This window comes from Setaria viridis, chromosome 3, assembly GCF_005286985.2.
Source record: "Setaria viridis chromosome 3, Setaria_viridis_v4.0, whole genome shotgun sequence".
Classification (NCBI taxonomy): domain Eukaryota; kingdom Viridiplantae; phylum Streptophyta; class Magnoliopsida; order Poales; family Poaceae; genus Setaria; species Setaria viridis.
The window spans coordinates 12,083,852-12,138,410 of NC_048265.2; the positions used below are offsets into that span (position 1 = coordinate 12,083,852).

The window sequence follows — 54,559 nt, forward strand, 5'->3', positions numbered from 1 at the left end:
ATCTATTAAGCCTAATTAATCCATCATTAGCACATGTTTACTGTAGCATCACATTGTTAAATCATGAACTAATTAGGTTTAATAGATTCATCTCGCAAATTAGTTTCCATCTGTGCAATTAGTTTTGTAATTAGTCTATATTTAATACTCCTAATTAGTATCTAAACATTCGATGTGACAGAAATTTTAGGAGACACTAAAGAAACAAACACCCCCTAAATCTGGGCCAGCCATTATCGCTATAAAAGATTAGGAAAAGTCTCCGAACAATGGCTTTTTCCCCAGATTTGGAGTTGCTTAAAGCACTTCTCTTTTAAATCTTCAAGCCCATACAGCCGTCGTATCACCCAAAAATAAAGTCTATTTACATGAAGAAGAATAACTTGAGACTTTTTGTTGTGGCTCTACAATTTTGTTAACAAAAATATCCATGAGCAACCATTTTATAATTCCACTGCAACTGCACCTCACATCATGTGCACCCACATCTCAAAAATCAAACTACTATTTTTCATTAAGAAATTGATTTCTTTTTTGGGATATGTGGTGCACATCATACGTGAGGAAATGGAATTGTCTTCCGACAGCTGTTTTTTGGGAACAAAATCAGGATACATTAGTTCGATGACAGCCTGTTTTTTGTTATAGGGTAGCAAAAGAATCCAAAAAATTAGAAAAAGAAAAATCAAGAAGAACATGTTGGAGGTATGCCCTAGAGGCAATCATAGAGATGATGATATTCCATTTGTATCCATGATTTGTATGTTATGTTCATTGAATATCCATTGAAGGCTACTTGAATTGATTTGCAATTATGTGAATTGTATGTGAAACTCTTTACTTGTATGGTTATTCTAAAGTTGTCCCTAGTCGGAGTTCATGTGAGGACACACATGAATATTAGACTAGCACATGTATTAGTTGATGACTATGTTTCACAAGTCATGGACATGGAGATGTTGAACTAATAATGTGGACACATGTGGAGACATGTGCTAGGACTGACCCAACACGAGAAGTAGTTCTCTCTTTAAACAACATATATACGCTTTGTCCTTAGACCTGAGATTGTCGCATGTATTCTAGATGTGGATCGACCTACTTAGGGGCTATCAAACGCTACGCCGTAACAGGGTAGTTATAAAGGTAGCTTTCGGGTTTGTCACGAAGCATGCTATGAGACATGGTCAATCAAGATGGGATTTGCCCCTCTCTGATTGAGAGTGATATCTCTGGGCCCCTCGAGTGATCGGATCCGAAAATGCATAGCCATGCTACGTACGGTTAAGAGTTAACCTACAAAAGGATTCCGAATCACAGGATCGAGAAAGAGCGGTCGGCTTGGAGCTAGACCAAATATCGTGAGGCAAAGGGAATAGCATGTATATTATGTTGTGATCGTTCGTCTGATATGATCTTATTGTGCGTATAGGAGTTGGCACGTCTTGCTAGAGGCCGCTACCGACTATTGGGTCGAGTAGGAGTACTCGGGCCATGTCTATACGTATCTGAACCCATAGGGTCACACACTTAAGGGGCTGGAAGCCCAATTCGGATCTGATCCGAGTTGGATTAGGTTTAGAAGTACTAATGGGCCTCGGACCCAGAGGCCCGTCAGGAACCTCTATAAATAGAGGGGTGGGGGCGCCCTAGGGTTTACACCTTTTTTTGGCGAAACACACCTGCCGCGCCTCCCACGCCCTCGCCTGTTGCAACTCGCGGATCTAGCAGTCCGGCTTGCGACGCTTCCTCCCTGCACGTGTGGATACCTTGGAGGTGTTGCGCCTGCAGCACTTGGACGAGCCGCCGCCGAGCCGCCGATGAGCCACGACGAGCCGACGACGAGCCACGACGAGCCGCGGCACGGGAGGCAATCTTGCCGCACGTGGACGAGCCGCTGAGGAGCTGCTGGACGTTGACGTGATCGACTACGTACGACTACGTTGATCGACTACGTACGACTACGTGATCGTCTTCACTGCATCGACGCATATCTACATCTTCCGCACCAGTAGTGCGTCGAGTGGTAATCCCGTGATCCTTATACGGCAGTTCTTCCTGGTTATACGCGGTAGAAATTTTGATTTGCGCTAGCGTAGCCTACCTCGTATACCCACAGAACAACACGGGCCCAGGCCCTGGAGAGCCCAGCAACGGCCCACGGAGGGCAGAAACCCTACCGGGTGGCGTCCGAGTCCTAGCGCACCACGCCTCCTCAAGTAAACCCCCCCTAAAAGCCGCCTCTCGCTGCCGCACCCAAACCCTTATTTTTCTCTCTCCTGCGTCGCGCCGTCCCCTCACCTCCATCGCTGAATACGAGACTTCGATCTTGGGTTCACTGCAGTGCACCAAAGCAACCCCGGCGACCAGCCCGATCAGCTATCCTCTCCACGCGTCAGGTGGTCGCCTCCCCAGATCTCTCCGCCTCATTCCGTTTGTCTGGCTCGTTTTGTGTTGTGCCTTGCTTCGATCTGGTCGGGTGGTGCTTTCCGCGCGAGCCTGGGCCGATCTAGCGGCTCTAGGCTTGGATCTGGGTCGATTCGGTGGAAAATTTAGTGTTTATAGTGGTTATGGATTGAGACCTAGTTTTGCCAGTATTCACTTTGTCGGATGCACGGCTTTTCAGCTCGATAGATGATTTGTTATGCAGGATTTGATTTTCTTCAAAAAAATAATAATGTGTTTCAGGTGCCAACACATAAATTTGTTAGTTGTGGCTTTAAAAACTCTGCAGTCTTTAGGGATGGCAACGGGCACACATTACCCACGTGCCCGCGGGTAAAAACCCGGTAGGGCGAGGATACGGGTGATATTTTGTGCTCACGGGTATGGGTGCGGGTTTGAGTTTGTGCTCGCGGGCAAAAAATTTGCAGGTGTCAAAAAATCTTACCTGTGGCCGCGAAGGAACCTGTACAAGTATATGATCAGTTTCCAGGTTCCTCCGATCCTTATCGTCCCGCACGCCTGCGGTCCCGCTCGGCTGCTCCCGCACCCCGCACACCAGGCGCCCAGGCGGCGGCCACCGCCTCCCCTCGCCCCTCGCTCCCCGCCGGCCGCCACCCGCCCTTGCTCCCCACCACCACCTCTCCGCTTGCCCACCTCCCAGCCGCCACCTCTCCGCCGCCCGCCCTCGCTCCCCGCCACCTCCTCTCCACTGCCCGCCACCCACGAGGCCGCTCCGCTAGCCGCCGCCCGAGTCCCGACGCCCGGTACCCCCGTCGCCACTCCAAGCCGCTGGTCAGTCTTCTTCCTTCTCTACCCGGTTGCCTGGCAGGCACGGGTGTGCCCACGGGTAGACTGCCCACGGATGAGGAGTTGGCATACAAGAATGGAATACATAAAAAGTCTTGAAAATACAGAACCTGGATCAGAAATTGGCACACAACCTGGATCAGTTGTTGGGTTTGCCAATCCAGAAACAGCAGTGATTGAGGGGCTCTGGAAGTAAACAATTGGTTGATTGATCAACGATTGGGCGGCTCTGGAAGGAGTTGCGTTTGCCAATTCGGAAATAGCAGGACAACATGCAATTATGAAATTCCAAGATTTAAGGAAGTTTGTTTGCAAGAAAAAAACACATCGAAAAAAATAACCTAAGAACTGTGTTCCAGTAGACATTGCAACTACAGATAGACAAACAATTTACAAACAAGAATGGAATACATAAAAAGTCTTGAAAATACAGAACCTAGATCAGGAGTTGGCACACAACCTGGATCAGGAGTTAGGTTTGCCAATCCGGAAACAACAGTGATTGAGGGGCTCTGGAAGGAAACAATTGGTTGATTGATCAACGGTTGAGTGGCTCTAGAAGGAGTTGCGTTTTCTAATCCGGAAACAGCCGGACAACCTGCAATTATAAAATTCCAAGATTTAAGCAATTATACACGATTAAGAAATGTAAACATTGCAGATTACACCTGGATTCCGTGTTTGTTTTGTCAAACCGGCTTTTGGTGTAATCACTACAGATTGCTGCAGACTGCTCTGATGAGAACCCTGATGTGGAAGATCTCCACGAGCATTTACAGTTGCTACCAGTTTCTCAGCTTTTTTACGTGCATAATCTTGCCTCCGCTTTGCATCACCTCAGCATGCAAGTTTGAATAGCTCTCACGTCATTTTTGTCGTTTAAGTTCTGCCTCAGATATAGCATCACTGCTTGCATCTTAAACGAAACAAACAAGCTCAACCACAGAAATATAAAGAGAAACGTAAAACAAGCTTCATCTTAATACCATTATTGTTGGAATCGTCAAATCGGCTCTTACTGTTGCGAGGTGCACGATGAGATGTGGTGTTTGTAACGTCCTAGAACAGAATTCGATCGCTCATTGTAACAAATCCTCGATGACGACCCAGGTTAGAGAAAATATGTGAAGCATGCGCGGATTAGACAAACCATGTTTCATATATATACTCACCTGCATCTCGCGGCTTGGTAATGTAGACCTGATGACCTGGTGTGCCGCCAACAAGCCGTGCAACCAATGTAGACCTGACGACCTCATGGCTTCTTGGATGCAAGGCCATATCGGTATAGATTTATATAGGTACAACGACAATAAAAAAGGAAATGCGCGTTGAGGAAACAATTCAAAAAAATTCAAAAAAGAAATAGGAAATTCAAAAATTCATGATTGAGGGGTTCTGGAAGGAAACAATTGATTGAAAAAGCACACAGTTGCTGCCAGAAAATTCAAAAATTTGTGATTGAGGGGATCTAGAAGGAAACAATTGATTGAAAAAACACGCGGTTGCTGGCGGGTAATTATTAGTTTCCATACACACCACCACACGGTTGCTGGCGGGTAGAAAGACAAAAAAAGGGGTGGTGTCAAAAAATGGGTGCAGCCGGCATTTAGAGCAGGGGATTACGACAAAATGGTTCTCCCCTCCCCCTTCGTCGTAATCTTCTGTAGGGGAACACCTGAACAGTGGGCCCTCCGTGAGAGGTACGTGAGCATAACTCTGGGTCGGAATTGACATCAATTCTCTCGATTCTTTATAGTATAGTTTAACGGTCATGCCAATTGGATGAGAGCCAACACTTCCTCATCTTCCGACGTGCCCAGTGACAACCCACACAAAGAGATACAAGACTCGCTGCAAATTTAACATAACAAAAGACAAATCCGATAGTACCGGTAGATGTTTCGCAAGATGCCCAAGATCGAGCAACACCAACCATACAAATCTCACATCATCACATGAACCACAAACAACAATTTTAAGTATTACACAAGTTCAAAAAATAATATTACAAGTTCGTGACACACACAGTTCAAATCTGAAATTTAAATAAATGAGTTCCAAAATACAAGTTTTGGACTCATGACAACAACAACAACATGAGATTAAATATTATGGTTCAAGTTTACTCAACATCTAACTTACGAAGAGAATATATCTATGCAACAGATACGATAGATTAACACAAAAGAAACGATGGTGTAGTCTCCCAAAAACATTATCGAAGCAATAATAACCGCTCTAGTCACTCATCACCCACCCTCGGATCGGAGGGGTAAATGTGACTGAACACAGCCTCCGATTCACCAGCAATTTTAGCGAGCGATAGTAACATGAGTACAAAAGGTACTCGTAAGTCTTACGCAAATATATAGCAAAGATCATGCATAGGGTTGAACAAGGAGTAAGGCTTTAAGGTTTACTAGATTTGCAAAAACCTATCTCATCCTATCCTTAATTTTTGACCATAAGAATGTGAATAACACCCTATGGACAACTAGCAAATTTTATTAATCTTGCCCAAACCCACTTCAAATTTTAGTTGAAAAACAATTGCATCAACATGGTAACATAGAGTGAAAAAGTAACATAAGTATCCGATAACTCTATGATGAATTCATGGTACTTGAGCTTGCTCATAACCGAGAGCGTGACATTCGAATTGATTTATCCTTGCAAAGGTGTACTCTTTACCAACACGACTCGAGGACCTTATGGCTCGCACACCTGATCAATGGTGCACAAGGGGGTACTCATGCCAACCCTTGCCAAACTGCCCCGAACTATGAGTAAAACATGCCTAGCTTTCGTGGAGGACGACCTAACTCCTCCGGGGACACTCCTAGGCTCCTCTACATAGTCCGGACCACACATCTAGGACCGTGCCTCATAAAGCGAGACAAGTAAGGTATTAGGGTTATTCATCACATTCGAGAACATGTGGTAGCACGAAAAAGGTGCTCAAACCAACATCAACAACGGACGGTCCTTAATCAACTCAAGCGGTCCATGTCACCGAGACTCCATTCTCGTGACTCTACACACCGCTCAAATCTCGTATCCAATTAACCATCATGTTCATTTATTCAACAACATTAGAGAACCATACTAGAATTGGTGTTGATTAACCTATAACCATTGCCTGACCGAAGTGACCATTCTATGTCTAAGCATGGCTAAGCAATTAACAAGATTAATTTAACATTACCTATACTACTCGAGCAACAAGGTGTATGATAAGAAAGCAAGGGAACATAGGTTCTAACAATGCAATAAGATAGATAACCCACATGCATCCCATAGCTATATATAGTAACAAATTTATGTAGAAAAGTAGGATAAGTATGCATAGCTGCTTGCCTTAGGTTTCCTCGGGTTGAACAACCACTTCTACGTCGCCCTTGGCTTCGGGCTCAACCGACTCATTCTCCGGCAACTCGCTCTCTAAAATGAATGAAATGCGTGCATGCATTAGAGATGATGCTATGAGTGCAAATGCTCATGAAATGCATGGAAAATAATAGGAACAGTAAGGAATGAATTGTTAATAGAACAATCACACCCTCAACAGTAACCAATCATCAAGATTAAATGGAATGATCACCTTAAGTGATTAATCCACTAGCAAGAATGATTTGCAAGATTAAAATTACTGGTTGAGCAACAATTATGAAATAAATCACACTAATAGAGGATCACGAAACATGGTCATGAGAGTTGGATTCACCTTAAAATCTATTTTCATTAATGATATATAAAATAAACAATATAAACTATTATTAAAAATATTAAATCATAAAAGGCATGTAAATCAACTAGAAAAACATAAATATCATTTTCCCTAGATTCTATACGGCAAACACAGAAGTGATTTCAACATTTTATCATTTTTCTGATATTTATTATGCAAATAACAAAATTAAGACATCAAGAAAGAAATAGATCTAATACGGTGTGACAACCCTAAACTAGTTGCAGATCTGGAGCATATAGATAAATGAAAGCTAACAAAATTAGTTCCATAATTTGTAGATCATAAGATGATTTATAATGCATTTAACAAATCTAGAAAAAAATAAATCATAGAGCAAGACCTACAATAGTAGAATGCACATACTCAATTTTTAAATAAACTAGATATCAACAGGAAGACAACAAAACAAGTTTTGCATTTTTAGCATTTTTTACACATTTCTATGCATTTCCAAATTTTTCAGCTATCTAACTCTTGGAAATAAAGAAAGTCGAGATCATTTTGCATCTAGACCTTTAGATCTATTGTGTCTTGCACTTAGGTCCCTGGATTTCCCATAACCCCCCTCTCCTTCTCTCTTCTCCTTCCCCTAAACACACCCACACACGCCGGCCGTGGCCTTGGTTTGGCCGTCAACGGGGAACGACGCGGCGCGGCTGCGGAGCAGCTGGTCCACGCCCCAAGGCTGCGGGGCTCACCAGCAGTGACAGGTCGATGAGGAGGAGGCGGTGCGATGAGGAAAGGCGGGCAGAGGATAGAGGCGGACGGAGAAGCTCCGTCGGGGTACTTGCACGGTGCGGGAGAGGGTGAGGCAATGGGCAAAACGGATGTGGGATGGCTCGGGGAAGCTGTGGGCGCGAGGGATTGGCGTGAGGCTTACCGACGGCGACGAATTTCGACGGTGACGGCAGCTGCGTGGGAGGAGGTGGTGGCGGAAATGGAGGTGGTGGCTGGCTAGGGTTTCGGGGGAGGCCGGCGTCGGCATTTAAAGGAGGAGTGGGGTGAGGGCATGAGGGGGATTTCGCATGGGCAAGGCCACGGTGGCCAGTTTGGCGCTGCCCAATGGGCGAGCGAGCTGGCGTGGGAGAGGAGTAAGGAGGCACTGACGAGTGGGCCCAGCGAAAATCAAACCATCCAACTTCTCCACTTCAAACGACTCAGCTACAGGTGCCCACAATCTCTCAAAAATACTCATTTGGAAGGTAAAATCACAAAGAACACAATGCTATAAGAATAATCTCCAAAACAGATCGGGTTTGTACGCAATTGATAAAAGAAAACAACTAAAATTGAAACTTAAATAATTTTTTAACAAAAAAAATATCACTGAAAAATTAAGTAAAAATACTATAAATTTATCAAATTGCATCTAGTATTTAAATAAAATAAAAGGAGGCATAGTTCCATAATAGAAATTTGAGTTGCTTTACAAGTTTGAATTTTCAACAATAAACAACAGCTTATTGAATTTAATGAATGCTTATGTTGACGCTCCGTTATGTACAAATGATGCTTATGTTAATATGTTAAGCTTGTTTAACAACTTTGGGTCGTGACAGTGAGGCTGTGCGCCCGTGCGAGCTTGCGAAGGCCTGCCTGCCTGCCTGCGCTCACGTGGGACGCGCTGCTGCTGGAGTGGAGTGGAGAGGCGGGTCGTGTGGCATTGGCCATCGGGCGCCACCGCCCGCCGGCCAGGCGCCCAGGCCGCCAGGCGCCGCGCACAGTGCTCAGGAGAGGAGGGAAGTGAGTGGACGGACGGACGGACCGACGTCTTGTTTCGTGTGCCTTTTGATGCCCCGCCCTGCGTCGCTGCGCCTGCACGCTGGTGCACACGCTTCGCGTCATGTGGTGGTTCGGCAACTTTGGCCTGGCCTTTTGCAGCAGGGGAGGGACCGAGGGAGATTGACGGCACCCTGAGGCCTCCTTGGTACGACCTCCTCCATCGTATGAGTTAGGGGTGCTAAGATATTTATTATTGATTAAAATTCATGTCATATGGAACATTTGAAGGCTAATTACGAGGATCAAATATGAGCTAATTATAAAACTAATTACATAAATGGAGGTTAATTCCCGAGACGAATCTATTAAGCCTAATTAATTCATCATTAGCACATGTTTACTGTCGCACCACATTGTCAAATCATGAACTAATTAGGCTTAATAGATTTGTCTCGCAAATTAGCCTCCATTTGTGCAATTAATTTTGTAATTAGTCTATATTTAATACTCCTAATTAGTACCTAAACATTCGATGTGACATGAATTTTAGAAGGTTCTAAAGAAACAAACGGGGCTTTAGTACCTATGAATGATCTCGCACGTAATCCTCACGTAATCTTGAAGTGCGTTCTTTTCTCTCGTATTAAGGGGGTGTTTGGTTTCATGGATTAAAGTCTAGTTTGTGTCACATTGAATATTCGTATGCTAATTATGATGACTAAACATGAGCTAATTATAAAACTAATTACACATATGGAGGCTAGTTCATGAGACGAATCTATTAAGTCTAATTATCAATTATTAGCAAATGGTTACTGTAGCATCACATTGTCGAATCATGGATTAATGAGACTTTATAGATTTGTCTCGCATATTAGTCTTCATTTGTGCAATTGATTTTGTAATTAGTTTATATTTAATTCTAAACATCGATATTTTAAACCTCCTAAGAACCGAACATCCTCTGAAACAAAAATATTCTATGAGCTAGCTGAACAGTCGGAGGAGGCCTGAGTCGTGGTGGCTGCTGCAGGCTGCCACTGATTGCTTTGTACGGCCGTACTTCCCGAGCGAAACAGCTGCAGTGCGCGCCTCGTTTCCGGACATTTTGACTGGGGTGGCACAACACTCAGACCTACAGTAATACACTACAGGAGGCGCTCATGAGTCATGATCTTTTATGGGCCAGTGTCTCTGTGTGCGTGACAACAGTGAACAGCCAGTCAGCAATGACATCTCTTGTTTTTATCAGAGAAATCACAGCCCACTCATAATGCAAAAGTAGAGGCATGTTTTTCGTTTTTTTGGAGAGGAAGCAAAAAAAATAAAAATGGATGGAATCAGATGGGCTCATTGGGCCTCAACGGGAGTGATTCGAAAGAAGGGGATACATTACGCCCACTTTTGAAGCCCGTTCACAAAATGCCCAGCCCAGCCATCTGAAAACTGACGCGTTGTCTTGTTCAGGCCTTATTGCCCGAGACGCCCTCGGTTCTTTCTCGCTCTCCCAGCCGCGCCGCCTGCCTCTGTCCCCGCCCGCCGCCGCGATGGAGGTTCTCCACGAGGAGATGCCCTTCGACCTCGACTTCCACCCGTCTTCCCCCCTCGTCGTCACCTCCCTCATCACCGGCGAGCTCTGCCTGTACGCTCTACGGACGGCAAACCCTATACCCTTACTCAGTATCTAAGCTTCCTGTTCTACCTTGCTTCTTCTTACCGCCACAAAGTAACCGCTTGCAATCTGGTTGGTTTCACAGGTTTCGCTACGGCCCGGAGTCGCAGCCTGAGAGGTACTGAAGAAATCTCTTATCGCTCGTGTCATGCTACTTTTACGCTTTGGAATTCCGCCTTCTGGTAGTAGTCGCTGTGTTGTTTTGCTTCTAGCATCAGTTACTGTCCTAGGTTTTTGTTTACATGTTGTCCACAATCTCTAGAACGTTGGAGTAGCTACCTGTTGCTATGAATTGCAATAAGAGATAAATATTCATGTGGTTAGCTCAGTATACGGTTCTGGAGTTTGTCAATGTGGTTATGCTACCACAATTTGAAGGTTAATTTCATATCTTAGAGACTGACGCAACTTATTTCTCTTTGACCTTAAGGTTGTTTTCGGTAAAAGCTCACAAGGAGTCATGCAGAGCTGTTCGCTTTGTGGACTCAGGAAAAGGTAAATGACCTATTGCCTTCTGTAATGGAATTATGTTATATCTACCAGCTTGGTATCCCAGCTGCCCTGTATTTATGGATTGCTCTGAGCTTTGTTTGTTACTTCATTATGCTTGGAACATGATGCTGCAAAATTAGAAGCTTTAGGATGGCAATTAACATCAGGAACTAATTGGGAGGGGAACACACCTAGATTCATCTTGTTACACACTTACGTCCTCTAACCAGGTCCTGATGTTTTTCTTGCTGTCATCGTTTGGTTCAGCGATTTTGTCAGGGTCTGCTGATTGCTCAGTTCTTGCTTCGGATGTAGAAACAGGCAAGGCCATTGCCCGTTTGGAGGGTGCGCATGAGTGAGTTTTGTTAGTTTTCCATGCTATTATTTATTTTGTTTGCGGAACTAAACGTTGGCCCACTTTTAACTTGATTTTAGGAATGGCATAAACCGCCTTGTCTGTCTTACTGAAACTACGGTTGCTACAGGTGATGATGAAGGCTGCATTAAGGTATGAAGCAGTAAGTCTGCTGGTCCAAAATGTATGTGTGCTAAAATACAGTTGAGTTTCATTATTTTTCGCCAGTACCTTGACATTTAGGGGACACACGAAAATAAGCATGAACAAGCTTATTTGTATAACAATACTTGTGCCAAGCAATAATTTTACCTAGGTGGATAAAACCGAATGGCTGTTACAAGAATGTTCTCTTACATCTAAACAATCACTCCTAACGGTTTTTGGATTAAAGTGAAGTTTATGAGATGGCAATGTTTGTAGTTAAAATTTGTTTTATATGCAATTATCTTTTGTTTAGATAAAATGTAGTCTGCGACACATTAATCCACATCCTTTCAATTTTAGGTATGGGATACCCGGGAACGTTCTTGCTGCAACACTTTTCATGTCCATGAAGATTACATTTCAGATATGAGCTATGTTGCTGACTCAAATCAGATATTGGCAACAAGGTACATATTCTACATTCCCTGCACTTGAGATGTATCAAACATAGTTGACATGTCTGCAGGGTGAAGACTAAATATTATCACCTATATTTCATTGCCCATTTTGTGTCATGAAGCAGCCATAATCACTTCATGTTTTCTGTCCTGGACTTATCTGCTGCTTCATAGTTATTAAGCAAATTGATGTGATACTGTTTTTATAATGCTTATTTGTAACAATGTTGCATGTCAAATTTATGGACATAGATTCTTTGCATGATATTATGGTAACAAAGACTTACAACTTCTTTGTTTCCTTGTAGTGGGGATGGAACTTTGTCTGTGAACAACCTGCGTAGGAATAAAGTGAGTTGCTATTGGAGTGCATCAAATCTTGCTTTATCGTGTTGAATTTTGGTTTTAAGAAGTTTTTTAATGACACTATCATTTACTGATGTATAGTATGTTAACTTTCAATCTCATAACTGTACCTAATTTACTACCAGGTAAAGTCACAATCTGAATTTTCAGAAGATGAGTTGCTATCCTTGGTGGTAATGAAGGTATGGCAAACAGATTTTTGCTGAGCAACAGCAACATTTCCATCCTATTGCCATGATAATTGAATTTTAACTGGTTCTTTGTGGTTCTCAGAATGGTAAAAAGGTTGTTTGTGGAACTCCAAGTGGAGCACTGTTATTGTATTCATGGGGTTACTTCAAAGATTGCAGGTAACCATGTTTTCATCATGCAACACTAGCTGCAGAAATGAAAGGGCTCATTTATAAAAACTTCATTCACTAATTTAATTTTGTCTAAAGCTATCTGTATTGTATAAAGTTTTGCCTATAGCAGTAGCTGTTGGTCATATGCCACGATACCCATCAAAGTAGTTATCTGAATGTGGTGCTCTCATATTTTGATGCTTAAATAATGGTTATCTGTTCCCTACCCATATTTTGTCTAATAATCATCGAAATTATCATCGCCAGGATCCATTTTGTTCTTACGAGTAATTTGATAAGTTGAGGCTTTATTGGATCGACAATCAGTTTATTCGATCGTTCCAATTTGCAAAGATCCATTGCCAACTTTATTGAACTCTTTTCATTAATTACTGATTTACCGTTACCGCATACCTTGGAAGGATCTTGATGTGTTTAGCATCCATAGTTTCCTAATCATGCCGCTATGAGATGTTGCTACAGTCTGCTTCTTGCAATTTCTGTGGTTAGACAAATTAATCCTGCAAGCGATGTGGTCATAGTTCACTGACATACTTTTTGTGGTTAGTGACCGCTTCCTGGGGCACACACAGTCTGTGGACACAATGCTGAAGGTTTGTGGGACCCAAACCTTATGATAACTGTCATTTCTGCCTTATTTGTGTTTTCATTCTTATTATGAGTGTATTTTGTGTTCTAGCTGGATGAAGAAACTCTGATTTCTGGTTCATCAGATGGCGTGATCAGGTTTGAAATTCATCACTGTGCTTTGAATTAACAACTTCTTGCTTCTCGGACAATTGCCTGTTACTCTGTTAGTCTGAAGTGCCGTTCTAACATGAAATTCGTGTTCCTTTTGTAGATTAGTGGGCATCTTACCTAATAGGATAATACAGCCACTCGCTGAACATTCAGAATATCCCATTGAGGCCCTTGGTACGTTGTGTCCCTTCGATTGTAAAATTTGGTGGGGAAAAAATGCATGTCCTCATTACTTATTTACGCTATGCAGCTTTCTCAAATGATAAGAGATATCTAGGCAGTCTTTCACATGATACAATGCTTAAGGTGACCATCCTCCCTCCCTCCCTCCCTCCCTCCCTCTTCCGTAGGTGTGCCCTTGCTTTAATCTGACATGGCATCTTGTTTGTATTCAGCTGTGGGACTTGCAAGAGCTCTTGAATGGCCCGCAGGCAGTTAATGGTGAGGAACCTGCTGAGTCTGGTAGCGATGATAGCGATGATGACAATGACGATGATGGCATGGATGTTGACATGGCACCAACCTCTTCGAAAGGTAGGACTATGGAACTATGCTGTGCGCCACTAGCATGGGGATCCCACTTTGCTCAAATTTCTTCTCTGAACACTGTTTCTTATCTTCTCTCTGGGTGGTGCTCAGGATCAAGGAGTAAAAAGGCGGGCAAGGGTCAGAGTTCAAGTAGACCAGCATCAGATTTCTTTGCAGATTTATAGGCGCCAAGCTCCCAAAGCAGAAGCTGCTAGTTGTATTCTTTTTGTTACTGTACGTGAGTGCGAGTGTGCAACTTTGACTGCCAGTGCAGTTTTGGTATTTTCCAGTGCAGGGCATGTCAAATGTTGTTTTTTAAGTGTATTGGCGATGGAATGCTAGAGGTAGAAGTAGTAAGCTGTGGTTTATCTCCAGGAAACATGACCTCGTTGTGGTATGCATTGCACATATACATGCTTTGCCAATTTTCCAGTAAAAAAGGGTTCTGCTTGAAAGATGATTGTCCAAAATATTTGATTATCTGACATGAATCATACTAGATTTGTGCGCGCCCTGTACAGTTTGTGCTAATGGCTCATGTTGAGTCTAGGCCATGCTGTCTCAACACTCAACCAAGTCTGTTTTCAATGAAATGGGCATTGCTTGAAGCAAGTCAAGCACTCACCTAGTGGCTAGAATCGGTTCCTTCTATGTGCACTTTAGAGTGATCCAGGCCAAAACAAAAGTATGTTTTCCTTCGATGTGCACGCACGTCAACATGAACGGGGAGCTTCCCGCCGTCAAAGGTATGCGAAAATGCCCTTCGTTTGTTTGCAACCACAAAAGCCATCGGAATCGGGCATACACATTCGACTAGCCAGCAGCTTCGATGCTTGATGGTGACCTGGAGTCCTGGACGCTCTCCATCCGTCAAAGAAAAACTTTGCTGCAAGGCATTCACTCTCCTGCAAACTGCACAGCTCCTACGGTGTTTGCAGTTTGCACCCCTACTGTGCTACCAACCGACCAGCAGGAGCAGAAGACCAGAGAGCATTGTGTTCGTGTCCTGTGATGCGAAATCGCGAAGCAGCAGCGGTGCGGCACCAGGTGGAGCAGAGCCCCGTCCTGAGCGCGATGCGCGCGTCACGTAACCTAGGCAGGCATGGGCCGGGACGGGGACAGACCGCGAGGGGGATCCATTTGATCCACCTGCCAAATTATTGCCGCGCGCGCGGCCAATCCCACGCCCCCACGCACCAACCGAAACGCCAAACCGTCCCCTCCCCGTCCGGTCCGGGCCGCACGACGTGTCGGGGCCCCCGCGCACGCATCTCCGCGCGGCGCGAGGGGACGGACACGGCGCACTTGGGGCCCGCCACCACCGTGGGTCCCACGAGAGCACCGCCTTTTCTCTCTCTGGCGTCACTCGTGTGTCAGGCGCATTCCTCTTCCTCCCTCCTCCCTCCTCCCTCGGTCCCTCCCTCCCTCTCCGGCCCCCTCTCCCGAGCTCCCGGGCCCCGGCCTCGACCTCGCATCCTCCGCGAGCCGCGCCTCCGCCGCCGCCGGCTGCTCCGTTGGGCGGGATCCAGCTCGCCGCGTCTCCCTCCCGCGGTGAGGTACGGGACCATCAATCACCTCGCCTCCTCCGCGCCTGCCCGTCTCTTATCCTCTCTCCGAGCCTTCCAATTGGGATGGGGGCGATGGGCGTTTGGGTATTGGAGCTTCGTTTCTCTCGTGTCCCGCTGCTAGCGGAGATGGACTTCTCGGGTCAGGCTATCTCCCCCCAGATCCGGGACCTCGCGTCTGTCGGATGGCGTGCTGGCGATTCGGGTGTGCCGTGTGCGTGTGGTGGGTTCGGGGCCGCCTCGGCTTCGTTTCTCTACAGGCCAATCGGGTGCGGATGGTTTTGGAAAGTAACTTGAGGAATTGGCAGTGGGGTTGTGGTTCACCTCCCCGCCTCTCTGCGGAGTAATTCGAGGCGTGCTGTGTGTTTCTTTAGCCTGAATCGAAATTTTACCCGATTCAATCGTCTAGATCCAACCTTCGAGTGGCATCGATGAATCGTTGTTTCTCATTCTCATGAACTCATAATAGTTCAATTAACATCAATTTTTGCTCTCAGAGTAGTATGATATGCTTTGGTTATGATTTAGGTGCAAAGATGGAGGGAGCTGGAAGAGATGCCAACCCTTTGAGCGGCTACCGAATTGGCAAAACCCTGGGGATTGGATCGTTCGGTAAGGTGAAGATCGCGGAGCATATATTGACAGGCCATAAGGTGGCCATCAAGATCCTCAATCGCCGGAAGATCAGGAGCATGGAAATGGAAGAGAAAGGTTGGTGCTTGTTCCTTATGTACAGAACATTGATTTGTGGTTCTGAAGCTTGTGCCGTATGTTTAGATATGCAGCTTAAAGAATGGTCCTTGTTTTTTTTTGGGTGGGGATATTACATGCATCTGTAAACAGAATTCGTAGTTTGTAATACCACATGCAGGAGTGCATATGGCTGAACTGTTGTGCATGCTCTTATTTATCCGGTAAGGTATGAAATATATAGATGTACAGTAAAAGCTCCTCACAAAATGATCCTTTGGGGGCGTTATATGTTTCTATGTAAAGAACAATAGAATTCGTGGTTTGTAGTAGTATGTTGGAGTGCATATAGTTAAATGATTGCATATGCTCTTATTTATAGAATAAGGTATGAACTGTACAGTCCTATTTGTGTGTCTTTTTATTACTGGGTCTAAAATGTTTGCCCACAAAGACTAATCACTATTTGTTCTCATGAAAGTTAATTCCTAGAAATATGGTATCAGCAAATGCTCTTTTGCATGCTAGTTTAGGTCTTTGATTAAGTGCTCGGATTTTATGTCTTTCATTTTTTATTTTGACGAAGTGGTCAATTTATTGTCTTTTGCTATGTACCTGCAGTGAAGAGGGAAATCAAGATACTCAGATTATTTATGCACCCTCATATCATACGCCTTTATGAGGTGATAGATACACCTGCTGATATTTATGTTGTTATGGAGTATGTTAAATCTGGAGAACTTTTTGATTACATTGTTGAGAAGGGAAGACTACATGAAGAAGAAGCTCGCCGCTTTTTTCAGCAGGTAGCTTTGCTGTATATCACTAAGTTAATATTGCGTAATGCATTTTACTCCCTGGTTGGAACAGTATGGTTGGCATAAGATGTTCCATGAACAGATTACCTTTAACTGTCATGCTTGTCATATCTGAGATCAACAAATTGATTATTTGTGTTTATTTGTTCATTGAGCTTTGTTCCTTCTTGATTGACTTTTTATGCAGATCATATCTGGTGTTGAATATTGCCATAGAAACATGGTGGTTCACCGTGATCTAAAGCCAGAGAACCTTCTTTTGGATTCAAAATGTAATGTTAAGATTGCTGATTTTGGCTTAAGTAATGTTATGCGTGATGGTCACTTTCTAAAGACGAGCTGTGGTAGCCCGAATTATGCAGCGCCTGAGGTATACATCTAGCATCCTTCATGGTTTCATTTATGTTGATAACTTGCTATGTGTCTCTCTCCCACCCACAATTCTTCCTCATCGTTTAGGTCATATCTGGTAAACTATATGCTGGTCCTGAAGTTGACGTCTGGAGCTGTGGTGTTATTCTTTATGCTCTTCTTTGTGGTACTCTTCCATTTGATGATGAGAATATTCCAAACCTTTTTAAGAAAATAAAGGTTTGCTAGCATCTGAGTGATTTACCTGAAAAATGTTTCCTTCTTATTTTCTTTTAATATGCTCAGTAAATTCTTATATACTGTAGGGTGGAATATATACCCTTCCTAGTCATTTGTCACCTTCAGCAAGGGACTTAATTCCCAGAATGCTGGTTGTTGATCCAATGAAAAGGATTACCATCCGTGAAATCCGTGAACATGTGTGGTTCAAGATTCGACTTCCACGCTATTTAGCCGTGCCGCCTCCAGACACTGCACAACAAGTTAAAAAGGTATATTGATGATATTGTGTATCAACTTGGCCAAATGGATTTCTTCTTTCATGAAATGGTATGCACATCTCTGTGTATTTGAGGGGGAAAGAAACTTGATGATCTGGATGAGTTACCTTCAGACTTATCCTTTGCTTTTATGGAACATTTATTCTGTCACCTTTCTTTTTTTTTTTAAGAAGCTGTGTGTTTGGATATGCAGGTGTAGGAACCTTATCCTACCTTTTTTACTTCAGCGAATGATTTGATATTGTTTTGAATTTTGTAGCTTGATGAGGAAACTCTTAATGATGTTATTAAGATGGGTTTTGACAAGAATCTGCTAATTGAATCTGTGCAAAACAGGTTGCAGAATGAGGTATCTACTTTACTTTGTTGCCCTTATTTGGTTGTTGTTTTCGGATATCATGACACAATTTGGCTATGCAGGCAACAGTTGCCTATTATTTACTCTTGGACAATAGGCTTCGTACAACCAGTGGGTATCTTGGAGCTGAGTTTCAAGAATCTATGGTGAGTTTGATTTTTTGTCTCTTGTATTCCTTGCTGTTGTGATGCTCCCTGTAAGTTTCTTGCTAATTTGCTGTCATGTTTTACATGATCTCTAGGACTCTTCTTTCTCACAAGTACTTGCTGAAACACCAACTTCAGCAACTGAACTTCGTCAGCATGGGTTTACAGAATCTCCGGGTTCTGGCTTGAGGCAGCATTTTGCAGCTGAAAGGAAATGGGCCCTTGGTCTTCAGGTAATTTTCATCTTAATTTCATCTTATTATTTTGTTTTCCTGAATTCTCCAGATTTATTTACTTATAATTGTCTAACAGTCTCGAGCCCATCCACGAGAAATAATAACTGAAGTGCTTAAAGCTCTGCAAGAACTGAATGTTTACTGGAAAAAGATTGGACACTATAACATGAAATGCAGATGGAGCCCTGGCTGTCTTGAGAGTATGATGCATGGCAATGATGGCTTTGGTGCGGAGTCTGCTATAATTGAAACTGATGATCTCATCCAGAAATCAACCCCTACAGTGAAGTTTGAGATTCAGGTATAATTTGGAACAATGACATGCATAAGTCTTGACATCTGTCCTTGACTCATTATGTGTTTTGTTAGGGTTGCATTTGCATGCTAGGTTATTTGTGGACTGCTACCATATCCGCAATCCCTTTAGGATGGAATATATTCGTGATTGGGATTCACATATACCATCACTTATAGTTTCATACCCACTCCCTTTCTGTTTGCGTAAAGTCTACGATAGCCTAATGCGCTTCTGCTGACTGCAGCTTTACAAAACGAGGGATGAGAAGTACCTCCTCGACTTGCAACGGGTCAGTGGACCACAGCTCCTCTTTCTGGACCTGTGTTCTGCCTTTCTAACGCAGCTGAGAGTTCTTTGATGCTGACATGATTGGCTCCCCAAGCACAATCCTTGACGTACCCAGTGGAGTTTCAATTTACATCTGAGATGTACATAATGACCATATATCCTCCAGTAGATATATTTCTGGAGCATGTAGACATTAGAAGCTGTTGTGGTTTGCCTAGACAGTTATCACCTAATGTCCTAAACAAGTGGTTGCAGGCAAGCTGCAAGCCTTCCTCTTCAACTAGATGTGAAAATTTTTTAGCCCTTTCTTTAGTCCTTGCAACAGTTTATCCCGTTAAGGTGATTGTACTAGCAATGATACCCAGACTGAAGAAACATCTCACTAAAAATTGAAAAAAAAGTTGCCTTTTTGACATACCAGTGTTGACACTAATGACTCTCCATGCACCCTGTCAGGAACCCTAAGTTGGGCTGATTTGGGCTGGTTCGATTCCATTAGGGTTTTGAGCACCCCTAGGAATGACAAAGTAAGGTGTCACAGGCTCGCAGCAAAGGTGATCAGGTTAGAAGTATGCTATCAGATAAGACAGCTGTTTTAGAATTTGTAGGATGCATCTCATGATGATTTATCAGAAAGGGCATATGCACAGCAATGGAATATCTTAGGTTTGCAAAAAATTGAATCTGTGCTGCTATAGGCCGCTAGCTCTACAGTATCGAATTCAACATAAGAACATAATGTACAGAAGTCAAGTAATTTTACTTTTTACAGTAGGAAATGCTATAAAAGGCTAATCTATGTATACTATCATGGCATTTAAGGTGGCCTAAACTATAATGTACAGCACAGTTGCTTTACAAATGGACTATCAGCTCAGATGGTGTGAATCAGTCATTCCTAGTTGAATCAGGGCCATTCTCAGCTGAATCAAGATGCCCCATCTGCTCAGTAATCTGATCAACATTGTTTTGGTGATTAAGACTGCTGCAGTCTATGGCAATCTTCATATCGTCCTTTGCTTCTATTGCCTCGCCTTTATCATCAGCGTGCTGTCTTCCTGACTCGGCCTCTCCTGTGAGAAACCGCTCCCAGAATACATCGTTCACCTTGGCTGGCATATGGGAACCTCCAGTTTCACTGGTGGTCTCTTGTGAAGTGTCACCGGTTGTGGTTTCAGAGTTCATGTCGACTTCAGCTGTCCTATGGGCATCTTCATGGAGGTCTGATAATGCCAGCATTGGACTCTGCGCGTAGCTCAAGGATTCTGCCAAGGGAGATGGTGAATGGGTATGCCCTGCGGTCGAAGAAAAGGGATTCAGGCCAGCTGATAACTGCTGATTTATGTTAGTGTCCATTGGTGCTGAATTCATCTCAGTCAGAGCAGGGCTGAGTTCAGCACCACCACTGCACATGTCTTCAGCAGACCCATGGCTTGCCCTCTGGAAGAAATTCTCCAGTGACACCAAGGCCAGCTCCATCTTCTCAAATGGCTCAGCATTTAAAAGGTGGATCGGAGACATGTTTGGTGTTTCTGCACCCAATGTCTGCAGGAACGGCACTTGCTGTTCCTCGACCGCCGGTTCATCGACAAAGAAATCGATCTTTGGAACCCTCCTCTTCTTGCTGAAGCGGTCTGTCTCCATCCTTGAGCCTGAGACAACCCCGTGTCGCTGCAGGATGTCGCACAAGGAGGCTACAATATTCCTCTGCCGCTGCTCCATTTGCACCAACCTGTCCTCCAACGACTGCATCTGCCAGTTGATCCCATACTGCTGCTGGTTCTGCCTCTGGAGATCTGCCAGGAGCAGGCTCTTCTCGTACTTGAGCCTGTTGATCTCATCCTCTAGCTCCCGCCTTTCAGACTCCGCTAATGGCCCGTTCACTTGGGTCTGCAAAGAGTGGCTGTGCACTGGTTTGCGCCGGTGGATGTTTTTCAGAAGATGCGTATGACCCCTTATGAAGTCCTCGTTAGCAAATTCCCATCTCTCGGGATCAATTTTTCGGAAACCCTGAAAGAAGACAGATGGATGTTGTCAGCAGTCTGAACAGCTTAGAGAAAAACTACGAATGAACACGTCGATCCACGCAGTTATTCATAAGATTGTTCGTCTTTGGTTCCATGGGTAGATTAAATATCTTAATCTTGGTTCCAAACAGATGTTGCATTGCCTGAGATGAATATTAGTGAATGCAAAAGGTTGGAAAAAGGCAATCTAACTTGCAAATAGCAGTGCTGAACCCGTGGAAAAAAATCATAGACGATGATGAAACAGTGGACGAAAAACATGTGCACTGTACAGAAGTAGAAACAGGGAGTACAGAGGACTCCGTGGAAAAGCATGAAACACATTGAATTTGGAATGCAAAATGTCACACAATGGCCGTTCACAGTACAATCTCTGTTCCCACTACTGAAACTCGAACCATGTGTTCTTGCGACTAGACGTGCAGAATGTTGCAAGGACGAATTATGCAAAAGGTACACACACCACCATCCATGGAAAATAAAAGAGAGGAAAGATAGAAACGGTGAAAAAGCTCTTCAAAGCAAAACAGCAAATTGAAACGAAGCAGCGGTCCAGATTGGGGGCACTCACGTAGGTGTTGAGCTGCCTGATGAAGCTGGAGAAGTTGTTGTGCTTGAAGTACTTGGGCAGCAGGTCCCGCGAGAAGTCCGGCGGGTTCCACACGACGAAGCTGGCGCCGCCGGGTCCCCACGACACGACGTGGTTGGTTGCCGGGTCCTCCACCATCTCGTAGGTCTTGATCAGGAACGGCGGCGGCGAGCCGGAGCCGCCGCCGGAGCCTCCGCTGGAACCGTCCATGCCGGCCACCTCTTCTCTCTTCTCGCCCAGGCGCGTGAGTATCAACCAACCCAACCCAACTAATGATGGATGGGGTGTGGTTATGCAGGAATTAACCGGGTCTCAACGCCGCTTCCCAAGTCTTACACTCTTACCCACCGGAATGGACTCGTCCTCAGGTCATTTCACGCCAAGTTCACACTGAAACTGTAGCCAGAATTCTCGCCCAAGCTGCCGCGATGACGGCGACTTTTCGGTCGACCAGCTGAACTTGTACTGCAAGAACCTACGAAACCACATACGGACGCATCGATAAGTACGGGGTGAACAGGTAACCAACCACGGCCGTAGAAGCAGATTACTTTTCCGTTTGGCAATTCAGCCTGTGAAGGCAAGAGAAGAGATGGAAACGGAGGAGAAATTTGATCCAGCGTCCGCTCACCTCGACGAATTCCACCGACGATCCCCCACTCCGGCGCTCGCCTCTAGCGTTCTGGGTGGACGAATGCACGGGTGGAAAAGACTAGCGGCGGAACGGGAGCGCATGGAAACCACGGCGTGCAGGTCGCGCGCGCCAAAACCACGGCAACTTCCTCCGATCCCGCTCGTATCAGCTCCAGACGCGGCAGGCAGCGAACACGCCGCGGGCGCCGGTGTGGCGCGGCAGAGACGAGTGAACGAAGGGGCGGAGGAATTCGAATGGGGTGTGTGGCGGGCGCCGCCGCTGCTGGCGTCGCGCGGCGGCCTTATAAAGCGGGGGGCGCGAGGGCGGCGTCGCCACTGGGACGCGGACGTGGACGTGGACGGCAGGACGACCGGGTTGAGCACGCATCCTTGTTGTTCCAGGCGGGTCGCTGCATGGGCCGGGGCGTTTGACTGACCAATGCGTTCGCGGATCCGTGGCACCTTCTTTACCCCCCAGCAGCAGAGCCGCTTGCTTCTAGAAAGCGGAAACCGGGCGGGCCGTCAAAGTTCGCCGCCAGCCAGCCAGCGCGCACGGGCAGAGAAAGGTTCGGTCAGCAGCGAGCCAGCCAGCCCTCGCTATAGCTGCTGGCCCGGCCCGCCCGGTCGTCAGGATTGGAACAGCCCGGCCGCCAGATTCGATCGATCCAACCTTGAGAAGTACTGTTGTTCCGAAGACCGGAGCCAATTTGGAGCTGATGATTCCAAAAGCTCGTCATCCATGTTGCCCTCTCTGCCTCTCTGTAGTGTGCTCCTTCCTAGAGAACATACGTGTTGGACTGTTGGACCGGTGCTACCACCTCGGCACTGGCATTGCTTCCACCCAGAACAGCCGGCGGCGACCCGACCGTCGCTGTCCGATACCCAGGAATCTTCGAATGCCCCTACGCGCGCGTCGGAAGAGCTAGCTGAAGCAGCTGCCAAGAAGCAGCTGATGAACCCACGACGACGAGCCAGCCGATCGAATCTTCCCGTCAGCCCGCCCACTGGCAGCAGGTAGCAGCGGCGACGCCAGCCTTTTTCCCGGGCAAGTCGTCCGTCAGGTCGTCGCGGGCAGGATGAATGTGAACCCGCCGACTTTTCCAGGCGAGAATTTTCACCGCGCCCCCGGCCGTGCGCCATGGAAAAAAACGACGACCCAGGGGCGCAGGCGCAGCGAGTGGCTACAAGCGCACGCGCGGATTTGTAGCCGGAGCCACACGACGGCGACGTCCCGGACGCCAATTCTATCCGCGCCGCGGGCGCTGCGTGTTCGATTCGATCGATCCCATCTTCTTCTTTAAAACTTTGTCCCCAAGAATGAACATCCGTGGCAGGAAGCGCCCTGACTGGACTGGGACTGGGAGTCTGGGACTCGGCCTGCGATCGAGCGCGTCAGCCATGGTGTCACCACGCGGCCGGGGCGCACTCAGCAGGCTGACCTGGGGGGCTGGAGGGCTTCAGGTTCCCGGGTATTTTTTGGGGGTTTCTATCATTGCTTCTTCTAGAGGAGCATGGACTTTTGATGGCATGCAGCGTCAGGGGGGGTTTTTTCTGCACGAGATCACGTAGTGGCTCTTCTAGATCCTGCCAGTTGTGTGCTTGCTGCCTGTGTCCGCGTGTCTACCTACCTGGTACGTGCTACACCGGTAATCTATATAGAAGGGCGAACGCCATGTCGTTGTGTGAACTACAGACGATTGGTATCGTAAATTCGTAATAACACATGACTGCATGAGAGTTTGTTTTTTTTTATAAAAAAGGTGGACTTTCCGTTGAAACTGCTGGTATATAACGTGAGATGGTCAGTAATGTCATCAGAGGCATATATAGTTAACGATATTGTTAACATGTCGCTGTCATCGTTCATCAGTCTGCTAATGAGATATCTTGGGCCTGTTCGCTTCAGCTTATAAGCCGGCTGAAAAGCTGAAACGGCTGATTTGTTGTGAGAGGAAAATACTGTTTGGTGGCTGATAAGCCGGCTGAATAAGCTGAAGCGAACAGGCCGCTTTTTTTATTAATGTAAAAAGAAAAAAGATAATTGTACTATAAATTATGCGCGTACGTTCTTGGTTGTGTACAAATGGACCTGGACAAATGGTGTGTCATTCGTGTCGTTCTTGTTGGTTTGGAAATAACTGTACTCGGTGAGAACAAATCCACAAATTCATCACGTACAGTCCTTTTTTGTGAATGCAAAAGGTTGAGACTATTTGTGCTGCACATGAAAGATACGCAGTAACACATGTGACGGTAAAAAAATCATCGAGGGCAGTCGGCAGGGCCGCACGAATTACTCCAACCATTCCAAATGGTAGATTGTTTTGAATTTTCTAGATATGTAAATTTTATTATGTATCTAAACTTATAGTAAAATTCTAGAAAAAAAACTAAAACAATCTACAATTTAAAATGGAGGGAGTAGAAGTAAGAAATGTCTAAGCTTCTCAACGGATTTATAGATAGGGCGGTGGATCTACCACACTATCAAGCTAGTATGGCTCTCCAGCAAGATAAAGTTAGTCCTGGAAAACAATGAGAAAAATAAAAGGAAAAACCGCTCGTCAAAAGCTAGCTATAATTCTACGGTTCTCTGGAAATTAAGCAACTTTTTTGGATCGGAGTCAATATCGAGTTCACCGAGAATAGGACTAGGACACACTTTCAACCTTCACTAGCTAGCACGTGCAGAATGGGGTTGGAAGGAAGGATTTTTTTAATTAAAGAAATTATCCAATCTTGAACATTCACATGTGGATGTCTACGATAACAACGAAACAAATCAGGTCACATAGACAGAAGATACATGATTAGTTCGACTCCACGTCACGAGGAATAAAGAAAAGAAGAAAGAAAGCTAGAAAGACTAAGTTTCAAACTTCTTCTATGCTCTTGCTTCAACCTTGCATTCGGCCTTGTGCAACAACTAGTTTCTCACCTCTGCTATTTTCTTAGAAACTTTAGAAGTTAGGATCATTCTACTTGACGGCCACCCGCTTCCTGGTGCTCTCTAGTCGCGTAGAAACTGCACTTAGTCAATCTTTATCATACACTCTAGCAACCTAATCAAGTGCATTGAAATAATCCGTGCACCGTCATCCCTCCAAGCAGATCTGGTACCACCACCCCAAGGACTCCAAAATGGCGCCTCAAGAGGAAAGCAATGCCAAGATGTCGCCGCCGCCCGAACCTGCGAGTCGGTTCTTCGGTTTTCACATAGAAAATGTCCCTGGAGGTCGAGGTCCTCACAGCAATGCGCCACCTGCTCACCGATGTGGAGTGGAGGGAGCTTCTCCGTGCCACAGCCGCAACGCCCCAGACTCGCCCCCGTGGATGAGAGCCCGACGGCCCATGCCATGAGGCCTACTGTCATCGCCATCTTAGCACGCAGCCACGGGTCCCGTTCCTAGATCCGGCCGAGGGAGTGCCAGTCCGGCCGAGGAAATGCCGGATCCAGCAGGGAAGGTAGAGATCCAGCTGCCCCCGAGCCGGATCGACGTGCCACCGCCATCGTCGAGCCGAACTGAGCCTGGTCCACCCCTCCCACGACGACGCCAAAAGGAAAGAAACTAGCCGAGATTGCCTCGCCGTCGTCATCCTCACCGCCGCACGGGCTTCCGGCAGCCGGTTCTAGCGGCGGCGTGAATGGGGAGAGGGTAGATAGGGCTTAGTGGCGGCGGCTAGTGTTCCGCCTGGGTCGCCCGAGAGGGGCGACGCAAGGACCGCACTGTTCAATAATTGCAGTAAGGAATAGTAAGGAATTGAAATTATACACAGATTCTCCTTCCAAGATAAGGGCGCTGTGTTTTTTAAACTGTGGCAAAATCGAACTTCACGAAGATGCATTCACATCTCAGTTGAACAGAAAGATAGCTGATTTATTTTTAAAGAAAAATACAACTGATATGCACAAGAACAAGCACAGGTTTTATGATCCTTGCTCGCGTGGCCGTCCCCTGCAATATGAGTTGTTTACGTGATTTATGGTAGTCCCAACCCATGATTTCTAGGAGTAGTGTCCATGGTTCCACGTCAGCAACTCCAAACCATCATTCCTTATGTGGGCCCTAATAAATTTTGTTGATTTCTCTCGCATCTCTATTTCTTCCTCTCTCTTGTTCCAACCCATTTCTTGCGCCGCCCAACACTGGCACGCCATTGCGACGGCGGCCGGCCTGCCACGGTGGAGGCCATGCGTGGCGCGGCCTCCGTGGGCAGCCGCAGCAAAAGCCTGATGCGGGCCGTGCGAGGCATGGGCATCGGCTCGCACTTGCGGAGCTGCCGGCGACGAGCCACCCGCAGCAGCACCTGCTTCTCTTCAGCTGCTGGCTAAAAACTCCATCAGGCGGCACCCCTGATGCACGTGCGTACAAATCCACAGCCATGGCACCACATCTAAGTGCTGAATAACTAAGGGCAGCAATAGCCTATCATCTTTTAGTTGTAGTTCCACCCAAGAAGCAAGCACATCATGCATCTTATCCAAAACAATCTTTAAACTACTACCTCCAGTTAACCTCTCGAAAACCCCCACCTTACACAGGAGCAGACTCCGTCACGATCCCCCTATCGGCAAAGGTAGTTTAAGGGTATGAACACAGATGAACATGTCTAGCTATCAAGAAGGGTCAACATACTAGATCTAATTACCATGATTACATAAAGCATGCTATGTAGTCTAATCGCGAATTAGACTAAGGAACAAGTATATTCATGATAAGTAGAAAGCATAAAAGGAGGCAATAAGTCGCTAACAGATCGGATGACAAGAAGAACATTGCTCACATAATAGATGTATTTAGATTATCAACTCCGAGTACCTACTATTGATGATCACAACTAGCTCCTGAACTCCATCATAGCACAACCGCACAGGGAGGCCATGGCGGCTAGGATTTGGCCTAAGCCATCTTCTAGACAACTCTGAAGACTTGCGGCGGCTGTCAGCTCCTTCTGGTCAATGCCCTATGTTTCGTCAAGTTTGGATGGATGGAATTCATGTGCCGATGAAAATTGGGAATATTTATAGTCCAGAGGTGCCATGGGGCGAAGGGCACGTCGATCGAGGCAAGAAACGGGCCAGGCCGATCGGTCTGGGCTCGCTGGCCGATCAGCCTAAGTGATTTCTCCACCTTCCCGGCCTCAAACACTAAAACATTCTATATGAAAGTTGTAGATCTTTTTGAGCCATGCAATTTAGACTCCCAATTCACCCCAATCGAAGTCCGAACAAGGGAGATATGCTTCGTGCAAGATCTGTTGCTTCTGCGGGTCTTCTGACCTTCCAATCTTGGATTTTCTTTATCTTGATCACAAGATTGACTTGCCAAATCACCACATAATTCGCCTCTAAGTCATCTGGAATGATGATTCATCGAATGTGGACCTATTTGGATGGTGAATTGGTCCAGGCCGATCGGCCTATGGGTTCTGGGCCAATCAGCCTACCCTCTTTTGGTCTCCGCTAGTCCTCGTATTTCTCGTGTAGACTTATTGTGTTGTCCAAATTTCAGGTCCAAATCCAACTTATAGAAAAACCCTTCATTTATATCATATTTCCTGTGATTTTGCAATATGGTCCAAAATACAACACATATGCGAACATGTGGTTATTTCAGGTGCCAAGTGGTGGGTTAGTATAAGAATATGCATGAAAATACTATTCAAATAGCACTAAAAGTGTGTCAATAACGAGCGTCAACAATTACTAGGGGTGGGTGATGGGATGGCTCGCCCCCTGAAATACTATCTGCAGGGGCGGGTGATGGGGTGGCCTGCCCCTGCAAATGAGGGCGGGTCACCCCATCACCCGCCCCTGGAGATGGTTTGCAGGGGCCGACACCTTACCCGCTCCTGCAAACAACTATTTTTAACTGTGAAAGCTAGGAGCGAGTAGCACGCCCGCCCCTGCAAATACCGTTTCAACCGTCCCTGGAAACCGTTTCTTAGTATGCCTGGCCGAAAAAACCGGTTGGCAGATGCGTTGCATGCCTCGTGACGAGATCAAATCTGGACGACTAGCGGGAGGCGCGACGACGGTTTGGAGGTTTTTTAGTTGTAGATATTATAGTATGGTCCTGTTTGGTAGAGCTCTCATAGCTTTCTCTATTGAATCCAGCAGGAGCTTTTTCGAGAGAAGTGATTCTCTTTTGATTCTGTAAAGCGATTCTCTGAAATGAACTAAGAGTGTCGGTACGAAATCTGACCGACTAGTAAATATTGTAGTCTTGCTGTGCGTTAGATCGGATATGGCCTAGCACAGGATGAATACTGGTTTGGGCAACGAGTCCTACGTCCAGTCGGGGTTGGTCGGTCGACTATATTCCTGAGCCCAGGTGCTCAAAGTTTGCAGTGGGGGTACAAACAAGAGAGGGATAAGAAGGTGTGTCCAAGACCTGGTCGTGCTCTGGTCCGAGTGGGAGAGAGTAACTGGGAGCTCAGACGTGCACTATGTGTTCAAGAGTGTGTGCGCGTATGAAATGAGTGGAAGTGTCTGCCTATGGAACCCCCCTTCAGACGGCGAGGGCCCATTCCCTTTTATAATGCAAGGGGACGGCCTTACAAGTCAGAGAGATAGATAGAGAGAGCAGACGCTGCCTAGTCTTGTCGAGGCCCACGTCGTCGGGTACAGTATGGCCGTCGTCCTCGGTCCCTGTTCATCTCATCAGGCCACTCCGTTGTAGCGGGTAGACTGCGGCGGCACTATGCGGGGCGTGCGCAGGGCGTGGTGCGGTATGGTTCCTCATACGGTAGTTGACCTGGGCGCTTCCTCTTATCCATTCCACCTGCTCCCTAGGCCCACACCAAGTGGGCGTCCCCGATCGATTGTCCTAGTCGGCCCCGGCCGTACCAGTCGGGGGGGGGGGGGTGTGGTCGGTACGGCACATCCCCGCCCGGGGGAACTCGGTCGGGGTCGGACTGTGGTCTCACCGCCGACTGGACCCTTCTGGTCGGATCTTGGTTTCGGCCTGTGTTGCGCTGCTGGGCCGGCTCAGGTACATGTCGTTGCCGCACCTCTTGTTGGGCCAAGTACTGCGGGAAGGAGGTTCTATTGGGGACCTCGAGTCTATGGACCTATCAAAGAGGATGGGAACTAAAACAATGTAGTTTCTTCTGGTTCTGTGAAGTGATTCTTCATCCTAATTGTACGAGTTTATGCTAGAGAATCAAAGACAATAACTTTTAATCACATAATCACTTCTCTCAAAGAATTAGCTTCAAAAACATAGAGAATCAGAATCAGATAGAGGTCAACCAAACACGCTCTATATAGTAAAACTATGAACTTGTAATAGATATTTCCATGTGTTATGACCGAGACAATATGTAAAAGATTATGCTTGCTTTGAATCGGACATTTTATTTAACACAATAATTACTTAAAATATTAGATACAACAAATAATCCTCGTACAAAGTTTTTCCGCCCTTATCAATGCACAAGCGTGTCACTAATTTATTTTAAGTATAATAAACATTGATAGTAAATCTTATCAAAATAAATATGTGTATATAGGCATATATGGTTATGCATAAATGCACCCACGCACATTACGAGCATATGTATCAAGTGCCTATTCGATACATGTATATGTATTATATGCATACATGGTTAGTTAAAATAATTGTAACAAGTATTACTGTTCTAATTAAATTTACTTATTCTTAATTAAGAAAATGTGCTTAAGTATTATATTAATTAAGCATTTATATATTATAAGCACTTATCTTAATAAGTTTGACTAATTCGTGGCCCTAACATCTCTATAATTTTTAAAATATTTTTCTTATATTAGAAACACATTCGAAAACTATTTTATGTGCAAAGGGTCCTATCATTTTTCGGTAACATGCTAGTTCAAAACTGGTTTGCATTCATATTGGAAAGGTAAATTCATACCCGGGTGATAATTAATGGAGTTAGCATGCCAATTCATGAACCGCAAGCGCACGGATCAGTTGTAGCTCTTCCCTCAGAGTAATCCTTCAAGCTTTATCAATATGTGGAACGTTTACTGCAAGAACTACTTTAACTAGCATTGTCACCATGAATCTGATTTATGAAGGTTTCAAATATAATCTAGCATGTACAAACAAATAGCATTATAGCAAACCAATCAAAAGCAATCTAGACTATGCATATATTATGATTCTAAGCAAGATAGCAAAGCAAGACAGATGTGATTCTCATTCAAAGGCTCTTTAATCAACATCTTCAGCCTGACTCTCGAAAACCCCACCTTACATGGAAGTAGACCCTATCACGACCCCCCTCTACACAGGTAGTTTAAGGGCACGAACGTAAAGAACATGCATCGGTAGATCAGGTATGCAAATCTAGTCAACACGACCACATAAACACTCTAAGAAATCTATCGTAGATCATAGATTGAAAGCAAACAAATCTGATAAAAGCATGAAATCATAGAAGGGGGCACTTTGATCGCTAGAGAATCGGAACATATTTATTACTTCACGATGAATGGTTGTACATCACTAGATCTCCATCAAGATCCTACCTTGATCTGTTGATCGTAGCTCTAGAACTCCGACGTGGATGTTCCTCGCAGGGTTACCATGTTGGCTACGGCTTAGCTAGGCAAATCCCTAGACAATTGCATGGCCCTCGGCTCTCTGTAATGATGTCCCTCAGGCTCCTTCTCCTTCTATGCAGCTTGGCGATGAATACACCGAATGGATGCTCGTGGCGATGGAGAATGGGGGTATTTATAGCCTGGGGGAGCCGTGGTTGAAATAGGAAGTCGAGGGGGGGGGCAGGATTGGCCCAGGCCGATTGGCTTGGGTGGGTCCAGGTCGATTGGCCTGGCCCTTCCTTTTGGCCTCTCGCACATCCCTTTGTTCCCAAGTCTTCTAGGGTGTTCTGAAGTTTTCTTTTCACTTACATGTGGTCTTGGCTCGATGATAACCTCGGGATAAGAATGATTCTTAATAACCTTCCAAATCTTCACATGCTTCGCTTTGATCCCGAGATCAACTTGCCATATCTTCCAAAACTTAGTCCTTATGTCTTCTTGGAGGATTGCACGTTAAAGGTGAGCATGAATGGGCGCCGTGGGCCCATAGGCCGATCGGCTTGGGCTCCATAGGCTGATCGGGCTAAGCTCTTTTTGGATCCTCTGGCCTTCGTTTTCATCGGGGTTGTTCCTCATTATAGTCCAAATTACCGCGAAAATTGAATATCCTTCAAAATACAATGTATATGCGAAAATGGCCCAATTGTTAAGTATGATCAATGATTATGATATTAAATCCATGTCATTATTGAATATAAACAGGGGTAAAAAGGCGCTATTAATGAGCACTAACAAAATTTTCTTTTTCTTAATATAATTTCAACTCCGCACCTACATTGCAATTTCTGAATTTTTAGTGGCCGTCGACGCATAAATTCATTATTATACTCTGGCCCATCTCCGGCGTGTCATGCCTGCCATGTCATGTCACCACCGACAACTGGTTGTAACTGTTTTGAAATTTCGGTTCGAAGTGAACCCAGGCAAACGGGCAAGCAGCCTCTTCATTTTGGAACTCAAACCTCGTCACAAAAGTCAGAAACAACCCACTGCCACTGCCACTGCCACGACCCAACCCCACCTCCTGCCTCAGGGAGTATTTAATACGAAGTACTAAACTTTAGCAGATTCACATCAGATGTTTGATGCTAATTAGGAGGATTAAATATGAGCTAATTATAAAACTAATTACACGGATGGAGTCTACTTCGCGAGACGAATCTATTAAAGGTAATTAATCCATCATTAACAAATGGTTATTGTAGCACCACATTGTCAAATCATGTACTAATTAGGTTTAATAGATTTGTCTCGCGAATTAGACTCTATCTGTGCAATTAGTTTTATAATTAGACTGTATTTAATACTTCTAATTAGTATCAAACATCCAATCCAATGTGATAGCTTCTAAAGTTTAGAAGGTATCCCCTCAATGGACCGCCGACGCTGCCTACCACATCACCTCCTCCTCGCAGGCTCCAATTTCTACATCATGGGCTCCTACCACCACCACGACGCATCCTGCGGCGGCTCCTATCACAGACGACGCGTCCGGCTCTGGGCTGGTCTTAGCATTTCACGGGCCTAGGGCAAAATAGGAGGGACCTTATGTGGGGCATTTGTATCAATTTTACGTATTGATATTTATCACAAATTGTGAAGTCTAAATCATGTATCCGAGGCATATAACTATATATTGATGATTTTGTAATTTAAATTTTTCACTTAAATTTTTAGTTGTATAATTGTGCAAAATAAATGCTTAATTAAATTTAAGATGTTTGCTGCTTGCTACTGCCGATATATACTTGTGGATACTAAATTTATTTTCACCTCAACCATCATTAAAATAAGTACTAATTCTCTAACATATTTTTATGAAAATTTTATGGAGGGCTAGAAGCAGAAGCTAATAAATCTTCGGGCATACTCACCACTATATGTCCTTTTATACATTAATAGAATTTAGTACATGTATACATGGTTAGTTCTTTCAAAGCAAAGTGTAGACATAGATATTAATACATATTCTATACCTATTATTAAAGCGAGTAACGTCTCTGCCAGCAATTTTCGTCCGTCGCGCTCATTTTGCAGAAAACCCCTCAGACTTTTGTGGAATCAACCTGCAGTCCAATTCTGAATATAGGGGGGCTCGGGTGGAAAAAAGAGGAAAGCGAGGATGCTTCTTGCAACAGTCGACCGTCGTGGTCATTTTTCAAAGAAGCCCCTCAACTTTCCTGGAATCAACCCGCGGTCCAAATTCTAACAAATTGGTGGCTCGGGTGGAAAGAAGAAGTAAGGGAGGGGGTTAAACTGAAACAAACGGTAATCGCTTCCCCCTCCCTCCGAGCCGCGCCCCGCGCCGGATTTGGTGGTGGTGTGCTGCTCGACCGTCGCGCCGTGCCTCAGCTGCGGAATCTGTGGCGGCCTCCTCCGCGACGCCACCTCCATCTCCGAGTGCCTCCATGCTTGTAAGCTCGCTCCCCCGCCTCCTCCGCGCAAGCTGATGGGATCAGGGATCCTCGATCGAAATGCTACTTCCTCTACTTCCTCTTCTGGGGGTGGCGTTCCCCAAAAGTTTGCAGATGTGGGCGTCCTGGCCGTGGCCGGCGGACGGGGATGGTAATGGCCTTCTTGACCAGTTCTAGTTCGCCTGCCATCGATTGGATTCCATTTGATTTCAACACTGTAATAGGGGCTTTCCACTGGGCAGTGGTCAGGTGCGCATCAGTCGCAACTCGCAATTAGATCAGCTGAGCATGAGTGCAGAGGGTTCTCGATCTGTGCGCGAGTGTCTTGTCACCCAGTCCTAGCTGCTCAATGCCATCGCGTAGCGCTGTCATGAAACGAATTATAGAGCTGTTGTGCTAGCAATTCGTAAACATCCTGGACTTCCATTTCTTCGATCATCAATAATAGCATGCTTTGTTCAGTTTGCAGGCAATGCATATATGACAAGTTGACGAAGGGGGATACAAAATGCCCGACGTGCAACGTTCTTTTGGGCCCTGCTCCATTGGAGAAGCTCAGGTATTGTTTGTTTCTTCTCTCCATTTTTGTCCGTAGTCTGCAGTTTTGCTTGACCTGGTGGATTGTAGCTGGTTACTTTCTTTCTGTTCCTGCTCTCTTCCTTATTTTTCAGTGAACCCATAGTAACTCCTAATATTTCACTAAAGGAAATTGTGAGCTCCTTTGGACCTTCAGAAGCATGATGCATCTAAGTTCCTGTGTGTAAAGTAGATAACTATTGCTTGTGATGTAATATGAAGCATGATACACTTCTATCGATATCTGGTTGCCATCCCTTTGCAGCAATAGACAATGCTCTACTGCCCCTTTCTGCTATATTATCAACTAGATGATTGACATGTAGCCCTGAACTTAGAATTCCCTTAATGCAATTTTTTTGTGGTAAAAGCACAATCTAAGATGTTGCTTTGAATAATTGATAGACCTGATCATAGCCTGCAACACATCAGGTCAGTGATATTTCATGCTACAAGAACAAGAAGAGGAAGGAAAAGGTTTCCACTGAATCAATCATTTCTTCAGTGGTGGATATCATTATAGGAGGAAGAACTACACCACTGCAACAGAAGATAGAGGTTGAGGTGATCAATGAAGCTGATGAGGCTTCGGTAGCTAAGCAATCAGTTTATGAGTCTTCTATCTTGGTAACTTTGTACGTTTTCTCCATAATTTTCATAGGTTGGGTTGGTTTTTTATAGTCCTTAAATTGCATTCTTTTTTCAGAATCTTGCTCCTGTTGGAAGAGATGCTTTGTCAATAATCAGGTGTCGAGACTTTTACTCAGCATGCCATCTTTCTGCGGAGACTGGAGCCTTGATTGTGTGGCAACCACCACCTATCCCAGAGGAGATGGTTGCCCTTGCCCATGATCAGTTAGCCCCCAGGCAAGATTCATAGACTTTTGGGCCTCCAGCGACCTCTGGTACTGAGTACCAGCGACAAGCACCAGCTGTACAAATGACCAATACCTCGGTTATGGCAGGCAGCTCATTCCATGCTAGGATGATTGTAAGGATGATGATAACTTGAGTGGAGATATTCTCGCATTGTTCAATAAGGTAAACACATTTCTTCCACGAGTTTGATTGAAGGTAATGACTATTATTGGTTGTAATTTTCTAACACGTATTCCAGAGTACTACAAGAATCATGGGGAGATATGATGCTCACATAAGCCAATTAAAGGCAAAGAACTCCAAATTAATGGAGTGAGCTTCCTCAAAAGTTTCTTTAACAGAATTTTGGCCCTTTGAACAACAATGTGTAATCGTGTATACTTGTTACTTGATCACACCTGTAGGCAATTGGAAAATGAAAGAGCAGCTGCCCTTGAGAGGACAAGAACACTTGAAGAGAGGCACCAACAAGAATTGGAAAATGAAAGAGCTGCTGCCGCTGAGAGGACAAGAATGCTTGAAGAGAGGCACCAACAAGAATTGGAAAAAGAAAGAACACCTGCTGCTGAGAGGACTAGAATCCTTGAAGAGAGGCTCCAAAGGGAGTCCAAAATAGCCACGAGTGCTAGAAACCGAAGGTGATCCTTGAAAGCATAGAATGCCAAACTTTATGAGTTCTTACCGGGTGTGGTATTTCTGCTTAAATTGCACGATCAGATGGCTGGGGCATCTCATTCTTTGGGTAATGGTGAAAATATCAAGCAAACAATATAGCTGATAGGAGTACTGCTTAAAGTGAATGTGATATGTTTTCGCTCTTGGATGTTAGAATTGATGTGTGGTAGCAAGTAGCCACTACAAAACTTCTTAAACTTAGGAAATGTTAAATGCTGGATATAGTTGTTATCGGGAACCGAAAGGAAAAAAAAAGGATATGGCAGTATTTGTGTTGGTATAAAATATTATTAGTTTGAAAAACAATCTTTTATCGTAGCAACGCACGGGTATTTTACTAGTCTAGATAGTATAACAACTGTGTGAAAATATGAGAGGAACAGGGGAAATAAGCCTGATTTTTCAATCTATTATGGTAGTAGCTTTAATCGTAGCCTTGCACAAGTACAATGTTCGCATGCAGGCTACGTTGAGTGCTAGCGAATTAGAAAACTTGATTAATACTCTTGGGTTCATAGCCCACTTTACAAAGGATGGAGCAGAGAGTGTTTCGCGGTGACAAGTTGTTACTGAATTGCAAAACTTTTTTTATTTGTTACTTTGTTTACTATCATGCTAGTATTGTTTTTAGTCCTAATTCATAGACCTTTCTAAACCGCTTTGGGCGGATGCCCGGCTCGCCCTGCCCGAGGCCCAGGCCTGCCGGCTCCTACCTCCCCGACGACGCGTCCGGATCCTACCTCCACACCGACGCGTCCGGCTTCCTCATCGACGCCACGTCCGGCTTGCTCCCCGACACGGCGGCTGCGTCCGGAATTCCGGGTACCTCACCAACGCCGCCGCCGCGTCCGGCGAACAGGATGCCCCGGCCCATACAGCCAAACCTTCGCACCGATCAGCTACCCCCTCTCCCCATACGGCCACTGCCTTACAGCGCACCTCGCCGCGGCTTCCGCCGCCGCCCAATACAATGCTGCGTTCGGCGACGCGATCGCCATGGATGGCCATACTGCATGCCGTGGATGCCGGCGTCGACCAACTCTCTGAGGACGGTCACGCCGACGGGCACTGCCTCTCCACCGCCGCCAACCAATTCAAGATATCAGAGGTCACAGTGCGGAGCGTTTGGCGGGACAACTGCACACGCGAGTTCAAGTACCTGATCCATCAGCTGAGTCAAGGACTCAATGGTTACCATTACCAGCACGTCTATGTTGGAATAGACTTAGTATGCTGCGGATGCTAACACGGACGTGGGGTACAGACCCATCTCTTCCATCGATTGGTATGACCATCTCCATCAGTTTATCAATAGTGGTAAGTGGCGGAGCTAGGATTTGGAGGTTGGGTATTCCCGATTCCCAAGCTAATTTTTTTCATTCAAGATAAAAAAAGAAACATTGTACAACAAAATAATTACAAGATAAGTTGTTCAAAAAGACATTTCAATTGAAAAAACTAAAAAAAATTTGAAGAAAATTACATTCCCACAAATATTCCAAAACTTGATTTTCTTCTTCATTTTTCAAAGATCTCCATCATCATAGTACAATGGTACATTCGAAACATACACACCACTAAGCAATTGTTTCATTCATTCATTAATTGTTTAACGGAAGAATAGAATAGATTGGACAATTGGAATGCAGGAATTGGCCTACCCACAAACAAGCAAATATGTATCTAAATACATTATGCTATAGATGAGAAATATGGATCTTTTTGTCGATCGCAAACGGTTAGTCATGACACGTCTGGTACCAATATGTTGCTGGCTTGCCGCCATGCGCAAGAGGCCTGACCCTAGCAAAGGCATCTAGCTAGATTCACCCTGCTAGATCTGCTGCTCTGCCTGTTTCCTCGTTTTCTCTGCCTCCCCCGATACCGCCTGTTTCCTCCATATCCCCCGAGCTCCCCCGTCACGCCATGCCTCCCTTCTAGCTCCGATGAGCTCCGCCGCCGCCCACAAGCCACTCCCACCTCCCGGCTCTAGTGGCATGCGCAACCGCATCCTTCTTGTCCGTCCCTCTCCCAAGCTCCCCCGCCAGCTTCGGCGGCCTTCACCGCCGCCGACACTAATCTCTTAACGCCCCCACCGCTTCCTCGCCCAGGGGGTCCCCTGCCGCTCGGTTCCAGCAGCGCCCTCGCCGCCTCCGCTTCGCCATCTCTTCCACCTCCACCAACGGCTGACAAGCCGCCCCAAGCTTCCTCTGCAGCCGAGATAACCACCAAATCCCGAAGGCCCCGGAATCCTAACCCTGAATTTCCATCCATTTCCCTTCGACGGGAGATGGAGATGAATGGGTTCGATGAACCCCGCCGCTCTAGCGGTTTTGCCAGGAGGCCAGACCTGAAAGGGACAGGGCGGGTGGGGCTGGGTCCCACCCGGTCGGGGCGTGAGTGATATCCAGCCGTCCATCCATCCACATCGTCTCGTCGAGGGCAAGCAAGCCGTTGTCGTGCTCCCCTCCCAATATCCTCACATAACCGCCAGTCCACCACTAAACTCGCCGCTTCCCCTCCACACGCCTGCGCTTCGCGAATCCTCCTCTTCCTCCTTCCCCTCGAAGCCCTACGGGCTCGGGGGGCTCGGATCGGATCCGCCATGGAGATCTCGCTCGAGGCCTCGTGGGTAGGCGTGCAGCGGCACGGGCAGGACCTCGCGGACCGCCTCGCTCAGGGCTTCTCGGGGCTGCTCCTCCACGCGCAGCCGCCGCAGCTGCCCCCGTGGTCGCCGCCGGCGCTGCTGCCGCCCAAGCTCGCCATCCCCTTCGAGATCGACCTCCCCGTCGTCCCCTTCGTCGACGGGGTGCGCCGCGGGGGTGTCGACCTCCCCGCCGTGGCCGTCTCGTCGCTCGTCGAGATCGGCGGCCGGCTCGGGCAGGCGGGGTACGAGCTCGGCGCTGCGGTTCAGCAGCTCGCGCGCCAAGTTCCCGTGCCCTTGCCGTTCCGTGCTTTGGAAAGGGCTACAGATATAGGGTCCCTCGAGGTGGCAGCGGCTGCGGCGGCGGCGGCCACTGGAAGTGCCACTGCAGCTAGCGCGAGCGGGGTTGGGGCTGGAGGTGCTGACGGGTTGGATGAGGAGGAAGACGGATTCGGATGCGAAATTGGGACATTGGAGAACGTTAAGAATGCTAAGGTATGTGTGATAGATTGGGTTGAGCTGGATGATCAATTGGGCTTAATCGACACATTTCTGTCACAGTAACCTCACGATTCTATTCTAAAACATGTACTGGAGCTAGATTTTGCAGTAATGTTTTTGGGTATATGTTTCATTTACGTGAACCATCATATCCCGTTGATATTTTTGAAAGCTTTGGCGCTTCAATTGCTTGTGCAATTGTGCTAATCATAAATTCAATTTCTGTAATAGGCTATACATGTTTTATCATATTATGACTACATGATTGTAACTTAGCAGTACATGCAGTTCATTATGCTGTTGCTGCATCAAAAAGTGATACTTCTTTCTCTATACCTGCGTTTAGTCATGCAGATGGGTTGGAAACTAAATGGTCTTTTTTAATCCTGAAATACAAATTCTTGTACCTGGCACAGGGAACTGTAAACATCTCTGCAGCTTACAACACCAGGCACCGTGACTTTGAGAGTTCAGTAGTTGCACGTGGAGACCTTTGGAGGTTAGAGTCATCACATGGCAGTTTAAATTCTGGAAATGATAGTTCACCTCTTTTCCTTATTCAAGTGGGGCATTTACTATTTGTTCGAGACTCTACGCTTCTTTTGCCTGTTCATCTGTCAAAGCAACACCTTCTTTGGTATGGTTATGATCGCAAGGTACTTGTCTCCCGTTCTTTTGGTTTAATGTTGTTTTCATCTTACATGCCTGTTCAATTTATATTTATTGCATCACTTGGCTTATGAACACAGCCTATTTGATTATTTTGTTATAGACCATGAGCTTTGAATCTCTATCTCAAATGGAATATTTTCTTGGTCCAATGGATGATAGTTCATACATGCAAGTTATAGCATATTATTAGGGATTCTGGAATGCTATCTGCCCCTTTGTACCACAATCTTCGATTCTCAGTTATTTACACTCGAATACTTGCAATTGTTATGCTTACCCCAGCTGCGTGCCTTATATTCTTTCTGAACATTACAGATGAACATGCACCTGTTCATTGTTTACTTCTGTATCCATATCTATATAAACTAGTTATGTTATCAAATATTGGTCCTATTGCCAGAGTCATGCATGCAGTATTCTTTTGAATAATTTAGCAGTGTATTATTTTGCATGTCAATTTCTGCTAAGCCATTTCCCCCATCCAGCAGGTGCGGGCTGGTTTGGCACAAACTGGTTTGAACACCCCTAATGTGTACTAATCATGCGGTCATGCCTATTTAAGCACTTCAAGTGTGTGTGTGCTAGCTTGTTCTGTGTTACATGTCCTGACTGAAATTCATGTGTGCTCTGCAGAATAGAATGCACTCCTTGTGCCCAGCTATCTGGTCAAAACATAGAAAATGGATGCTGATGTCAATGATGTGCCTCAACCCTGTAACTTGTGTAAGTTTACTTGTACATGCGTTTTCACCTTCTCCCATTCACCTTTTGCTCTCTTGTTCTCCATTCCAACTCCTTTATCCGATTTCTGGTTGCTATCAGATTTCAGTTATATTGTATAGCAAATTCACAATGCAATAGACATTTTCCTGTTGTCACTCGATATACTAAGAACAGTCACTTGATGCTTGGAAGTTAGTACCAGGTTAGCTGGTTAGCATGCTTTCTCATTTTATGTTGCTGTCATGCTATCAAAGGGATATATGTTTCCATTACATTTGTAGGATTTTCCCCATAAATCACTGGCTGATGTAATTGGCTTTGGTAATTGACTTTAAACATAGAGATTTATAGAGCAACATAGCATTACATGGTAGCATTGAAGCCCATGAAGAATGTAATGTTTCTTTTCTGTGACATGGTCTTTTGTAGAAGCACGATGATTGGTATAATTCACTGCTGCGCTGTGACATTTTTTTCGTTAATGCTTCTTAGCTTTTCTAGTTGTTTTTCAGTCTTTCATGGATGTGCAATTTCCAAATGGACAATTGACATATGTTGCTGGTGAGGGAATAACAGCAAGTGGTTTCTTCCCTTTATTTGGTGGATTGCTCCAAGCTCATGGAAAGTGCCCTGGTGAAACAAAAGTGAGCTTCTCCTTCAAGGTTAGTATAAGCATTAACATGCAACCTGTAGCATCACTTAATCCTCTTGAGATCTGTTCCTAATTATTTTGCTTGCCATTCTTATTTCTACTCCATTTCTTATGCAGAGCAAACAAGGAACTAGGTTTACCCCAATGTTTCAATGGCCTGACAATTCCCTTTCAGTTGGAGTTGCACAAGCTGTAGCATGGAAGAAGTCTGGCCTTATGGTGAGGCCCAGTATTCAAGTCAGGTAGGTAAACATAATTAAAGTTATAATTGTTTTTTTTCTTTTCAAGAAAAGTGAGTTTATTACCGAGCAGCTAAGTAAAAAGGTGGCCTGCTGTTAGGCACAGTGCAGTGCGCGCTTTTTGTTGGATGGATGGTTGTGTTAATATTTTCATTGGCAGGAAAGCTTTGGCAGATATATAGGTCTAAGATCTACCATCGAGTCCAACTTGAGTGTGTGTTCATTGATCTTGTTTTTTACCTTTAACAATGAGCAGAAACATGACTAGCTATTTAACTGCTTCCAGAGTTTTAACTGCTGTCATGCTGTCTTTAGAAGGCATTCTGTTTCTATTGAACCTTTCTTTCCAAATTTATTTTTATTTTGGTCACTTTTGAACAAATTGATGCAACTATATGCAACAGTGTTTGCCCCACTTTCGGAGGAAGTGATCCTGGAATACGTGCCGAGTTTGTCCACTCATTGAAGGAGGAGCTCAATGTAATGTGTGGTTTCTCTTGCTCAAGACATCCCTCGGCTTTCACAGCCCTTTCTGTACGCGCTCCAGCACTTTTCTCATGTATAATAAGTTGCTTCTTATTTAAGCACACGCCTCATTGTTAACTGATGCCCTCTTGTGGTGCTCTGGCAGCTTGGACGATCCAAATGGAATGGTCAGGTCGGCAGTTCGGGACTAGTAATCACGTTGGAAACACCCCTTGACAACATGGCCATGCCTTCTTTATCTGTTCAACTGAACGGTGGTTTTGAGTTTTGACCTGTGACGTCTCCCCTGGAGCTCATACATCTGTATATATGTGCATTCGAGAAGACGATACAACTGTATATATGTATTTAAAAAAATTGTATATATTGGACGATTTTCGTAGCCATGTAGATATCTTCTCAAACTGTATATAATCCTAAAAAGAAATTGTAATGTGGGATTTCATTTGATGCCCCATGTTTTGACCCGCTATGGAATAAATTTGAAAGCTTGCGTCTTGCATTAACCATTCATCGATTTCACGATTATATGCCTATACCACAAATTTTACATACGTATAGCGTGTAACCTTGTGCAATGTATAGCAGGTAACCACATCCACCCAGTTGAATAGTGTCATGAGTATGCTGTATTCCTTGTATCGTACACAAAACTTACCAAATTAAATTAGTTTTCATATCCAAATTAAATTAGTTTTCATATGGAATATATTGGTTCTTTACTTCTTCGGGATTCATACATGTTCTGTTGGTAGCAGAAAAAGGCTGGTAAGAGCTAAATAAAGAAACTCCCTAGGCAGCCTTGACCAACTTGTGTATTCGCATCATTATTTCTGAATTTATTTTTTAAAATTTATTGGTTATCCACCATAAAGATGTTTTTAGTTTTGGTACAAACTCAGCTTTCCATTCTCTTTTTCATGGGCGGTGGACCCTCACATTTTTGAAGTAGGGAAAGTGGTGATATTATGTAGTTAATTGCAACTATCAAATTGATTGTCATCTTGTCCCCTTTGTACTGGCCCTATTTAGTTACTCTTGCTAAAATTTAGTAGCTAAAAGTTGCTAAACTTTAGTTGCTAAAGTTTAGTCAAGGCTGTTTGGATGCCTTTGCTAAATAGCATTTAATGAGATGGATAAAGACTTATTTGCCCTCAATGAATGCACCAGGCAAACAATAAATGAGGGGTATAGGTTGTCCAGCCCACCTTTTAGCAAGTTTTAGCAACCAAAAATTTGCTAAAGTGCTAAACTTTAGCAACTCAACTTTAGCAAACTTTAGCAAGGGTGTTTGGCAGTTTAGCAGCTAAAAGTTGCTAAATTTTAGCTACTAAAATTTAGCAAGGGGTATCCAAACACCCTTTAAATTAATATTGGATTGTGGAATGGACAGCCATAGCAATGAGCGAATTCCTATACTGTTCATGTTCCTACAAATGAGCGAATTCCTATACTGTTCATGTTCCTACAAGCTAAAGATAGGAATAATTCCTTTTTGACAATTGTTCCTTCAAAAATCCTTAAAACATCCACATGTCTGCATCTCAAAGGACTCCTCAGTGAAAACCACTCTAAATTATTATATAGCACAAACGACCCCATGATGAACATAAACAATTCATTTCAGTAGATCACTCAATTTACACTGTTGAATTAAAATAGGGCTTTATGACCTCTGCTCACATAATACTAAGTTTTTTGCATCTATTCACACAATGAATTCTCGTGAGTTCTCACCCCAAACATCCAAACACCGCCACCGTCCCATCCAACAGAAACAAAAAAACTTCATATAAAATTACCAATCCCGCATCTTTGGCTAGCTGTGGCAACTGATGCAAAAGTAATTGCCATCGACACCATAATAGCATTGACTGATTGGTCAATCCCAACTCATCTAATAAAAACCTCCTGCCATTGGTCCTACCTCCACTCGTTCACTTTTGCCCCTTATCTCCTCTTTCGATCCCTTGTCTCCTTCCCACCATTGTTCCCACCACAATAACTCCATCACACCCTGCTCTGCTTCCGCCTCTCCTCCACCATACCTATGGTGGGTCTTAGTCGACGCTTGGAGCTCCTTGGAGCGGCCCGCATGGCGGCACCTGCACATGCACATGCATGTCGCCTGGCCAAATGCAAGGGTACACCATGCCATTTCTTGGCCTTGACGATGGTGACTCGGCGGGCGAACAATTCCGAGCTAGTAGCACGCGCTGCAAAGGTCGGCTGGTATCTAGCTCGGGCGCTGCATCGCCTCCGACATTGTGGGATCCGCTTCCGACCATGGTTTCGTGTCATCGGTCTGGCGGCGTGGGAGCGTGCGGCGGTTGCTAGGAAGCCTATCCGCGTGAAGATGCGCAAGCTGGCGGTGGCCTATGCGCCAGAGATCTAGGCACCATTTTGTGCGGTGGCTAGGGTTTGAGTTTTTGATATATGTCTTGTTTATTTAACAATATTTATTATATGTTTTTTATATTTAATATGTATTACATGTTCAGGTTAGCTTTTCACCGCTTAGGGACAATATTGAACTTTTCTGGGAGAATTAATTTTCATTATGCTTGAACTAGCGAAAACTTTAAACATGGTTCTTTTTTTCTCATGCTTTGACTAGCGAAACTTTGGACTAGCAAAAACTGTCTCAATTTCCATAAGCTAACTACCTATACTGATCATTCTTTCAGTGTTTTTGAAGTTTGCCTTCGCCTTTGTAACCATGAATGGAAACAATCAATGTAGAAACTCCGTAGTTTGTTATGAAGTTGTGAACTCCGCACATTTTGTGTAGAAACAAATAATGAACCAAATGCTAAATTAATGGAGAAATTGAATCTCTTCTTGAATTTGGTAGAGATAGGGGACAGTCTAACCCATTATGCATATTTTTGGGGTTTTGATATGCAGAAGTTCCTTCCACATCGTGCAATACTCAGTGCCATGCTCTGTTATCACTCAAGTGCTGTTTGAACATATGGTTGGAAGCAAATCGTGATCTTTGAACTCGCTTGCATCCCATTTTTATTTACAAATGTATGATCATAATTTCATAATGTGTTAATATCGTGGACACACATTAGTGAATGCGTTAGTTGCCATGATTAAGGTCCTGTTTAGGGGAGAGGTAGCTTTTCCAAAAGCGTTTCCTAGAGAAGCAAATCTCGCTAGCCTAGGAAGCTGCTTTTAGGAGATCTAAAACTTTGTCGTTTGAACTGACGATGGAGGATTTGGGGAGTGATTACAGCCAAATCTCGCTAGCCTAGGCTCGAGATGTTTTCCCAGGAACTACATGGTGGACAATCACGTTAGCGATGTCCTACTTGATGCGTCAAGCCTAGCAGTGGCTGATCCTTCTTTCTACCCAAGGACATTCCCGAGCTCGAAGCTGCTCAGGTTTTTTCTCTCCATTCTGAACTTGGTTAGTTGGTGACGAAATGTTTTTCTCAGTTCTGAAGTTCGTTGATTGGTGCTGAAATGTTTCTCGGTTATGAAGTTTTGGTTCACTACAACGGCAGATGTGAAATGGCTTTTCAACATTTGTTCTCCGTGATGCGCACGGCGATGAGCTGATGTGAGATATCTTGGGCTTGTGAGCTTGTCCTCTTCGTGAGTTGTCTCTGTATGGCTGTCCGCGGATATCTGAAGTCCGGACCGACTTCTACAAATGAATGCAATCGTACAGTATATCACGTGTTTGTTTAGTGAAAAGTCAATTTTACTCCCCTCACCTATCCACTTTGTCCGCTTAACCTCTGAACAAAGTTTTGGCTCACTTTACTCCGCTGAACTATTTCATTTGGTCCAATCCACCCTTAATTAGATTCTCTTTTTTGTTTTTTCGTGTATGAGTTGAATTTTGTGTTCAAATTTTGTGAGCATATACAATATGATGCCTTATGTTAGAAAATTATACTAAGAATTTTTCATGATTATTTTCATAGGTCAGGAATATTTAATATGAAATTGATCTTAGATATACAAAATTGTAAAAAAGTAATCATAAAAAAATTCTAATATATTTTTTAACATGGAGCATCATGTTATAAGTCAACTAACAAAATCTGAAATTAAAATTCAATTTGTACGTGAAGAAACAAAAAAAATCTAATTAGGGGGTAGATTGGACCAAATGAAATAGTTTGAGGAGCAAAGTGAGCCTAAATTTTGCTTAGGAGATTAAGGGGACAAAGTAAATAGGTGAGGGGAGTAAAATAGATCTTTTCCATTTGTTTATACCGGAGAAGAAAAAAAGACAAAAGGTGTGCACCATCACTGGCCGGCCGAGACATCAACGAGAAGCGATGGCAATAGTATCGAGCGGAATGCCGCCGGACACCTGAACCGTGCAACTGGCACGACAGGGGAACTCTGACGCCGACGCCGCGGCGTTCTCTAGCGCAGCAGAGGCATCAACTTTTACGTGCATTATTTTTCGGCTGACCCATGTACAACAAACACGCTCGATCCTTTCACCATTGATTTTGGGAGGATCATTCGCGTGCTCTTTTCATTTTTATCTCAACAGAAAAAAAGCGTACAAGAAGTAGTAGAGAAACCAAGAAATCGAGGAGAAACTCGTCTGCAGAGCACAAACATGTCTCGACGACGAGGCAACAACTGGGGCTAGTGCCCAACGCCAGGGCTCGGCACCGAGCGCATCAACCGCGCGGCCCTGCCGCCCGCCGAGAACCCCCTCGGCGCCACCGCCGGCGGCTCCTCCACGACCACGCTGCCGCCGCTGTTGCCGGTGATGGGTGACGCCGGTGGCACTCTGAGCACCAGGTCGCCCTCGACGTGCATCACCTTCTTGCCGCCTTCCTCGTCGGCCGGCAGCAGCTTGCGGCCTTCGCATGGCGAACAACGAGACAGGAGAAGGCACAGGGCAAGGCACGCTGACACGAGACGCAAGGAAGCTTTGCCGCTAGTGCCGTCGCGTGAACCCATTGGAAGCTGCGCGGAAGACGTGGATTGGTGGTGTTGCTTGCTGTGCTCTGGTCGGAGGAGGGCGCCTGGCCTTGGCTCGGCTTGCCTAGTCGGCTACCAGAGCTTTGTTTTCAGACAGACTCTGATGGACTGCTCGTGCTGATTGGCCCAAGGGACCGACTCCATTTATAGCCTCCAGGCAAAAGGATTCCTAGTAGACGGTGGAAAACTCTTGACGACCAACTGCCGGCCTCAAAAGGATCTCCTTTTTCCCCCGGACGGCCGTTGGGTTCTGTACTTCTTCTATTCATCACGTACAAGTATCTCCATTTTTTTTAGATGCAGTAGCAAAGCATGAGAATCCTGTAGTCATGATATGCAGTATATAATTTTTTGATCCGTGCGTGACTAAACTGTTAAAGCTGCCGGAATGGGATTTCCGTTGTTCTTTTAACAGACGGCAGCTGACTCAGGTGATTGTGACATCGCTGAGCACTACTTCTAATCTGAACCTGTCAACCAGCTGACTGACGAGGTTTTTCTATTAGAGATGACATCTGGCAGTTAAGTTAGAACTGATTAGTTTTTACATCAAGCGTCCTTAGAAGGCTACACTTGGCAGTAGGAAAACATGCAGCACCTTTACTGCAAATCATGCAGGAATCCTCTCAGTTAGGTCAGGTTTCATACGACGACTTTTACCCAAGAAAAATAGAAAACTCAACAGGCTTTAGAGTGTAGTACTGAAACTGAATATATGAACACTCGTGTGGGGTTCTTGGGCATCAGCATCAGCGGCGGAGTTCTTGACCTATGAGGAGGATTTCTTGGCCTATGAGGAGGATCAGAGGTAATCTAAGCATAGCGGCAGCTGCTGGGCATCGGAATGTGGGCATGTGCGAGCCACTGGTTTCCATGGAAAAACTGAAGGAATCGCGGGGCGAAACGGACGGCGGCGAGGGAAAGGGAGGCCAAATCTGACTCGAGAACGCATTGCAGGCGTGCGGCCAGGATTAAACTTGTGGTGAACGCTACTCCTACGTTTCTCTCTCTTGCGACCATATTGCCTGCTTGTTTTCCATGCCATGCAATGCAGCCTATGCAAATTGGCCTTCTCATGGAAAATGGCATATTCGCCGCCTCGCCGTCTGACTACTGATGATATTACTATTCTTTGGGAACTAGGCTTTTATGGTTTGTTTTTTAAGAAGAGGAACGTACCCCTGGGGAGCTTTTTTAGGTTATCATGGCCGACCATGATAGATTTTCAAAATTCGTTCAAAAAAATTATGGATTTGCAAAAGGGAGCGAAGCATGCATGCATGATGCATGATAAAACAATGCATGGGTCACAAGAGTTCATCAGAAAATAAAGTTCCTTTTGCATTGTTGATCAGTAGGTCTTTCCTTAATTTTATCGGGGATTGACTCTTCGCGGACAATATGCCAAGAGACGAGCACCCATTACGATGTTGTTCAAGATCCTTTCCTACTTTAGAGATAAGGTAAAGTATTCTGTGAACTCCGCTCTAGATGCTCTCATTCTCTCTGTCACCCCGTTAGACGTGACGTGGATGGCCCAAATCTAACACATCTAATAATCACAGGATGTGACTTGTAAATGTAACTGTCTGAAAAATTAATTCAACTGCCAGATCATTGATTCGACTGACTGATGGATGCTAGATCACACTTACCATTCAAATCATGATTTCCTGGCCAACAGATTAGCACAGATTCAAAGCCAAACCAGGCTGTGCATCGACTGCCATGTCACTTTTCACCAAATTGTCGCTCAAGATCCTTGGCCGACGGCTAGGTTAAGTTTGAAGCGATGGAGGGAGCAAAATGGTTCATAGCGACAGGCAAAGGAGATTCCAATAACCTCCAAGTCCAAGCAGCCGTCACTTCCTCCTCCGTCCATAACATTCGATTCGAGACGAACAGCTCCCCTGAGTCCTGGCTCCTGAGCCGTCGGAGCTGAACCTCGGACGACACGTCCCTGTCCCTGTCATGCCTGCCCGCTTCCAGCGTGCTGCCGTGTGCCGTGCCGTGTGCGACGAGACCCCAGGCTTGCCCGATTTTGGTTACAACCAAAATCACTGCGTTAGTACTGTAGCATATTGTAACGTTTCGTCTGTATTTGTGAATTATTGTCCAAATATTGACTGATTAGGTTTAAAAGATTCGTCTCGCAAAGTACAACCAAACTGTGCAATTAGCTTTGATTTCGTCTACATTCAGTACTCCATGCATGTATTGTAAGTTTGATGTGATGGGAAATTTTCGTTTTGGATAGTGCTAAAGTTGGGATTTTGGGATAACTAAAGACGCCAGCCGCGCCGCGCCGTTCGCTTCACGCGTCGCCGTCGCGCTGCTGTGACCGCTCCTGCTACGACGTCGACACCGTCCACCGAAAGCTCGCGTCCGGCACGCACGCGGCGGAACACGTTCCCCAGGCTAGCTCTGCCTACCTTCGGCTCGGCTCGGCTCGGTCACTGGACGGCTGAGATTGGGCCCGACGTGGCGGCCGCCCGGGGAGTCTCCGCTACGCCATTCCAGCGAAAGAGGCCCCGGGATACGGAAGGGGCTCGCACCCCCCGTGTGACGAACCTGCAGGCCTCCCTCCTCGCGACGAACCCTCCTCGATCCGGCCGGTAGAGATAGACCTCGATCGCGCGTTCGCGTCACGATCACCCTGCCTGCGGCCTGGTAAAAATACGCAGTTTCCGATCAGGATTTAGGAGGCAATAATGTGTCTTCGATTCCCGTCGTGTTTTGATCGCCGCCGATGTGGTTGCGTGTGTAGATGAGTTCGTCAGGATCGGAGACCGATTCCGTGGCCTCGCGGCGGTCCAAGAAGCCCAAGTGTACGCGCTGCTGTCCTCCCCACCTTCGTTCTCTCTGATTGATCTTTCGATTTCATCATCATATACATTCTGAACGCGTTTCTTTTTTTTGTAAATATCAGATTGTTTGTTTCTTTTTCACTTTGTGATGCGAAATGGTGAAGAATGAAGAGGATGTTGTTATTTGGAAACTTAGTGATTCGAAATTAGTTCCAGTTTTAACATCTCATCAAGTATCAAATGCCTAATGTCTTGGGGGAATTGATGCATGTTTCTGCGATTGAGGTCCCTTCGTTGTGTGCAGATTCCAAGTTTACACAGCAGGAGCTTCCAGCATGCAAGCCACTGCTGACTCCTGGGATCGTAAGCACTACACCATCTTCTGTACTTCCAAAGTTCTCAATTCTAACCATGAAGAATTGGCATTGCCTAGGTCATTGGCGCCTTCTCGCTTATTGGCATCGTCTTCGTCCCGATAGGTCTCGCTTCGCTTTCTGCATCACAGGACGTATGCAGCTTTCACGTTCATTCTGAAACCTCAATTGCAACACTATGTGATGCACTTGGTTGTCTGTTAACCTGATTTGCACACAGATTGTTGAGTTGGTTGACCGATATGATGCCGAGTGCATATCTGCGAACGACAAGGTCGGGTTCATTCAGGATACCAAGACAGATAAAGCGTGCACAAGAAAGATCACTGTGAGTACGCCATTGTCGACCTGAACCTGTTTCTTGCCTATGATCTCTTTGTGTAGCTTGCAAACTTCAAGCATTTGGTAAGTAAAACGATGGTGAGATTTATCGTCTTTCAGGTGCCGAAACCAATGAAAGGGCCAGTACACATATACTACCAGCTTGAAAACTTCTATCAGAATCATCGCCGGTGAACCCTAGAACTTCATGTTTTACATTATACAAACTCTGTCAACTGAATTTTGCGTCAGGTACAAACCAAACAGGCCATTGTCGGACTGAATGGCATGTAATGTTAACCCCAGGTATGTCAAGAGCCGAAACGACAAACAATTGCGGATGAAGGATTCAGCGAGTGTTATAACAAACTGTGAGCCTGAAGCCACCAGTCAAGACGGCGCTCCGATTGTGCCCTGCGGTCTCATTGCATGGAGCTTGTTCAACGACACCTACTCATTTTCTGTCAACAAGAAGGCCGTTGAAGTGAACAAGAAGAACATAGCCTGGGACAGCGACAAGAACAAAAAGTTTGGCAGCGATGTTTACCCCAGCAATTTCCAGAAGGGCGGTCTAGTCGGTGGTGCTAAGCTCAACGAGAAATTACCGGTAAGAGCAGAAGCTTCTTCTTCGATCTGTTCTGATCGATCAGAGCCATCATCTTGAGATGCTACTGAATCATTTCTTCCTTGATTTCGCTTGTGTTTTCCTTTTTTTCTCTTCAGTTGAGTGAGCAGGAGGACCTCATAGTCTGGATGAGAACCGCCGCACTCCCAACATTCAGGAAGCTCTACGGAAGAATCGAGACGGACATCATGGCGAGCGATGAAATCACGGTGGTGATCCAGAACAACTACAACACGTACAGCTTCGGGGGGACGAAGGCGCTGGTCCTGTCCACCACGTCCTGGATCGGCGGCAGGAACAACTTCATCGGCGCCGCGTACGTGGCCATCGGCGGCATCTGCCTCTTCCTCGCCATGGGCTTCGTCGTCCTCTACGTGCTCAAGCCAAGGTACTTCGTCGCGTCGTTGGACTGATCGTAATGCGCGACACTCTTCACGTGCGTGGAGCACATTTCTGGGTTTTTTTTCAACCAGAATATAAAATGTTGAAGCGGCTGTGTTGGTGCTTGGTGATGCTCCATTTCAGGACCCTTGGAGATCCCGCGTACTTGTCATGGAACAAAGAAAACCCAGACCATCCAAACTGAAAGACTGCTAAGCCCACTGTGCAGAGTGCATGTACACAGGAATTTGTCAGTGGCATGTCTACACAGCTGAAGTTCCTGTGAGTTACAAGTTGTTTGTTCTTCGTGTCCATTTGTTTTGTCATGCCCTAGATATACTAGGAAGGGAGGCGCGCTACGCCGCGCCTACTTCGTCCACGTGCATTACGCTTGCATGGTCGTCTCGAGGATTTAGGATTTTTTGTTGGTTTGTTGTTTCGATAGCTGGTGTTACGAACGCTAATGGGCTATGCAAATTACGTTTTCAATTCCTATAGTACTCCTTACATATTTATTTTTAATATTTGAAAGAAAGGCATGAAAGAAGTAGAGCTACAACATATGTAACAATGTAGATGACAAAAGGTACATATAGACATCAAAGAGGTTCTTCGTTAGGTTTCCATTTGCGATTTAGGGAGCATACATTCAACGTACATCATTGCGAAAACGACCTCAAACGGAGTAGGTACAGTAGTCCTAGAAAAGATAGATCAGTGATCCAAATCCTGGACAAAAGAGAATTAGCTAACTTTAGGCAGTGCAAGCCACATCAACTGAATGGATAATGTGGATGTACAGTAGTTCTCTTGTCTCATTGATTTTTCAAGTGTTCGTTGAGGATGATAACACAAAGCTGAGGCAATCATAGTTTAGTTGGTATTTGGTGTACTGCAATTAAAAAAGGCAAAAATTTTCAGAGGTTAAATGAGATAGGCTGGTCTCTTGCACAGGATATTGTTAGGTAACATATGAGGCTATGGATAAATGGGAATTAATGGGCGACTAAATTGAAATAGTTCAAAGCATCTAATTAGGGGGGGGGGATTGCTGCAAACAGACTACATCAAATTGTTACACCATGGAACCTGCTATCAGCGAAGAAATATCTTAATTAGGACTTAGGAGATGAAGGAAGGTGCAGAAGTACAAAAAGACTGGTACAATCAGATACAAACGTCAAGGTCTGTAAACACATACAATCTGTAAAATATGCAAAGAGGCACACAAGTGCAGGTACAAATAGAAAGGCTCATCATCATGAAAATAACTTTGGAACCCACGCACTTTGAATCGACACTGTTTTAATAATACTATAAGGAACTGAGAGTAGATAGTTATGTTAACATTGACTGACTAAGGTTCACATGGATAGATGCATATGATGAAATTCCTGCTGGTTGATAAAAAGGCGAAACAAAAGGCAATGTAAAGGTCATTCGCTTGCCATCTTTTTTTCCCCCTTTTTGAGAAATCGAAAGAGGGAAAAATAGAGGTCACCAACAACAACCGTCACAACAACACAATGTTACGGACCTTTGGAGTCTGCATTGATCTATCGATCAGGAACCTACCACAGAGGTCAACTCTGACGACACTAATTGTTTATGTATGCTCCAATGTATGCTCCAAGCACCTTTAGAACTGAACTAAGTTTAGACAAATTGAACATTTAAACCTATCATCATGAAATCTCCAACAAAAGCTACTACATGCCGTAAAGGATTTTTGTTGCTCTTAGAACCGCACTTGCAATTGGACTATTGGAGGCCACCATGGAAAAACAGAACAGTTATTGGCAAGGTTGCTTCAGAGCACACACAGCAAGAATTTGTCAAGCAACTCGTCTATGCTACAGCTCCAACCTCCAGCTCTGGTGCGTCAAATTCTTGTCCTGACGCCTAACCTAATGGCCCAACTACCGGAAATCACATCGATTACATTTTACACACATACGATTGGAACTTCCTACGATCCTTCCGAATGTGCAGAAAAATTGAAAGCAGAGGAGGATAATGAGCCATGTCCTAGCAATGCAACAAAGACAGAGGGATGCATGGCGTATGGTTTGCATACACGCAGAAGGTGCAGAGATCGTTAGCGGAGCGGACGGCGGCCTCGATGTCGATCCCAGTTCCCAAAGCCTTCGGCTGCGTCCACAGCGGAGAGATGAGCGCACGGGAGGAAGCAGTACTGCAGCTACAACCTGCAAAACTAAGGAAGATGCAGCTTACAGTTTCCCCTCAAAGACCGCTCGCGGCAGCACGCTGCTCTTGCCGCATGGCCGTGACTGGCAGCATCAGGTCGGCTCTAGCGGGGGATACCAAATCAAGTTGCTGCCTCAACATCTCCCGAGATGATGGTAAGGAGCCCGTTGGCTGGAAGAGGGGGAAGGCTGTTAGTGCAACCAAACGGAGGGTGGAGAAGAGGGACGGCCGCCGATGATGAATACAGGTCGGTTGGACTGAAAAGCCAGCTTGCAGGACCCCGCGACGACATCTAAGGAAGCGGAGGAGGTAAAGGATTATAAGAAGAACGCAAAGGAGGCGAGATCGTGGGGACGGATCTGACGAGGTGTTGGGACCTGGCTAAACTTTAGCACACGTTATATTGGATGTTTGGATACTAATAAGAAGTATTAAACATAGTTTAATTACAAAACTTAATTAGATTTAATAGATTCATGTCGTGAATTAGACTCCATCTGTGCAATTAGTTTTGTAATTAGCTCATGTTTGATCCTTCTAATTAGTATCCGAACATCCGATGTGATCCTACTAAAGTTTAGCACCACGTATCCAAACATCCTGGGGAAAAGAGAGAGGGGATGGCAGTAGCATTGGCAGCATGCGGAGGCTTCGATTTCTTTGCGACGCAAGGACGACGCCTCGTGTAGGAGGCACGTGAATTGGCGGACACGTGGCAATCAACGCCTGCCGCCCAGCATCGACGGCGCGATTGGCTACCAGCGCAATGCTGAAGCCACGCGGCGAGCAAGCATGCGCCGAAAACGGATGGTCCCCGATTCTTTATGCAATATAACTACCTACTATAGGTAGGCTTACGTGGTGATAAAGTTTGGACAAGTTTTAGATCCTATTTAGATACACAATGCTAAACTAGCACAGTGCTAAATTTTAGCACCATCAAATGGAGTGCTAAAGTTTAGTACTTGAGGTTGTTTGGATACAGTGCTAAAGTTTAGCACATTGGGTGAGAAATGACTACATTGCCCTCATTTATGACTGGCTTGGGGAAAAGTGGAGAGGAGAGAGAGGGGGCAACTAGGGAAAAAGTGAGCTTGGGGACCACTTTTAGCACCCATTAGCACCTTTTAGCACCCCTTGGGTGTGCTAAAGAAAACAAGGGTGCTAACTTTAGCACTCACCTTTTAGCACCCCTGTTTGGGAGTTCAAGTGCTAAAAGTGTGCTAAAAGTGAGGTGCTAAAGTTTAGCACCCCTTTCCAAACACCCCCTTAACCATGTAAAAAAGTTATTGGGAGCTGTTACCCTCCATAAGCTAACTGAATCAGCCTGTTCATCTCCAATATTGATACATGCCTCTACAGTTCTCCTGCTTGCTGTGACAGTGTGGGGGTAGCACTGCTTGCTGTGCTAAACGTGTGTAACCTTGATGCAAACTGTGTGTATAAGAGTAT

At 45.3% G+C, this 54,559-nt stretch overlaps 5 protein-coding genes and 1 pseudogene across 5 annotated transcripts; 5 read left to right on the top strand and 1 right to left on the bottom strand.

The window, feature by feature from the left end:
• Window positions 1–10,189: 10,189 nt before the first annotated feature.
• On the top strand, window positions 10,190–14,307 carry LOC117848451 (WD repeat-containing protein 55). The gene is made up of 15 exons (XM_034729870.2): window positions 10,190–10,370; window positions 10,486–10,518; window positions 10,831–10,895; window positions 11,160–11,247; window positions 11,328–11,400; window positions 11,755–11,861; window positions 12,161–12,203; window positions 12,344–12,400; window positions 12,492–12,568; window positions 13,131–13,176; window positions 13,263–13,309; window positions 13,425–13,498; window positions 13,575–13,630; window positions 13,720–13,858; window positions 13,964–14,307. Exons 1-15 carry the CDS (start codon window positions 10,276–10,278, stop codon window positions 14,035–14,037), a joined length of 1,074 nt encoding a protein of 357 aa, XP_034585761.1. The 5' UTR covers window positions 10,190–10,275; the 3' UTR covers window positions 14,038–14,307.
• Window positions 14,308–15,245: 938 nt separating this feature from the next.
• Window positions 15,246–19,538, top strand: LOC117848449 (serine/threonine protein kinase OSK1). Its single transcript, XM_034729868.2, has 11 exons — window positions 15,246–15,408; window positions 15,946–16,128; window positions 16,729–16,913; window positions 17,113–17,295; window positions 17,385–17,516; window positions 17,603–17,788; window positions 18,057–18,146; window positions 18,218–18,301; window positions 18,397–18,534; window positions 18,614–18,838; window positions 19,080–19,538. The coding sequence occupies exons 2-11, from the start codon at window positions 15,954–15,956 to the stop codon at window positions 19,191–19,193; spliced, it is 1,512 nt and encodes a 503-aa protein (XP_034585759.1). The 5' UTR covers window positions 15,246–15,408; window positions 15,946–15,953; the 3' UTR covers window positions 19,194–19,538.
• A 252-nt stretch (window positions 19,539–19,790) lies between these two features.
• LOC117848450 (heat stress transcription factor A-4d) lies at window positions 19,791–23,528 on the bottom strand. The gene is made up of 3 exons (XM_034729869.2): window positions 22,371–23,528; window positions 21,722–22,214; window positions 19,791–21,133 (listed from the first exon to the last, which is right to left on the bottom strand). Exons 2-3 carry the CDS (start codon window positions 21,947–21,949, stop codon window positions 20,012–20,014), a joined length of 1,350 nt encoding a protein of 449 aa, XP_034585760.1. The 5' UTR covers window positions 21,950–22,214; window positions 22,371–23,528; the 3' UTR covers window positions 19,791–20,011.
• Window positions 23,529–28,136: 4,608 nt separating this feature from the next.
• Window positions 28,137–35,491, top strand: LOC117849043 (uncharacterized; annotated as a pseudogene).
• Window positions 35,492–38,015: 2,524 nt separating this feature from the next.
• Window positions 38,016–41,932, top strand: LOC117850235 (uncharacterized). Its single transcript, XM_034732042.2, has 7 exons — window positions 38,016–38,648; window positions 39,071–39,310; window positions 39,960–40,049; window positions 40,562–40,711; window positions 40,819–40,943; window positions 41,345–41,474; window positions 41,572–41,932. Exons 1-7 carry the CDS (start codon window positions 38,115–38,117, stop codon window positions 41,695–41,697), a joined length of 1,395 nt encoding a protein of 464 aa, XP_034587933.1. The 5' UTR covers window positions 38,016–38,114; the 3' UTR covers window positions 41,698–41,932.
• Window positions 41,933–48,898: 6,966 nt separating this feature from the next.
• On the top strand, window positions 48,899–51,334 carry LOC117846870 (ALA-interacting subunit 3). Its single transcript, XM_034727979.2, has 9 exons — window positions 48,899–49,061; window positions 49,159–49,219; window positions 49,503–49,561; window positions 49,632–49,706; window positions 49,793–49,900; window positions 50,014–50,084; window positions 50,200–50,500; window positions 50,617–50,906; window positions 51,044–51,334. Exons 2-9 carry the CDS (start codon window positions 49,159–49,161, stop codon window positions 51,102–51,104), a joined length of 1,026 nt encoding a protein of 341 aa, XP_034583870.1. The 5' UTR covers window positions 48,899–49,061; the 3' UTR covers window positions 51,105–51,334.
• Window positions 51,335–54,559: the final 3,225 nt, after the last annotated feature.

Excerpts from the sequence above, each read along its gene's own strand:
- LOC117848450 (XM_034729869.2), bottom strand. The coding sequence starts at position 21,949 with ATGGACGGTTCCAGCGGAGGCTCCGGCGGCGGCTCCGGCTCGCCGCCG. Across the intron at positions 21,134-21,721 it reads TCAGGCAGCTCAACACCTAC|GGTTTCCGAAAAATTGATCC; the intron begins GTGAGTGCCCCC and ends GTCTTCTTTCAG.
- LOC117846870 (XM_034727979.2), top strand. The coding sequence starts at position 49,159 with ATGAGTTCGTCAGGATCGGAGACCGATTCCGTGGCCTCGCGGCGGTCC. Across the intron at positions 50,085-50,199 it reads TTCTATCAGAATCATCGCCG|GTATGTCAAGAGCCGAAACG; the intron begins GTGAACCCTAGA and ends TGTTAACCCCAG. Across the intron at positions 50,501-50,616 it reads AGCTCAACGAGAAATTACCG|TTGAGTGAGCAGGAGGACCT; the intron begins GTAAGAGCAGAA and ends TTTTCTCTTCAG.
- LOC117848451 (XM_034729870.2), top strand. The coding sequence starts at position 10,276 with ATGGAGGTTCTCCACGAGGAGATGCCCTTCGACCTCGACTTCCACCCG. Across the intron at positions 12,569-13,130 it reads GGTTACTTCAAAGATTGCAG|TGACCGCTTCCTGGGGCACA; the intron begins GTAACCATGTTT and ends TTTTGTGGTTAG. Across the intron at positions 13,310-13,424 it reads TCATCAGATGGCGTGATCAG|ATTAGTGGGCATCTTACCTA; the intron begins GTTTGAAATTCA and ends TTCCTTTTGTAG.
- LOC117848449 (XM_034729868.2), top strand. The coding sequence starts at position 15,954 with ATGGAGGGAGCTGGAAGAGATGCCAACCCTTTGAGCGGCTACCGAATT. Across the intron at positions 16,129-16,728 it reads CATGGAAATGGAAGAGAAAG|TGAAGAGGGAAATCAAGATA; the intron begins GTTGGTGCTTGT and ends ATGTACCTGCAG. Across the intron at positions 17,296-17,384 it reads CGAATTATGCAGCGCCTGAG|GTCATATCTGGTAAACTATA; the intron begins GTATACATCTAG and ends CTCATCGTTTAG.
- LOC117850235 (XM_034732042.2), top strand. The coding sequence starts at position 38,115 with ATGGAGATCTCGCTCGAGGCCTCGTGGGTAGGCGTGCAGCGGCACGGG. Across the intron at positions 40,712-40,818 it reads AAGTGAGCTTCTCCTTCAAG|AGCAAACAAGGAACTAGGTT; the intron begins GTTAGTATAAGC and ends TTTCTTATGCAG. Across the intron at positions 41,475-41,571 it reads CGGCTTTCACAGCCCTTTCT|CTTGGACGATCCAAATGGAA; the intron begins GTACGCGCTCCA and ends GTGCTCTGGCAG.